This window comes from Tuber melanosporum, assembly GCF_000151645.1.
Source record: "Tuber melanosporum whole genome shotgun sequence assembly, scaffold_60, strain Mel28".
In the NCBI taxonomy this organism is placed as follows: Eukaryota; Fungi; Ascomycota; class Pezizomycetes; order Pezizales; family Tuberaceae; genus Tuber; species Tuber melanosporum.
Window position 1 is genome coordinate 11,270 of NW_003299107.1, and position 70,700 is coordinate 81,969.

At 46.9% G+C, this 70,700-nt stretch overlaps 8 protein-coding genes; 4 read left to right on the forward strand and 4 right to left on the reverse strand.

The window, feature by feature from the left end:
- Nucleotides 1-2,115: 2,115 nt before the first annotated feature.
- On the reverse strand, nt 2,116-3,277 carry GSTUM_00009743001 (uncharacterized protein). XM_002840881.2 has 2 exons: nt 2,976-3,277; nt 2,116-2,921 (listed from the first exon to the last, which is right to left on the reverse strand). Exons 1-2 carry the CDS (start codon nt 3,208-3,210, stop codon nt 2,185-2,187), a joined length of 972 nt encoding a protein of 323 aa, XP_002840927.1. The 5' UTR covers nt 3,211-3,277; the 3' UTR covers nt 2,116-2,184.
- A 1,256-nt stretch (nt 3,278-4,533) lies between these two features.
- On the forward strand, nt 4,534-8,991 carry GSTUM_00009744001 (uncharacterized protein). XM_002840882.2 has 10 exons: nt 4,534-5,267; nt 5,330-5,441; nt 5,504-6,040; nt 6,093-6,479; nt 6,624-7,341; nt 7,411-7,622; nt 7,716-7,755; nt 7,831-7,939; nt 8,012-8,097; nt 8,153-8,991. Exons 1-10 carry the CDS (start codon nt 5,171-5,173, stop codon nt 8,798-8,800), a joined length of 2,946 nt encoding a protein of 981 aa, XP_002840928.1. The 5' UTR covers nt 4,534-5,170; the 3' UTR covers nt 8,801-8,991.
- A 2,351-nt stretch (nt 8,992-11,342) lies between these two features.
- Nucleotides 11,343-47,916, reverse strand: GSTUM_00009745001 (uncharacterized protein; the record flags this gene model as incomplete). XM_002840883.2 has 4 exons in its annotated part: nt 11,343-12,227; nt 26,728-27,228; nt 32,741-33,802; nt 47,884-47,916. The coding sequence occupies 4 exons, from the start codon at nt 47,914-47,916 to the stop codon at nt 11,556-11,558; spliced, it is 2,268 nt and encodes a 755-aa protein (XP_002840929.1). The 3' UTR covers nt 11,343-11,555.
- A 6,841-nt stretch (nt 47,917-54,757) lies between these two features.
- On the forward strand, nt 54,758-55,549 carry GSTUM_00009746001 (uncharacterized protein; the record flags this gene model as incomplete). XM_002840884.2 has 2 exons in its annotated part: nt 54,758-54,860; nt 54,932-55,549. The coding sequence occupies 2 exons, from the start codon at nt 54,758-54,760 to the stop codon at nt 55,384-55,386; spliced, it is 558 nt and encodes a 185-aa protein (XP_002840930.1). The 3' UTR covers nt 55,387-55,549.
- A 1,113-nt stretch (nt 55,550-56,662) lies between these two features.
- On the forward strand, nt 56,663-58,356 carry GSTUM_00009747001 (uncharacterized protein; the record flags this gene model as incomplete). Its single annotated transcript, XM_002840885.1, has 5 exons — nt 56,663-57,058; nt 57,116-57,249; nt 57,378-57,867; nt 57,928-58,021; nt 58,091-58,356. The coding sequence occupies 5 exons, from the start codon at nt 56,663-56,665 to the stop codon at nt 58,354-58,356; spliced, it is 1,380 nt and encodes a 459-aa protein (XP_002840931.1).
- Nucleotides 58,357-60,147: 1,791 nt separating this feature from the next.
- Nucleotides 60,148-62,521, forward strand: GSTUM_00009748001 (uncharacterized protein). XM_002840886.2 has 3 exons: nt 60,148-60,576; nt 60,758-61,905; nt 61,987-62,521. The coding sequence occupies exons 2-3, from the start codon at nt 61,260-61,262 to the stop codon at nt 62,079-62,081; spliced, it is 741 nt and encodes a 246-aa protein (XP_002840932.1). The 5' UTR covers nt 60,148-60,576; nt 60,758-61,259; the 3' UTR covers nt 62,082-62,521.
- A 1,078-nt stretch (nt 62,522-63,599) lies between these two features.
- GSTUM_00009749001 (uncharacterized protein) lies at nt 63,600-63,955 on the reverse strand (the record flags this gene model as incomplete). The annotated part of the gene is made up of 3 exons (XM_002840887.1): nt 63,600-63,766; nt 63,834-63,858; nt 63,920-63,955. The coding sequence occupies 3 exons, from the start codon at nt 63,953-63,955 to the stop codon at nt 63,600-63,602; spliced, it is 228 nt and encodes a 75-aa protein (XP_002840933.1).
- Nucleotides 63,956-63,980: 25 nt separating this feature from the next.
- Nucleotides 63,981-65,420, reverse strand: GSTUM_00009750001 (uncharacterized protein; the record flags this gene model as incomplete). XM_002840888.2 has 3 exons in its annotated part: nt 64,909-65,420; nt 64,302-64,582; nt 63,981-64,056 (listed from the first exon to the last, which is right to left on the reverse strand). Exons 1-3 carry the CDS (start codon nt 65,182-65,184, stop codon nt 63,981-63,983), a joined length of 633 nt encoding a protein of 210 aa, XP_002840934.1. The 5' UTR covers nt 65,185-65,420.
- Nucleotides 65,421-70,700: the final 5,280 nt, after the last annotated feature.

The following is a 70,700-nucleotide window of genomic DNA, read 5'->3' on the forward strand; positions in this document are numbered from 1 at the left end:
CAGTAGAAAGTACCTCTGCAATTGCGACACTCCAATAACTCCTAATCTCAGAAGATTCTAGGGAAACTAAAAAGTGACAAATACAGGTGAAGGTATGGAGGTTTGGCTGGACAAGAGCAGAAAAGGCATTGCAAAGTAGAAGGCATTCTCCTAACCAACTAAACCAAAATAGGAAACTCAATACTTGTAACATCTAATCCTAGAGTGACATTTTCTAAACAAAGCTAAAACAAATACATATTCAACATCTATTAGCATCTTCCGAGGTTCAAAGCACCTCCTGTACTTGCATGAACTTGGTGTTTTTTCATGGGACACCCTTTTCTTAGCCATGTGAGCAGAAGTACCAGTACTGGAGTATCGAAAGGGCTGGTCTTAGACTCCACACACCATCCAACCCTAAGTCACGCCCACTTGGTGGAAAACCTGATAATAGCAGGTATGATTATACCATACTCAAGTACAAGTCCTGGCACAATGCTGTACCGTTGGTTAAGGGTAAGTAGAGCGAACATGCTCTAATTGTCCCAGAATGATTTGAGCTTTCTGATTCTCTGAGCATGCTTAGGGTGGCCAAAAGTGCTGAGTTGTTTGAGACCTTAAAAGGACAAGGATCAGTTTTTCTTACCAAGTTCGGTTAATTGTTGCCAAATATGGCCTTAACGTGCTTGGGACGATTTTTGACTGTTTCAGACTGCCCAAGGGATAGAGGTTTCGTGGGCCCCTGCCGGGGTATTTTACTTAATGGAAAATATTCTATAAATTACTTGTATGTCGGCTGTGTGTAGAAATGACTGCCCCTACAACCTGGTGGAAAATTATCTCTTGTCAGCCTCATACAAGAAATTATACGACTTTGGAGTACATACAGAACGTCTGGCAGGGAGCTCAAAAACTGACTCCAGGAGTCTCTTTACGGCCTCAAACTACCACTTCGGGGCACTTTGGAGCATCATTCTTTGATCAGTCGAGTGATAACCTATGAGGAAACCCTCTCAATCCCGTACCAAGGCATCCACGGCAACCTCCGGGACGTGGGTATCTGGCAAACCGAGCAATTCCCCTTCCTAGCATCCTACCGCACAGGTGACCAGATCCGGGAGCCCACCACGGTAAGCCTCTCCGGGGACGACCTGCTAACGGCAGTCTTCGCGAATAACTTCGGCACGCCGGAGATTCGCTGGGACGTGGTCATGGAGGGCTTCGACCCGAAGAAATTCGTATACCCGCCGGTAGCCGGTGAGAGGGGGTTCGTTGGAGCGGTGAGGACGCTTGAGGAGAGGGAGGATTTTCCCATTACCTATGAGCCCAGACATAATTCGTTGGGCATGGGGTTGTCCTGGTTCAATTGGGATGGCAGCCTGGTTAATGGGAGTAGAATTGCCGACGGGAGGTAGCGGTTTGTGTTTATGGCACTGAGGGTTGCAGGGGATAGGAGGAAGGTGGAGGATTGGGAGACAGTGATTACGGAAGTTGTTACTTTTGCTTCTGGACCTTAGGTAAACTTGGTGAAGGGGCGAAGGGACTACATTTCTTGTAGATATTTTTGAACTGAATGTTTTAAGAGTGCTCAGTATATATGACATGTTGGATAGTGAGTATATGCACTTGCGCGGGCATTGTTTGATAGCCAATTTCGGGCAGATACCCCACCGTCCGAACCTCGAGTGATTCCCTGTGAACCCGTGAACATATTCCTCCCAAACAAAAGCTGCGCCGCTAAACCGGGACGATAGCAACCTATCGTACCCACCGGCGCGACAAGAAGAAAAAAAAATTCCCCACCCCGTACGAACCATCAAAACATTCGCAAAGAGAAAATATGAATCTCTTCCATTGCCCATCATCGTACAGTATCATAGGGACAAGACATGTCAGCAATATACAGCAATTAGACCATAGCAACCAACGCGTAATGCTTCCACCACTAACTCTCCCTTTTCTCTCCTCCCCCTCTCCTCCCTTCCTATGATAATTTCAACCACACCACCGATCCCAACCTCCCGGTAATAATAATATATAGGGGCTTCCATTGATACTTTTTTTTAATTTCTCATAATTAAACCAGCCAGCTAGCTCCCATCTATACAAATCAGATTGTTGGATGAGAGGTGTGGGAAAGAAAAACAGTAACTTGGGACGGTAGAAATAATAACTGAATAAATGAAAGACAGAGGAGAGAAATCATCTCCTGCTTCGTCCACTACCCAGGATACCACCGAGGCCACTCCCGGGGCCTTTCCTGGTGCGTCTCTTGCTGGTATTTGCTCCCCCTGCGCTGCTGGTAGGGGTAACGCCATCGAAGGGACCTTCGTCGATTTCCATCTCGTCGTCCTCACCCCAGCCTCCGCTGCCGCGGATAGCACTCTCATCACCTTCGCTGATGACCCTTTTCCCCTTCCCGGCCACACCTCCCCCTCCTCCTCCACCCGGGACTCCCGAAACAATTCCCGGGCCCATCCCACCACCACTACCACTGCCCTTCTCCTCCGACTTGACAATCTCCTTCCTCATCGCCACAATCCTCTCATACTCGTCCGCAGCCCTCTTCCTAGCGATTGCCTCGCGCTGCACGCATCGTACCTGCTCGTCGATATCGCCGAGGACATCCTCGCATTGCCGGCACCAGTTCTTCAGGGTGGCGATCATATCCGGGATCTCCTCCGGCGCGACGTCGCGGCCAGCAGTGCTGGACACTTCGATGCGCGCAGCCTTGGTATCGAGTTTGGCAACGAGGAGGTGTGCGTAGATTGCGCTTATGGTGAGGTCTTCCAAGGCGCGGGTACTGGGCAGATCCAGGGTGCGCTGGAGGGAGGTGTAGGTTAGGTTCTGTGGGCCCTGGGAGGAGAGAGTTATCAAGGAGAGTTGTTTCAGCTTATGGAGGTGGGCTGCTGAGAGTGGGGGGAGGTTTTTGGCATTGTCTAGGGGTGGATGGGGTGTTAGTTAGCGTTTTAAAGAGGGGATGAGAATCAAACCTCTATAATCACCGTACCATCCGTAAGCGAAGATCTTCAAAAGGTCAATGTACCTCTTCCCGTCACCGGTTTTGGCGAGGGCTTGGATGTTGGGCATTTCCAGGAGTTCACTGAAGACGAAGCAGCCCGGTGCTGCCGTCGCCTGCATGACGAGGTCAGCGGCTGCTCTGCCGGTGGCAGACTTGGCGAGGAGGATGAAGGGTTGGAGGGAGGTTAGGTATTGTTCATCCGCCATCTCTGGTTAATTTTCAGCGGGTGGGCGGTGTTGCACTATATTGCGGATTGGTGGAGGGTCGATTGTTGATGGATAGATGGATGGGTGGATGAATGATGGGAAGATAATTTAGAGCTCAAGTTTGTTGGTGGGGAAGACATACAACCTCATGCGGTAGGCTAAGTTAGCGCACCCAATGATAATTTAGATAAGTCTCAAACAACATGGTTTTAGTGTTGTATGATAATAGCATTGTTCAAGTAAAAGATTAGATTAGATTAATCGGTGAGATCCGACCAAGACTTCTTCCTGCCTCCTGCTGAATAATGCTCTCCTTTGTCCCCAAAGTTGCAGGGGCCAAATTTATTTATGGTGCACAAGATTCCAAACGAATAAAGCAAGCAACAAACGATGTACCTATATCGGTACGAGTAATCCCTGCTGTCGTGCGCTCACTCATTCTTTAACCTGAAACCACTCTGACTCTCAGCTCCGCAGAGAATACATACTGTACGAGTACTGGGGCTATCGCAGTGGTGCGGGTAGTTAGTAGAAGCGAATAGACTACCGTATCATACTTGTATGAGCACAAAGAAAGAGGCAGACGGCAAAAATGGGTCTTGTGGCTCGTGGACTTTTGGCCCAGGCGGTGGCTAGAATGGGTAACTGTCGTAGTAGGTGCAGTACCGATAGTAGTGATACTAGTAGCGGTGTTTTCGGGGGATGGGGGAGGTTTTCCGGTGATTTTGAGCCTTTGTAACGGAGGAGAGCGACCGGTTGGTCATAATACGGTTGTGGTGGGTGATATGGTATGATACTGATAAATAATCAACGAGCCAGGGGAGGAGGAGGAAGAGGCACAAACACCATGAGCTTCAGAGAAGGCATCGCGACATCCTGAGGGATCACGTCCATTTTCGCTGCCTGTACCTAGTTGCCAGCGGTTCAGCGGTTTGCGGATAGGTGCGGCTGCACCCGAGCGTATGGAACTATGTTGGGAAGGAAGATGAATTTTATGTAGAGGGTTTAGTACTGGTATCATACTTGGTATTTTCAAACACCTTCGGAAACAAGGAAATGTGCTGAGACGGGTGGGTGAGTGAGCAAGTGAATAGTACCGGTACGAGTACTCAAGTTCAGTACGATACCGGTAGTCTGGACGGAGCTGCCGGTACTGTAAGATTGCCGTATAGTAGTCTTGTCATGTGGGACCATTTTCCTTCCCACCATATCCTTGTCTGATTTACTTCGCCTGGATTTCTCCCCTCTGAACCTATTCTTATTCTCACACTCTTGCCTCTTCCCTCATCCTATTCTCTCATCTCCCTTGGTGATGGCGGTGGTGTGTTACAATACTGCACTGTGCTCGAGTGTTGTCTTATCCTACCCCCTCGACCCATATTTTACGGATCCAGTAATCAACTTCTCGGGTCTTCAGCCAGAGTGAAAGTGAACATCCTTTTCTCCTTTTCTCCCTCTCTCCCCTTTCTCTAGTTTTGCTGCGGGCCCGGCACTTCTTTTTCTCACTCCCAAATCATTTTCTATTCTAACTTGGCCCTCCTGGCTCCAACGCCTCCGGGGGTTCCACTTGCATCATATCCAACATCTTTTTTCTCCGTTAGAATCCCTCCCCGCCACCTCATACACCCCCCCATCCCCCCATTCCTCTCTCGCTCCCCTAGCCTACACCTGACACTCCTCTCTCGAAAGATCGCCCTTCTCGCCTATCTTACATCTCGACTACCTTAAATTCCTGTTCGGCAAACTTGGACGATATATGGGCTTGGGTGTTTGTTGTTGAAAGGGATCTTATCCCGCTCCCCTTTTTCCAATTCTTTTCACATCTATCCTTTAGTTCCCGCTATTAGATTTCAGCCCACCTTTTTTTTATTTTTAAATTGTTTCTTCTTTTATGGCCAAAAATCATACCTCCGTTCGTGACAGCATGTCAGCCTCAAAACCGGAGGAGGAAGTCCCATTAATGGACTTGGGGGACTATAGGGGGGAGAAGAAACTCGCACAGACTACCATCGCTGTCGATGGAATGACATGTGGCGCTTGCACGTCTGCTATTGAAGGTTTGTTGCTTCTTACATCTCCCAGGGCACTTTTCTGAGCCGCGAGCGTGGCGACAACTTAGGTGGCTTCACAAATGTCGACGGGTTAGAGTCCTTCACCATAAGCCTGATCACTGAGCGAGCCGTTGCGATCCACGATGTCGCGAGACTCTCAGCAGAGCAGATTGTTGGAATGTGAGTTTTAAACACCGAAGTTATCAACTCCGCGGGAAGGTAGCGTTAACCCGGTATGACAGAATTGGGGACCGCGGTTTCGATGCAACGATTGTTTCCTCCGACATCAAAGGCCGGTCACCGGGGGGTAGGCGGATGGGGGCGTCGGCCTCGGGATGGGTCGCCACTACGATTGCGGTGGAGGGCATGACTTGTGCATCGTGCTCAAGCTCTATCGAGGGCGCTTTCAGGAACGTGGATGGTGTGCAGAGCGTCGCGGTGGATTTGGGTACGGACCGTGCTGTTGCTACTCACGACCCGGCAAAGATATCGGCGGAGAAGGTAGCGGAAATCATCGAGGATCGTGGGTTCGATGCGAAGATTGTACGTACTGAACCTGTTGGAGGATATGGACGACGGAGCATGAGCGATTCGACACCGCATTTAGCTACGACGACGATTGCTGTAGAGGGTATGACTTGTGGCGCTTGTACTGCGGCTATTGAGGGAGGTTTCGAGGATGTTGCTGGGATTGGAAGCTTTACGGTCAGCTTAATAACGGAGAGGGCAGTGGCGGTTCACGATCCGAATGTTATTTCGGCTGAAAAGATTGCAGAAATGTAAGCCATCATATTGTATGATGCTTGAAGTTGAATGGCTGATTATTTTTAGAATCGACGACCGAGGATTCGATGCAAAAATCATATCAACAGACCTTCTGGGCAACGATGATCAGGGTGCAAAAGAAGATACCATAATATTCAAGGTTTTCGGCGTGAACTCAGAGGAGGATGCCATAAGGCTAGAGAACTCTTTTCGCACCTGTGAAGGGGTTATCGATGCAGTTGTGACATTACCTGATGCAAGGGCTGTAATCGAATACTATCCGTCGAAAACTGGAGTGCGCAACCTTGTCGATATAGCCGAGTCATTAAACATGAACGTCCTCCTAGCGGATATGGAAGACAATAGCGCTCAGCTAGAATCCCTGGCGAAAACGAAGGAAATCAAACAATGGCAGCACGCGTTCTGGTTTTCGCTGTATTTTGCCGTTCCCGTGTTTTTGATATCCATGATAATTCCTATGTGGTTTAAGGGACTCGATAAGTACATCGGCCAGCTCTGTATAATACCGGGACTGTATCTGGGCGATGTCATTTGTTTGCTGTTAACCATTCCGGTGCAATTTGGAATCGGGTTAAGGTTTTATAGGAGTGCCTTCAAGAGCCTTAAGCACGGGAGTGCTACCATGGACGTTTTGGTGGTTCTCGGAACTTCGGCGGCTTTCTTCTTTTCAATCGTGGCTATGCTCATGTCTGTTATGTGTTCTCCCCACACCAAGCCTGGCACTGTGTTCGACACTTCTACCATGTTGATCACGTTTATTTCCCTAGGAAGGTACCTTGAGAACAGAGCAAAGGGCCAGACTTCAAGAGCCTTATCAAGGCTGATGTCTCTCGCTCCTTCGATGGCAACAATATATGTCGACCCGGAGAGGGCAGGATTGAGCATGGAAAACGACGATAATGCGGGCGAGGAGAGGACTATTCCAACAGAACTTATCCAGGTCAACGACATTGTGATTGTCCGTCCAGGGGATAGAATACCTGCTGATGGAACTGTCGTCGCGGGAGAAAGCTACGTTGATGAGAGCATGGTCACTGGAGAACCCATGCCAATCCTCAAATGCAAGGGAGCACTATTGATTGGTGGAACAGTCAATAGCGCAGGTCGTCTTGACTTCCGAGTCACTAGAGCCGGGAGGGACACTCAACTGAGCCAGATCGTCAAGCTCGTCCAAGAAGCCCAAACTTCCCGAGCGCCTATTCAACGAATGGCTGATGTCCTCGCTGGGTACTTTGTCCCTAGCATCATCGCGTTAGGATTAATCACCTTCATTGGATGGATGATCCTTAGCAATGTCCTGAACGAACCCCCGGCAATCTTCTCAAAGGAATCTAGCGGCGGGTCATTAATGGTCTGCTTGAAGCTCTGTATCAGCGTCATCGTCTTCGCCTGCCCATGTGCCCTCGGCCTGTCCACGCCTACCGCAGTGATGGTAGGTACGGGCGTCGGAGCAGAGCAAGGTATCCTTGTCAAAGGTGGTGCAGCGCTAGAGACTGCGACGAAAATCACGCAAGTCGTCCTGGATAAAACCGGAACGATAACAATTGGACGAATGACCGTTACCGTGAGCAAGCAGTCCACAGCATGGGGATCTACCGAATGGAGATCCCGCCTCTGGTGGTTGCTTGTCGGCATTACTGAATCTGGTAGTGAGCATCCTGTCGGCAGGGCCATTACCGCCGCTGCTAGGGAACACTTGGATCTAGGTGTAGACGGAGTTCTTGAAGGGTCGATCGCGGAATTCAAAGCCACTGTCGGCCGCGGCGTTCAAGCGAACATTAAGCCAGCCACTGAGCCAAGAGCTTACAAAGTCCTTATTGGAAACACTAGATTCCTTAATGAAAGCGGCATCGAGGTCCCCGAAGACGCGGTTAGCGAAGCGGAAGGCGTAAGTCTCGCAGTCCACGCTAGAAATGCCGATGGAAACACCTGTGTCTTTGTTGCAATTGATGGGGAATACGCAGGACTGGCAGCACTTAGTGACGAACTGAAGCCAGACGCTAGATATGCTGTCGAGGCATTATACAGACTGGGTGTCAAAATAGCAATGGTTAGTCTCCTCCCCGCTTCTTCTGGCCACCCACCTCATCTAACCTCACGAACAGGTAACTGGCGACCAAGAAGCCCCCGCCCAACAAGTCGCCAAACAAGTCGGCATACCCCTTTCAATGGTCTATTCCTCCGTTTCTCCAGACAAAAAGCGGGAGATAATAAAGTCCCTCCAAGCCTCCGGCGAAATCGTAGCTATGGTCGGCGATGGCATAAACGATTCCCCAGCGCTCGCGACTGCGGATGTCGGAATCGCGATGTCCTCGGGCACGGACGTGGCTATGGAAGCCGCCGACATCGTCCTCATGCGGCCCCAATCTCTGCTGGACATTCCCGCAGCCCTGCACCTTTCCAAGACCATCTTTAGCAGGATAAAGCTGAACCTGCTCTGGGCGTGCTTCTATAACATCCTGGGTTTACCGTTTGCCATGGGGTTTTTCTTGCCGCTGGGATTGCACTTGCACCCCATGGCGGCGGGCGCTGCCATGGCGGCTAGTAGTGTTTCTGTCGTGTGTTCCAGTCTGCTTCTGAAGTTCTGGAGAAGGCCGGTTTGGATGACGGTTGATGGGATGAAGGCCGAGGAACTGAGTGATCTGGACGCGCCCAGGGGCCCCAGCACGGGCTGGCAGAGTAGGTGGGGAAGGTGGAGAGCCGGAAGAAGAGCTAGAGATGGGTATGCCCCCGTTGGCACGGAAGAGGTGTAGATTTTGGTTGGTGGGTGAGCCGAAGAGTATATATATGATATTATTTCCTAAATTAGCGCTTAACTGCGCGCGCTTTGTGTTGCCCTTGTTTTTCCGGTGCTTTTTTTACTTCTGTTGGCTGGGGGCTTTTTTTTATATAATGGGATGGGGTATTTTGGTACAGCAAATTAAGTCGGATGATATAGCAATTACTCGCTTCACCCTTACGCCATTTTGAGAGGATTGATCGTATCGCATGTCGTCGTTGCAGTTCGTGTTTCGAGCCAGGATAGGACATTGTGAGCAGGTTTGCGCTTGTTCAGAACCGGGCTGCGGCATACCCATAGAGTACATTCAACACGTAACCCTGATAGGAAGTAACGAGTGAGAGCATGTGCGCGAGTGATTATCTATGTATCACCCTACTAGAAAGTCGGGCATATTCTACCCTCTCCTGAGCCTGCTCATTTTGTCATTGGTATCTTAGCTGCGATTATTCCTTTCAAGTGTTACGCTTAACCTCGGGAGGAAGGTGTTCCTTCTCCGGGCGGTGTTTGCGGTGCGTGAGGTGCCTATCTGGTGGGGCGGTTTGGCGGAATCCTAGGAACACATTGGATAAACCCGTGTGAATTAGTACATGGGAACTCTCGGGGAGGAATTTCGGTTTCACATCATGTTATCTGCTGGGGGGTGTCATGGGGAAGAAAAAAACAGTGGGCTCTGCACTGGGGGCCGATTGAACGCAAGTTCTTTGGTGAGGCTGTGGGAATGACTGGTTTCTGCTGCGGGTCTACTGGTTTGTAGAATTGGGCCATGGAATAGTGGATGTAATTGCTACTCGTATCTCCGCACCAAGAATGGGCACTGCTTTTGGAATAGCCCCCCCACTGACCTATCATATGATACAAAAAGTATGGTTGTTGAAAGCTGCTTTTCTAAAGGAACCCGTAAACGGCCACCATAGAGAGAGACAACAATAAATACCACCCAAGCTTGATAGCAATATTCTCCAACCCCGAAACTAATATGACAAAAGACATTATCTAGAATTACGTGCTGATTTGTTTCCTCACTAACTTACGGCCCATAAGATTAATTTTCGAGCCATGGAGTCACTTTCGACTAGTTCCAACATGGTTCGATTTCGTTCATCACGATCGGGTTCTGCGTCAGAAAGAGATGCCTATTCTTGGCGCGGAGGCACGAGTACGGTGCTCGAGCGGCAGGGGTGAGGTGTTGTCCTCGAACAATTGGGTAGCCGATGGAAAGGGTTGGGGGGGGGGAAGGGATTAGTGAGCCGGGAGTTATTTATTTGCCTAGTTTGATTTTAGAATAACCATTCGCGGGTCGAATTCTGGAAATTTGCCTTTAAGTGTGGGGTTAGATTTTGGACCATTTTGCTATCGATCTTTTCGATAGGAACTTGGTTTTTTTTCCTCTTTTCTTCTCTGAGGGTCGGAACGAACGGTTGCTACTGGGGAAAAATTACTGATCCGTACAATATTTTGTGGTTCCCTCGAAGTACGTGCTCTCGCTAGGAACTTTGATCATTGGAAAATTTAATACTATTTTGGGGTCTTTGAGCTTGTGGTGCTCGGAAGTAGTCGGTTATCTGGATAACTTGGACTATTACTCGTGACATCTTCCTTGACTAGCAGGTTTTTGCACGTTACTCGATTGTTATACTCCTGATTACTTGAGGTTGGACAAGATTTTTTGGCACTTGGGTCGTTGCTCTTCATGAGCTAGTATTGTTGTGGTTTTTTTTTTTTTTTTTTTTTGCTGAGGTCTTGACATTGTCTACTTACTGGAATTGTCCCAGCCATCTATCGTAAGACCGGTATTGTTTTCTGTGGGTGGAAATAAGGGCCTCTCGAGATATATATATACATATATATATTTATGGGAATGTCCTGGGGAATAAAGCTATACTAAAAGGGACGCAGGTAAGACTGCGATGACCCCCTGCAGGAATTTACAGTATAGTATCGAATATCCTTCCATTCCGCTGATACAAAACTTGGCTGGTGCCGAAAGCTTTAATCTAATACTACTATAGGCAGTAACGCGCCGCGTGGGAGTGGTACCATAGGATGGTGTCTCTCACCCTCAACTCCCCGCTCCTCCCCGCTCCTCGGATCAAGTATGGTATCGTAAAACCTGGAAGCGCCGTATCACATCTGGCCTCGACAAAAGAAAGTGGAACCAGCGAGTGTTAGGCAAACTGTGAGGAAATCTGGCTAGGGTATCATTACTGGAGAGGAATGCTTATGATACTGGCGTCACGAGTCATCACTGATGGCATGAGTGGCTGCGAACGGAAAGTTTCCATAACGTACGGTAGGATGCGATACAGTACGGTTGACTTATTAGGCTCCATTAACTTAGCCGGACCGGCGTGAGGAGAAATTCTGAGCTTAATGGAGGAGTTGGATGAGTGTAGGGTTTACATACGGCATCCAGTGTGAGACACAAAAAGGTAGGTTGAACTCAGCCTGGGCTTTTGAATATGGAATTAGCCACTTGCAGCGCAGATGGTAATATTGTGAATGCAGCTTGGCCCTTCTTCTGTAACGCCCTCTGCATGCAATCTTCCTCATACGCCCCTAACTTAATAATACATAAACTTTGCAATGCCCCCACCTAAAAGCTAGTCACCAATAAGGGGTCATCAAGAGCCCGACGTTATAACAGCTAAAATTCGGAAAATAATAATAAAAAAAAAACATAGCCAACATAATTTTATCCCTGAGCAGACATAAGCCTTTTATCTCTGTCATGATACTTCGTCTAAGGTACTCGTCGCCCGGGCATAAAGAAACATCGAGAGCTGGTTAAAGCTCCTTAGAGTCGCTGGATGGTTTGGCCCTAGAGATTTCTCTGCCTCCGTAACCGCACGTCGATACATGATCTCCGATTCATCGTACTTTCTCTTCTCGTGCAGCACCGCACCTAGCTTAATGAGACTGCGGAGGGTGTGTCGATGACCTGGCCCCAGAGTCTTCTCTCGCCCTGCCAGCGCTCGCCGATGCATCATCTCCGCCTCGTCGTACTTCCTCTGTCTTTGCAGCAACCCAGCTAGGTTATAGACGCACATTAGGGTATCTCGGTGGTCGGGTCCAAGCGTCCTCCCCGTGCCGATTACTGCACGCCGATACATAATCTCCGCTTCGTGGTGCTTATTCTGATTACGTAGTGCCACACCAAGGTTGTTGGCAGTTAGTAGGGTATCTCGATGGTCTGGCCCAAATGTCTTCTCTCTGCCTGCCAGCGCGCGTCGACACATGACCTCCGCTTCGTTATACATTTTTAGATCAAGTAGCGCTTCTCCAAGGATATTCACACTGTCGAGGACATCCTGGTGATCGGGCCCTAGAGCCTTCTCCATAGTCCCTAGGGCGTGTCGATATATGATCTCAGCTTCTTCATACTTCCTCTCATCGAGAAGCTTCACAGCTAGCCCAACAACACCTAACAGGACGTCTGGGTGATGTGGCCCAGGCGCGCTCCCCCCACCTACTGGGTTCACGCTTCCCACTTCGTTCTTTCTCCGATCGTGTAGGACAGCATCTAGATCATTGGCGCTTCGTAAGGTATCTTGATGGTACAGCCCGAGTGTTTTCTCTCTGCCCGTCAATGCTTGTCGGAGGATAATCTCGGCTTCGTCGTACTTTTCCTGATGATATAGCACCTCACCGAGATTATTGGCACTCTGCAAGGTAATTGGATGATCTGGCCCGAGCGCTTTCTCTCTGCCCGCCAATGCACGTCGATACATAATCTCCGCTTCGCTGTACTTTCCTTGACCACGTAGAGTGGTACCGAGATTGTTGATACTCTCCAAGGTATCTCGATGGTCCGGCCCGAGCGTTTTCTCTCTACCCGCTAATGCACGTTGATGCATATTCTCCGCTTCGTCGTACCTTCCCTGATAATGCAGCACCATACCTAGATCCCTAGCACTCTGTAAGGTATCTCGATGATCTAGACCGAGTGTTTTCTCTCTGCCCTCCAGCGCCCGTCGATGCATCAACTCGGCCTTGTCATACTTTTCTTGACGATGCAGCACCACACCCAGATCACTCACACTCTTTAAGGTATCTAGATGATCTAACCCGAGCGATTTCTCTCTACCCGCCAATGAACGTCGATACATAATCTCGGCTTCGTCGTACTTTCCTTGACTGCGTAGGGTCGTGCCGAGATTATTGATACTATCTAAGGTATCACGATGATCTGGCCCAAGCGTTTTCTCTCTACCCGCTAATGCACGTTGATGCATAATCTCCGCTTTGTCGTACTTTCCCTGATGATACAGCACCACACCAAAGTTATTAACACTTTGTAAGGTATCTCGATGATCTCGCCCGAGCGTTCTCTCTCTTCCCACCAATGCACGTCGATAGATAATCTCGGCTTCGTCGTGCTTTCCTTGGAAATACAGCGCCGAACCGAGATTATCGACGCTATCTAAGGTATCTTGATGATCTCGCCCGAGAGTTCTCTCCATGCCTGCCAATGCACGTCGATGCATACTCTCCGCTTCGTTGTAGTTTCCCTGATGATGCAGCGCCACACCTTGGTTATTGATTCTCCTTAAGCTATCCGGGTCATCTGGGTCAAGCATCTTCTGCACGCCTGCCAATATATACTGACTCATAATTTCTAATTTGTAATACGTCCTCCGAGCTATTATCCGGGTGTGGGAATTTTAGGGCCAGAGTCCCCCTCTATTGCGACGGGTGAGCCGAACTCGTCGTCACGGTTATCCTGAAACTAATCTCGTCTATTAGGTGTGGCAGCGTTGGCTCGTTTGCCTAAATACTTGGGTATGAATTGGGCGCGGTTGGGAGTTATTGCTGGAGCTCTGACGTTTGGTACTGTAAAGCGTTAGTAATAAGGATTGTTCCTGGGAACGCTAGCTAGAGCTTAAGGTTGCTCTCAGTGCGAGGGCTACACTTACTCCGTTCATACGCCTGTTCTTTAACCCGTACTGTTTGATTCTTTCCCAATTTTCCTTCGAGTTTTTTCACTCAGCCGGGGGGTCTAACTTAGCCGGTCTGCAGCATACCAACAGCCAGCGTCAGATATGAGTAGGGTCTGCATCAATAGCGAGGATCAGACCTGCGGTGTGATGTAGAAAATAATCCGAATATTTCGAATTCGATAGTAGAAGGTGAGAAAGTTCTGGAAAGGAGCTCAAGATAGCCTGCTCTTGACATGTTGGGGTGAGGCTGAGAGGTGAAGTGCACACACCCATCAAAGCCAATCACGTGGTTCAGGCCAGTCCTTCTGAGAGGCTGCTCGGGTACGAGTACAGTACTTGTAGACTACCATGCGTTCTAACCTCCCCAACTTCTGGCAGAAGGACTCAAACCAAAAGTCTAGTCCAAAAAATGTCTGGCGGTTTATAACCTACAGGTAGCTAAAAATCCATAGTTTTTTGGTATAAGGTGGCCATTTCACCACTACTTCTTCCTCCGGACTGTAACTTACAGACAATTTACTGCTCTCGTCTGCAGAATGAGGATGACGTAGTTATTCCTAAGTCATCTTTTGGTATTATTTGGCCAATTTTCAATCATAGAGGCTCTCTTTTTACACCCACGCATTTGGATACGGATCTTACTGTTTCGCAGCACCCGAAGAATAGATGTTTTTTTCCTTGTAATGCCACAGAAAGGACTCGCTGACCACACTACTGATGGCGATATGATCTGCGGCAGAATAGGAAAAGCGTGACCACGACGAAGGCTGTTGATGCAAGCTGATGACCGTCTTAGAGGAGGATAAAAAGTATGTGTGCTCGGTGAGAGGAGATGGTCGACTATGTAATTATTATAGTATGATAGTATGATATATTATCTCTTTCGGTGGTTGGTCTCAAGTAGCGCTGTCAGGGACCTTCAATTACACCTTCGGAACCTGGAAGTAGGACGGCTACTTTGCGAATAAATAATGATGCTAAATTCCTAAATTTACATGATCGAGTTATTGGTAATCACGCTATTTTTCACAGCTGAGCGGGAGATCTCGCCGTCGAGTTTGCATAGCATACCTCAGCCAGGTATGTTTGGGAAACACCAAAGCTGGAATTCGTGGTGCCCCGACTTTGGGGCCAGGCAACAGTACTGTACCTTACCCGCGATTGTCATACCTGGTGAACACTGGATTGTAGCATTTCCATGTTATACTGGGCACACTTGTAATTGCACTGGTGAGTATCTGCCCAAATTCTCTCTCTCACGAGCCTCATCCCAATCTTCCTTTTTTGAATTATTGATGTCCTTCTAGCGATTGCTCTTTTAAACCGCTTTTCGTATACCTAACTTCAGGCGGAGTAGTTATTTCTTCCCGAGTAGCATTACAGCATCACATATGAAATACCCACCTAGCGTAGTAATTAAGCAAGATTCAGGAATAAATTGGTGAATCCCATAGCAAATTGGCAGGAACCCGGAATTTCAATTCCTCACCTCATTACCTACCATCTTCAATATCACAGGAAAAATAAATCAAGCTATTCTCTACGGGGACTGGGAGATTGATATGCTTACCCATTGGTAGCATTGAAGGAAAGATCGGCCCTACCGCGGAGACGGAGTGTGCTGTGTAGTCAATTGGGTGCTGGAAGGAAAGGGAATAGATTAAGGATAAAAACAATAATTATTCGTCCCTTACAATTTGGGGATATGAATCAGCAATGCATCTTGAACTCTACACAGGTTCTCTAGTGCGAGAGTGGCCGAATTGGTCTGTGTACACAGCCTCACCTTTTAAATGACCTTTTCACTATTGGTCTCCTTGTAAAGTTGTAAACCTACTGGACTTTCTCAATATTGAAAAGGGTCCGGAGTGGATAGATACAGCCACTAGACAAAAGTCTTGGTGATGGCGAAATATGAGACAGTCTGTGCCATTCTGAATCGCGTAATGCCGTCCACCTCCCCCCTCCGGGTGCCCTTAAATAACCAAAAAAAAAAAAAAGACATCAGATGAAATTGTAAAAATTAAAAATTAAAAGCTAAATAGTAAAAATAAAAACTAAAAACTAAAAATTAAAAATTAAAAGTCCACCTAGTATCTGGTATGCCTCCCTTTAGTATCAATAACTGTGGCAACTCTGGAAGGCACGGAATACCAGAGCTTTTCAAAAAAGGAATCGGAAATGGTTGCCCATACGAGGGGTAGCACTTCTGCCAGTCATTCCCGAATCCTCTAGGGACCCCCTTGGGTATCCGGGATATCTGGGTATTGGAGGTGGAGGTGTTGCTTGAGCTCAACCCAGGAGTACTTGATGGGTTTGAGATTGGGGGAGAGAGGAGGATTGTAATGTATTCGCAAGATACTAATCACGTTATCGGTAATAGATACAATAGTTAGCAGGTGGCCTGCTCTACCAGAGAGAAGGCGAGAGCTGAGAACTAAAGGAGGCTTTGAGAGTATACTGAGGAACAAAGAAGTAACTGTTCAACCAAGTATATTGAAATACTGTCTGTCGAAGTCTGTCTTTTCCATCGTGGAATCAGGCGGTCTTTAAGTACACAAATCTGTTCATGTCTAGTATGAACGAAACTAATCAAAGGTATCAATCGATACACTTTGGTAAAACTAATTAAGTATTAAAGCGATACTTAAAACAAAATATAAAACAAAACCAAGTATTAAAGCAATACTTAAAACAAAACATAAAACAAAACCAAGTATCAAAGCAATACTTAAAACAAAACATAAAACAAAACCAAGTATCAAACAATACTTAAAACAAACCAAGTATCAAAGCAATACTTAAAACAAAACATAAAACAAAACCAATAACCAAGTACTAGTACCGGTTACATTCCCCAAAACAAAACAACTGTTTAAACAAACAAAACCTAATAATCATCAAAAGCGGAGTCTGAGAAACTAAAGGCTTTAGTTTCTGCTATGAGCTCATCATCATAAGTGTCATACCAGGGATAAGAGAAAATCCTAAGAAAACATCTAAACTCAAAGAAATGCAAATTGCAGTAGTCATGAATACCAGATTCATTTTGTACATCTACCCAAGCGTTATCACAATCAGGACAGTAGTTCACCCATAGGACGGCGAAGTATTCTTCAGGTTGGATAACATCATGGTTCAACAACAATCCAACAATCTGTTGTTGCAGTGTCACATTAAGTTCCACATAGTTTGATATCATTATGGTATTCGGATGGTGGATGGCGATCAGATAGGGTTGTAGAGAGCCTGCTCTATAGCCTGATTTTCCTCATCGCTGCTTTTGAATTCCAACTCAAAGTATGGTACCCAGAACCTATCCCTTACTTCGGGTTCAACTTGCCATCGCTTGGCTTCTGGCATTATCAGTGTCTAGCACATTGTGATGTAATTGATCATTGGAGAGAGGGATTTATTTGGCATGTTGTCCTTCCACCATTCATTCACCATATCCAGAGCGTACTCTAGTCCTTTCAGTGGTTTCCAGCTGTTTTCGCTCGTTGGGTATCCTTTCCATTTTACCAGGAACTGATCATTTCCATGCCAAAGGTGGTAGTCTCAGATTTCTTCAACTTCCCATTTATCCTTCTTATCAATAATGATATGTGCAGGTCAAGAGTGGATTCTTCCAGGGAACTTGGAGTCGTCATTTGGGTGGAATCGCTTGACGGCAGAGACGTGGAAAATGGCAGTATTGTGGCGATACATGCATCCATCCATCTGGACAGTATAGTTTTCTGTATGCTTGTCAAAGGATAAGACCTTGAAGGGTCCTCGCCATCGTGATTGTAGTTTCTTGCTACATCCAACATTGGTAATAAACATATTTCCATGGACCATAAGCATGTCACCTGGTGCAATAGGAAGGTACTTGCATCGTTGTTTCTGCACAGTAGTAGTACTCTGGAATCGGGCTGCTTTAACAGCTTGGAAAGCATTATTCCGGATAACTTGATGGCGGTTTAAGTGGTTATCAGAGGCGGGGATTGAGGAATTCTTGAATAGTGTTGTAGGTAGGAGAGGGTATTGGTGGCCAAATACTGCCTTGTATAGAGACTTTCCCAAGGTGTCTGAATATCCGGCATTAATATATGCGACAAGTTCAAGGAGGGCTGGTTCCCAGTTGGTCTATCGTTCATTGATCTTGTTCCTAATTCCGGTCTTGACTTTGCGGATCTTTTGTTCTGCTTGGCCATTAGTCTCATGATGCCCAGGAGCAGCCATAGTGTGGTTAATTCCAAGGGAGGTCAAGGTTTGTTTTCAGAAACTAGTGGTGAAGCGGGGATCAGCATCACTGACAATGGATAATGGGTATCCATGGGGGGTAAATAGGTATCGCGAGAGGTTATTCTAGGTATCTTTAGAGGAGTCAGTGACCTTTATTGGTATGAGCCATATGTATCCAGAAAGCTCATCCACAACTGCCAAGATAGTATCATATTCGGCGGACTTGTTGAATGGTCCTGCGAAATCGATGGCATAGGATTTGAATATTTCACAAGGTAGCTAAAGGGTCTGCACTGTCTCTTTAGGGAGTTGTGTTCGTTCCTTATTTGCCTGGCAGAGTTCGCATTGTTTGATGAAATCGCAGAAGTCCTTTCGCATTTCAGGCCAGTAAACATATTCTGAGACATATTGGAGATTGCGGTCCGCACTATGGTGGTCTTTGTTGTGGATTTTGGTAATGACATATTCCCTAATAGTCATTCTATTTAACATGTGGTCTTTCAGGATGTATAGGTAATGTTCACCATAACGGGCACTGGTATAGACCATTCCATTGAATATGTTGTAGGAGGCGAGATCTCCATATCTGGAGCTATCCATAGCTTTGAAATAGATAGAGTCATGGTAGTATCCTGCTATCATTTGGCTTCAGAAAGAGGAGGTTAATTCTTCTGTGGTTGATCAAACATCTCGTTCATCCTCAATGAGGGATCCTCTTGTCAGTTCAACATGGTTTTTCTCTTCTTCAAAGGTTTCATAGAGCTGTCAGCAGTACTCAGGAATCGTGGGGGGCATAACAGAAACAATGATTTTATTGTTGTATACTTGTAAATGTCCACCATACAGTAGTTGTGAATCCATTATGGGGGGAGAGGATGGCGGTGCTGACTGCGGAGGGTGTAGGTAAGATATTGCATTCATCTAAGCTGCTGCTTGTTTGAGTTCTTCAAGACCTTGGTCTCGTTTTGGGGTGGGGTTAAGGATAAGGGGAGATTGGATTAATCTATCGTTAACTTCATCCATCATCTCTTCTGCTCCTTCTACAGTGTCAAAAATGGTATTTTTGGAATCATCAGCAGAAGTATAGTATGGTCGCTGGTATCTGTTGCCGAATTTAATTTCAGTCTGGTGAAAGGGGCAGCTATCAAGGTAACAGTAGGACCAGTAGATTCTGATTTGTTCAAGCTCGTGAGGAGGTGTACTGCGGAGGGTGCAATCATCTTTCCACTCATCATCAATATCTTTTTCTCATTCTGTTCCAGCAGCTCCGTACATGGTGTAAGAGAAAGGATTGAAGAGAGAGGCAGTATTGGCGGTAGCCAATGATGGTTCTTGTTCATAGGAGGTGTTGTCAGGGCTATTTTCGCTTTGTCTTGTATGGTCATAAACAAAAGAAGAGTCTGTGAGTTCTTGATTCTCATATAGGCAGGAGAGAGCATTAGCTAAATAGTTGGTTCTTTCAGGGGTATAGATGATTTTAGCATCCTATTAGCTGATTTCTCCTATCCATTGTGTTCTTCTTCCTCCAGGAACCTTTTTTGTCTTAAGATTAGTGAGAGGTTGGTGGTCAGTGACAATGGTGAAGGTATTGCCCATCAGGATGTGGTTGAAGGCAGCAAGAGCATCGATCATGGCAAGGGCTTCCTTGTCTGTAGTTCCATAGTTCATCTGTGAATTAGTGAACTTCCTGTTGTGTAATGTCACCGGTCTTGCCGTTTCATGCAAAGCTCCTGGTCCAACCCATGCTCCAACTCCAACATCTGATGTGTCAGTAATCAGCCATATTGGGTCTGGTTTACAGTAGTCGATAGGCCATATAATATCGGCATTCTTAATCAATTCCTTGATGTTGGTAAAGGCTTGGTCATGAGTATGGGTCCAGACAAATTCTGCATTGCCAGTAAGGTCTATGAGCAGTGCAGTCACAGTGGCGTGATGTGGTAGGAACTGGGAGATATAGTTGACTAGTCCTAAGAATCACATAAGTTCCTTTTGATTTTGGGGTGTTGTCCATTCTGTTAAACAGGATATTTTCCTGGGGGCTGCATATATTCCTTCATCGTCTATCACATGTCCCAGGATATCGAGCTTATCGGCAAACAGGATTAATTTGTTTCTGCTAGTGTATAACTTAGCTTCTCTTAGTCTGGTACAAACCAAACCTATATGGTAGGCATGTTCCACTTCGGATTTTGAAAATATGAGGATGTCATCAATGTAAACCCATACAAAATGGTGGAGGTATTTGCTTAGAAGGTTTTCCATAATTTGCATGAAGGTGGCAGGCGCATTCATATCACCTTGTAACATAACTTGGCTAATGAAACTTCTGAAGAGTGTTTTGAAACTATTATAGCGTTCGCTTTCTGGATCTAATCTTGTTTGGAAGTAGGCATCACTTAGGTCAATCTTGCTTCAGAATCTAGCCTATCCAACTGTATTCAAGATCTGGGTTTGGTTTGGGATAGTGGAGCTGTCCATAATCGTGTTTTCATTCCATAGTTTGAGGTCAACCAGAGGGTGAATTCTTTTGCTGTCTGCTTTGGATTGGACAAATATAGGTATGGTACCTGGTGCTTCCACTCAGTAGATGACTTTTCTTCTTTGTTGTTGGTTTATCCAGTCATATAGCGGGTTTTTGTATGCGTCAGGGATGAAGTAGGTAGGTTGGTTCTTAAGATTAGAGGGGTCTCAACAGTGGATATGGTGGTTCACTTCCCTCATAGGCAGTAGTTCTTCAGCGATCTGATCAGGGAAAACATTCGAGTACTCATCCAATAGGCATTGTGCAGCTGCTTCACAGACTGTGGCTCGGTACTCTCTGCTTGTTGGTTTACATAAGACTCTGACCTTCTGATCTGGGAAACTAATAGTTGGTTCTCCACACCTGATTATAGCTTTGTGGCGGTTCAGGAATAACATCCTTATCAGGGCATCGTATTTGGCTAGGTTTCCAATTAGCATCTCTTGGGGGGGTAGGACGGCGGAACCAAGGTGGACAGTTGCACTACAAGTTTTGTGGCTTGTGGATCGTGATCCTTTTACTGCCATATTGACTGGTATAGGCTGGTTAAGGTCTCGAGTGGGGAGTCCATGGACAGAGATAAAGTTATTGCTGATCATATCTCTTCCAATTGTGCCAGTGTCGAATAGGACTCGAGCTTTCTTGCTATTGATCAGAATAGTACCTTCTAGGATGGTGTGTGCTTTAACTGTAGTAGGAGGTCAGATACTGTTACACTCCACATCGATGTATCTGATATGGATCTCCTCAAATTAGCTGGATTGGGCATCATTACTATTGCTCTCAATATTGTGGGCTGATACCTCTTGCTTTATTGCCTTTCCTTTTCCCTTCTTCGTAGGGTAGTTCTTTGCCATGTGTCCTGTTTTTCTGCATTCAAAGCATTCTCCTTTCTGTCATCTCGATTCTTTAGTGGATTTGGTTGTCTTCTTGAAAACCCGTGGGGTATCTTCTTCAGAGTAGTTGGAGGGCTTGTGTCGCAGTTGCCTATTATTGCTAGAGGATGTCTGTATCTTATACGCCTTAGTTTCATGGAGAATAGCATCCTTTCCTTCTGCCCTTGCAATTATTATTGCAATATTATCGTCATTGTAACGTGTTCGCAAGGTGCTAATCACGTTATCGGTAATAGATACGATAGTTGGCAGGTGGCCTGCTCTTCCAGGGAGGAGGCGAGAGCTGAGAACTAAAGGAGGCTTCGAGGGTGTACTGGGGAAACAAAGAAGTAACCGTTCAACCAAGTATATTGAAATACTGTCTGTCGAAGTCTGCCTTTTCTATCATAGAAACAGGCGGTCTTTAAATACACAAATCTGTTCATGTCTAGCATGAACGAAACTAATCAAAGGTATCAATCGATACACTTTGGTAAAACTCTTTAAGTATCAAAGCGATACTAAAACAAAACATAAAACAAAACCAAGTATCAGATGATACTTAAAACAAACCAAGTATCAAAGCGATACTTAAAACAAAACATAAAACAAAACCAAGTATCAGATGATACTTAAAACAAACCAAGTATCAAAGTGATACTTAAAACAAAACATAAAACAAAACCAATAACCGAGTACCCGTACTGGTTACAGTCATCTTCCTCAAGTAGTTCTACCTCTTGCTGGAGGGTAGGATGCATGGCATCATAGAATCGTCGCTTAAGGATGTAGTTAGATAAGCTTCCTTTCTTCATTCGGTCCTTATACATCATTAGACTTTTAGCTACGTCTGTGAATCTTTTGACATACATTCCATTGACTTGGTAGAGCTGGTTGAATTTGTTATATAGGAGGTCGTTTGGGATAGAGGATTGGAATCAGCCTTTCAGGTAATCAAGAACCGTAGATTCTCTTAATCTTACATTTCCGCCGTATTTCTTATAGCATTGGTGCTATGCGTCGGCTGCCTTTCCTTTGCAGAATGATCCAATGTATAGTCCAGTTGTAGGGTCTTCCACGTCTTTCCCTTGTAGGAGAAGGTAGTGTGTGATTTCAGTCGTCCATCAATCAAAAGCTTCAGGTTTGAGGTCTTTTCCTTCTCCTGTAAACTTTGCTGAGAGGTGGTGTTTGAACTTAGGAGGTTCAAATGCTCTGGAAATTTCCTCTTCTTTTGGCTGAGCTCCAGATTTTCCTCCTCCTGAGGGCCCTTCTCCTGTACTAGCCATATCTGATTCACTGCTGGATTCCGGGTCAATCGGAGGTTCAAAGAAAGGCTTCTTTGCTGGCGTAAAAGGGAATTCTCCTGGGAGTTGTGTGTCTTCCATGTTTGCAGGTTCTCCCAGCTCCTTTGTAGAGTGCTGGGTTTGTTTCTTTCTTGTAAGGTCTTGTTGTAGGATTTGCTTCCCACTCCTGGTCATCAATGACTCTATATTGGTTTTGAGACAAAGTCAAATGTGCTATGATTCTGCCACTTCTCTCAAGTAGCATTCTGAGATAGATGTCGATAAATTGATCAGGTCTAAATCCGGAGACAGGTTCTTAACCACTTGCTGAGGTTAAAAAAATATAACGTATTCGCAAGGTGCTAATTATGTTATCGGTAATAGATATGATAGTTGGCAGATAGCCTGCTCTTCCAGAGAGGAGGCGAGAGCTGAGAACTAAAGGAGGCTTCGAGGGTATACTGAGGAACAAAGAAGTAACCATTCAACCAAGTATATTGAAATACTGTCTGTTGAAGTCTTCCTTTTCCATCGTGAAATCAGGCGGTCTTTAAGTACACAAATCTGTTCTTGTCTAGCATGAACGAAAGAAATCAAAGGCATCAATCCATACACTTTGGTAAAACTAATTAAGTATCAAAGCAATACTTAAAACAAAACATAAAACAAAACCAAGTATCAAAGCAATACTTAAAACAAAACATAAAACAAAACCAAGTATCAAACAATACTTAAAACAAAACATAAAATAAAACCAATAACCAAGTACTGGTACCGGTTACAAGGATGATCTTCAAGATTGATCCTGTTGTTTGCAAACCACTCTCAAGTGTCCTTAGTCATATGAACATGGGCATTGTCCTGCTAGAATAAGGGTTCACCAACTTCTCGCTCAATGTCTTCCATCATAGGAGAAAGGTGTCTATTCAAGAGAGCAATGTAAACCCAACAGTCTACTTTGCTCTCTAAAATAGGCACTAAAGAGACCCAGAAACTGCCCCAAAAATATCACCACAGTATGAGGCCAACCTCATTGGCCTTCCCCCTTGGCTTGATGCAATTGGCAAGCCACTTCTCCGGTGTGTGAAAAACCCATTTCTGGGCTGGATTGGCGGACTTCCTTACAGTACACTCATTACTGTAGAGTTTACTCTAGAAGTCCTTGGCAGTCCAATTCTTCTGGGTGAGAGCCCACTCCAACCTCTTTTTAGTGTGGACTGCTATCAACTGAGGTTGGTTTTACGCAAGCCATTTTTTAATATTGGCTTTGCACAAAATCTAGTCAACTGTCCGGACAGAAACATGGGAGGCATGCTGATTCTGGAGTTCTAATTGTATCATGCCCCAATCCTTTTTGGCTGCATAGACTACTGATCAGCACTCCTGCTGGCTAAGGATGATTGGCCTGCCTGACCAGAGAGCATTTTCTATATGGCCTTAATCACATACTTGGGTAAAAGAGTTGTGAACAGTATACCAGAGGGTGTTGGTGAGAGTGGCGACCACAGATATCTTTTCAAAGATGTGGAAAAAGGCTATTATCATACCTTTTTCCACATCTGACATTTCTCTCCAAGCCATTTTTGGCTTGTAGCGCGAAACTGAGTTTTTCTTGGGAGGCATTTTGGTGTGTCATGTTCTCTGATATCTACATGCTACATTTTGATAACATTGCTGACTCAACATCACTAAGACTTTTGTCTAGTGGCTTTACTACTAAAAAATATAAGATTCTTTCAGTGTTCTATAACCACCCTCTTTGAAGCTTGAACTCTTGTTCGAGCTCGTGGAAGAAATTTATTATGTGAAATGGTATGCTTGGTTCACACCTACCATAGGAAGCGAGTGGTTGGGATACAATATATTTGTAACTCCAACCTTTTGGGCTGCCTTCATGTGGCATTTTGCAATTTGTAAAAAAAAAAAGGTTAAATATGCCTGCTAGCAAACGCTAGGCAGAACCGACACTATATGGTTTTTTATTATGAACTTTTATAGGCAAACGTCAGAATACGGGTGTATTCACTTGGATTTAGGAGCAAAAAGGAGACTGACAAAAGAGCGAGTAGATATTGATAATGTTATGATCTAATGAGTAAAGAAATACATACGTGTATGGGAACGATGAACGGAAAAGAGAGACAAAGTACATACATAATCTTTTATGGAGGAAGTCTGCGAAAAATCATAGAGATACGAAGTAGAAAAAGTAACGTTGTGAAACAGAAGAGATCCACCACACTTCTTGGGCTTCAAGATCTACTGGTATTAACCTAGTATACCGGCACATAACTGGTGTCTGCTACCAACCGCTCCATCTCTAACATCTAGTGTTTGTACTATCCGAATCTACCAGGTGTGCAATTTTCCCAAACACCAAAGGATGCTGATAAGGACGCAGAAACGCTAGGTCTAGCCGTAGTTGGTTTCAATAGTTGGGACGGGTAGTTGGTTAGACTACTCTAAGGCATCATCCGCAGCAAATTCCTTAATTAATCGCCTTGTGATGGAGTGCTAAATCGGTACACCTGAGGAACGACTTAGGACTAGCACAATTCCAGGAACTGGTGAGGTTGTGGCATGTATGGGAAATATTTTGGCACTTGCGCTGTTTCTCTTCACTGACCAGCGTTATGCAGGTTTGTCCTGAAGTCTTGAAATTGTCTCCTTGCTGGAATTGCCTCAACCATCCAAGACTAGTATTATCATCTGTGGATAGGGGTAGGAGTTTCCTGAGTTTTCTTCTTCTAGGAATCTTCTGAGGAACAATGCCACACTAGAAGGGGAGGAGGTAAGGCTGCGATGCCCCCCTGCAGGGATTTACTGTCAAGTGTCGGATATCCTTCGGCCCCGTTGATATAGTACAAAGCTTGGCCGACACCCAAAGTTTTGATGTAGCGCTGTTATAAGCAGTAACGCTCCGCGGCGGGTGGTACCACGGAATGATATCTCTCGTCCCTTTGGACGGTAGGAACCCCCCACTCCACCTAGCTCCCACGATCAGGTATCATAGATCCTTGAGAAACCATACCACATCTTCTGGAGTCGGCAAATGGAAGTAATACCAACGAATATTTAGCAATGTGTAGGGAAATCCAGCTGGAGTACCATCATTACTGTAGAAGAACACTTACCCCATGCCCAGACACCCATGTCACGGATGATTGCTCATGGTAGGATAGACACCAAATGGCGGGTCTCCGTAGTGTACGGTACGACACAGTACGGTAAACTTTGATAGTGGTAAATGAGGATCGCTCAGTTTCACAACAGATCTGTGAGGTAAGCTAGGTGGTGCGTAGCGATGGCGATGTCGAATCGGACTTAAAAGTGTATAGTGAGGCGGATTGATTAAGGAAAAGCATAACATTTGTGAGTGGAGATCTACCTCTATATATACAAGGTTGTGGATATGCCAAGTTACACCCCATACTAATACTATGGGACCATCCCCAACCAATAGCCCTAACACTACTACATACTGACAATCATCTTCTCTCACTCTCCGAATACAACAAACTGACCACTGATGGGATTATTACACCATCAAACTTATTATGCTCCATTAGCCGGAGCGGCGTGAGGAGAACTTCTGGTCTTGGTGAAGGAGTTGGATGAGTGTAGGGTTTACATAGAGCATTCAATGAAGGACACGGAGAGGTAAGATAAAACCTAACCTGGGCGTTTTGAATATAATCTTCCTCACACGCTGCCTAACTTAATCAATAAACTATACAAGACCTCTATCTCAAAACTGGTAACCGCCAAGAAGTAACAAAGGAACCCGACGTTATAACAGCCAAAATTTGGAATGGAAAAGAAAAGTTAAAATGAAATCAACATGGCTTCACCCCTGAGTAAACTTGAACCCTTCATCTCTGTCATGATACGTCGTCCAAGGAACTCGTCACCCGAGCATAGAGAAACATCGAGAGCTGGTTAAAATTCTTTAGGGTCGCTGGATGGTTTGGCCCTAGAGATTTCTCTGCCTCCGTAACCGCACGTCGATACATGATCTCCGATTCATCGTACTTTCTCTTCTCGTGCAGCACCGCACCTAGCTTAATGAGACTGCGGAGGGTGTGTCGATGACCTGGCCCCAGAGTCTTCTCTCGCCCTGCCAGCGCTCGCCGATGCATCATCTCCGCCTCGTCGTACTTCCTCTGTCTTTGCAGCAACCCAGCTAGGTTATAGACGCACATTAGGGTATCTCGGTGGTCGGGTCCAAGCGTCCTCCCCGTGCCGATTACTGCACGCCGATACGTAATCTCCGCTTCGTGGTGCTTATTCTGATTACGTAGTGCCACACCAAGGTTGTTGGCGGTTAGTAGGGTATCTCGATGGTCTGGCCCAAATGTCTTCTCTCTGCCTGCCAGCGCGCGTCGACACATGACCTCCGCTTCGTTATACATTTTTAGATCAAGTAGCGTTTCTCCGAGGATATTCACACTGTCGAGGACGTCCTGATGATCAGGCCCTAGAGCCTTCTCCATAGTCCCTAGGGCATGTCGATATATGATCTCAGCTTCTTCATACTTCCTCTCATCGAGAAGCTTCACAGCTAGCCCAACAACACTTAATAGGACGTCTGGGTGATGTGGTCCAGGTGCGTTCTCTCCACCTCCTGCTCCATGCCGATGCATACTTTCCACTTCGTTGTTATTCCGATCATATAGCACCACACCTAGATCATTGGCACTTTGTAAGGTATCTTGATGATATGGCCCGAGCGCTTTCTCTCTGCCCGCCAATGCACGTCGATACATAATCTCCGCTTCGCCGTACTTTCCTTGACTGCGCAGAGTCCTACCGAGATCATTGACACTTTTCAAGGTATATTGGTGATCTCGCCCGAGCGCTTTCTCTCTGCCCGCCAATGCACGTCGGTGCATAGCCTCAGCTTCATTGTACTTTCCTTGACAATGCAGAGCTGTTCCGAGACTATTGACACTCATTAAGGTATCCTGATGATCTAGGCTGAGAGCTTTCTCTCTTCCCGCCAACGCACGTCGATGCATAATCTCGGCTTCATCGTACTTTCCTTGGCTTCGCAGAGTTGTGCCGAGATTATCAACACTCGTTAAGGTGTCTCGATGATCTAGGCCGAGCGTTTTCTCCCCGCCCGCCAGCGCACGCCGGAGCATAATCTCCGCTTCGTCGTACTTGTCCTGACGATACAGCGCCATGCCCAGCTTACTGGCACTCTGTAAGGTGTCTCGATGGTCTGGCCCGAGGCCTTTCTCAATGCCCGCCAATGCGCGGCGATGCATAATCTCGGCTTCGCCGTACTTTTTCTGATGATGTAGCGCCATGCCCAACTTATCAATACTCTTTAAGGTATCTCGATGGTCTAGCCCTAGCGTTTCCTCTCTGCCCGCCAATGCACGCCGATGCATAATCTCGGCCTCGTCATACTTTCCCTCACGATGCAGCACCACACCCAGATCACTCACACTCTGTAAGGTGTCTCCATGGTCTGGCCCGAGCGTTTTCTCTCTGCCCGCCAATGCACGTTGATGAATTATCTTGGCCTCGTCGTACTTTTTCTGACGACTCAGCGCCACCCCTAGATCGCTAGTACTTTGTAGGGTATCTCGATGATCCCTCCCGAGCGTCTTCTCTCTGCTCGCTAGTGCGCCTCGGTGAATAGCTTCGGCTTTCTCGTACTTTTCCTGCCTGCTCAGCACGACGCGTCGCTTTTTGTGGCCCTTTGAGGTACCCTCATGGTTTCGATCAGGCATCGTCTATGCGCCTACCAGCGCAGGCTGGCCCGTGATTTATAATTTACTCGAGTATCGTACAGTACGCCCCCGGGCTATTATTTGGATGTGCGGATTTCTGGGCCCAAGTTTCTACTTAATCGCGGCGGGTGAACCGGGTTCCTGGTTTGAGCTGGATTTGTTGTGGTCGCGAAATAAATCCTCTCGCCTATTAGCTGGGTCACCGTTGGTTTCGCTAAACTCCTTGAGTATCGTAGGCGTTGGGCACGATTGGGAAATAGCCTGACTAGAGGTACTCGTACTGTGAGGCGTTAGTTTTGGGGATTGCTTAGACCGCTACCTCGGACCCAAGACGGCTTCGGCGGGAGGACCACCGTACCTACCTTATAATACAAGTACCGAGCATAACTGAAACTCAAGTAGAGGTGGCAGACCCGAGAAGCATGGCCCTAAGAGGATCTCTACATCCTCTGGTCTCAGTGAACTTCGAAGTGATATAATTGAGTATCGGGTTCCTGGCCTCCAATTCAATACGAGGCTGGCCTCAAAAATGATGAGCAGTGTAATGAAAGGTTTACCGCTGAAAACAGCCGTATTCACGACCTTCCAACCAATGATCCAGTCAGGTTATCCAAACCAAATCTTGATCTGTATATGAAACAATTCCCTGGATTTTGCTTTCCAACCCTTTAGAACTCTGTATATAAACTAACTGGGGAATTATTGAGAGAGCTATGATTGGCGCATTGGCCCTGGCTCAAATCTGATATTTTTGTATGGAAAGCGGCAAGGTTTGGCGCTGTTTTCAACTTCAATTCTATAACATTGCATGCAAAAGTAAAGTAGATGAGCACTTGTGGAGATATTTGAAAGAATTTTGGATTATTGTATCAATTTTTCAGATTTTTTACGGCTTTAGAATGCATCGAATGGAAAGCGTTAAGTAGCATGGTTTGGGTCGTTGCATGCCATTCCGATCGCTATTTTTGACGCCAACCTCGTACAGTACATCTGTCAAGAAAAATTACCTTTATTCTTGGCCCCTGCATCTACGGTACTGTGCTGGGCTCTTGAAATCAACCATGAGTAGTCAGCTGAGCAAGAAAAAAAACACTACCGCATCCCCCCCTCCAAACCACACCACGGCCCCAAATAGTGACTTTGGGAAAATTTAAGAATGGGGTAAGATCGGGATGATTCTGTGAAAAAGAAACACCACTTAAGCCTTCCACCACCGAGAAAAATATATGTAAGAAAAGAGAGACTTTATTAAATTTTGTGAGTCCTAGAAAATTACCTATCAATTAGCCACTATGTTGAAGAAACTTCTCACCAACGCAGCAGTGGGACTAGGACCACCGTGAATAAAGCACTCAATACAGGAGAAGTAGGGTGGAATAGGTGAGCTATCAATCGTGCTAGTTAAGGACTCTCTTGGAGCTATAAACCTTCCAAAAACTGGCAACTCCAGAAACTCAAGAAAACTCAACGAGCGCTGAAGAGACACACCAACCTGACAAATCCCCCGCGATCTCAAACAATCTAGAACCATCCTGATATCTTATGATCCTCCATGATCCCCAAAACCTGTGCCCTATGCCAAGTACCGTATGCCGAATGGCATGATACAGTGTGAAAGAAACATCGCAAATAGAATGCCTGATACCTTATGCACGACGTCAAAGGGGTTTCGACCTGCCACGCATTACATAGCCGCCGAATCGCATGCCCTATAGGCAATCCAGCATATATGCGCCCTCCTGACGATAGGTGGTGGTCCATGGTGCATTCGGATTGGAACAAGCTTAGATAGGGAGAGATTTATCAGCATCGAGAGAAAATAAGAGCATCTACCTTACCCAAATCATTTCTATTTAATTTACTTTTAGACACAGTGGAAGTCTCGCTAAAGGGAAGTCAAAATTTGCATGGAAGAGCAGAAGAGGCTAGAGTGTGGTTAGCTCCTAGAGAATTGCTGTTTAAGTGAAGGGGATAGCAGAGAGGGCAGTGACAGCAAAACCAAGATTGGGAAAGAGGGCTACCCAGCCCTGCTCCTTCCTAGATTCCATTGCGGGTTGAATTTGACATAATATTACAGAGAGGGGGAGGAGAGCAGTTCACTCTTGATAACTGCAAATACTTAATTTTTGTCCATACTTCCAGTACTCTTCACTAAGTTAGCTAGTATACCAGGGTATATGTTTATCTCAGGGTCCTGCCATCCAGCCTTTACTGTCATCTCCACAACCGACCAAGAGCCCTAAGAGGAGTACTCGTTACCTGCGAATTGGAATAAGCACTGAGTGGGTTTTCTTTTTTGGCATTGTACTAAGGAAAAATACCACAGAGTGCCCAGACCCCGCAAGAATTTATGATTTACTATACTAGGGGCTAGAAAATAATGGTGCAATACCGTCACAACGCATATCTATATAAGAGGTTAACAATAAAATAACACTTTATTATACAGGAAATCGGGGGGTGGAGGGTTATGTTTTTGTACTATCTTTTTGTCTCTCAGTATCCTGCAGCGCGGAATCTCCTCCCATCCCGCCACGATACAAAGCTTGACCAACCGCAGAAGTGCTAACCTCATTCATCCCCTTAGGCTCGATTGTTGTTGCTGGAACGGCACAACTTTCCCTCATTGTTTTTTAACTGCGTCATGAAGAATCACTCGTTAAAAAATTCTCTCGAGCTACTAGTATAGAGCTAGCCTTAACAAGGTGTGGGCATTACAAGTTGTTTCACAACTCCTGGGCAGTGGCACTGGCAGCATCAGCACACATGGGTACCCTCTACAGGATTGAGCGGATAAATACACAGAACGAGTGCGGTGCACACTTCCGCCGAGCAATGGGTTGAGAGCTCGGAAAGCGCAATTAGATTTTTTCTTGTATTTTTCTTCTAATTTTCGGCAGGAAATATAAGATCGGGATCCGGGTTAATAGAAGGGGCAGATTGCGTTGATAATCACGGGGCAGGGTGTCTTATCTCTCGCTTGCGGGAGACAACGTATATTTCTCTCCCACGGGATATCCTGTGTTGGTTCTACGATGCATGCGTCCTTCTTCACGGGAATCTATATTGTGGTCTGTGGAAGCGCTTGGGCGCTATTAGTCTTAGCCGTGGACCATGCATTGTCCTCGAGCAGAGCGCTGGGCGGAGTCCAGTGCTTTAATTGCGATACCCGCGCTTGCTCTTGATCCCCGAGCACACTTTTCTAGAAGGTCTATTGTTAAACAGTGACAACCTTTTAAATGGCGGAACGACGGGAACAGCCAAACGGCGAAAGGACGAAACGAAACGACGATTATTAACACAACGGAGAAGATTCTGATCGCCAGCGCACTGCTTTGGAGGAAGTGGGGGAGTTCTCACTCAACTCTCTCTCCTCGCCTTCACTCAACAACTAAACAGTAAAGGCGGGAGGAGTATATATAAATCGCGACAAAGGAATCCACCTACCCCTCCGTCGATCTCCACACATATCCATCCTCGCTCAAGCAAGTCCCCCTTCCCTCTGAGTACACCCATGGAACATCATGCCTTGGTGGGGGTGGGAGCCTTAAGCCCGCCTACTGGTGGATACCTGTTAGGTTAGCTAGTATAATATGCATAAATCAACCGTGCTAAAAGAAAAACAGGCTTCACAAGATCCCCACCGTTCATTGCCGCAGCACAGTCACCGCTCCGTCCCTTTCACGCTTCTATACTGCTTCCGCCGGGAACATGATTTATCCAAAGTGCATCTCCGAAACCTCTATCCGAACAAGCGAAACTATAAACCGAGCATGCCGAACAGGTCCCCAGCATTCCGAGCAGCATCCACCATTTCCAACATCCATTCCCTCTCGTTACGAGATGCAGCCCATACCTGGGTCTACTTGAGGAATGTTTGATGTTGTAGAAGGTTTGTTTATGTATTTGGTACTGATTCTCAATTTACCCATGTGCCCGACTAACTCTATGCTACAAGGATAGACGCTGTGAAAAGAAGCCGCGGGAAATATTGGCCCCAGCCTAGAGCTAGTCTTTTGGACTGTTTGCAGGCCGGCCATAATCAACAAGGGTCTTGATTTAATGGAAGACTAAATTACTGGATCCCTAATTATGAAGCTAGCATACCCCTAATCAGAAAGAAAATAAACCCCCCAACACCTCCACCACCAAGAAGTAAGAAAGGAACTCGAGGTTATAAAAACTAGCTCGAAATAAAAAGTAAAAAAGTTAAGACGTATGAAAAAAAGGGCCAACATAATTTCATCGTTGAGTAAATATAAACACTTTATCTCTGTAACGATGACTCATCCAAGGCACTCGTGGCCCGGGCATAGAGAAATACCGTGAGGTGGTTAACGCTCTTTAGAGTCATTGGATGGCCTGGCCCTAGAAATTTCTTTGCCCCCATAACTGCACGCTGATACATAATCTTCGCTTCATCGTATTTCCCCTCCTGGTACAGCAATGCGCCTAGCTTGGTGAGGTTACGAATGGTGTGTCGATGGCCTAGCCCCAGAGTCTTCTCTCGCCCTGCCAGCGCTTGCCGATGCATCATCTCCGCCTCATCATACTTCCTCTGTTTGTGGAGAGCCCCGGCTAAGTTATAGATGCACATTAGGGTATCACAGTGGTCAGGTCCAAGCGTCTTCTCCGCACCCTCCAATGCGCGTCGATACATATTCTCCGCTTCGTGGTGCTTATCCTGATTGCGCAGTGCCACACCAAGATTATTGGCACTCAGTAGGGTATCTCGATGATCTAGTCCAAGAATCTTCTCTCTGCCTTCCAGCGCACGTCGACACATAGCCTCCGCTTCGCCATACTTTTCCAGATCAAGCAGGGTCTCTCCTAAAGTATTCACACTATCGAGGACGTCTGGATGATCCGGCCCCAGAATTTTCTCCATAGCCCCTAGGGCCTGTCGATACACGATCTCAGCTTCTCCATACTTTCTCTGGCAAAGGAGGGTCACGCCTAGGCTAGCAATGCTCAGTAGGGTATCAGGATGATATAGTCCAAGAACTTCCTTTCTGCTCGCCTGCGTAGATCGAAATATCATCTCCGCTTCTTCGTGCTTTCTCTGATGATATAATGTCCGGCCAAGGTTATCAGCGCTTGTAAGGGTAGCTGCATGATCCACTCCTAGAGCTTTCTCTCTGCCCGCCAGTGCATGTCGACACATAGCTTCTGCTTCGTCATACCTTTCTAGATTAAGCAGTGTTTCGCCGAGCGTGTTCAAACTGTCGAGAATATCCGGACGATCTAGCCCCCTCCACTTCTCCATAACCCCTAGGGCATGTTGATACATGATCTCAGCTTCTTCATACTTCCTCTCATCAAGAAGCTTCACAGCCCGCCTAAGAGCAACTAGGAGGACGTCTGGGTGATGTGGTCCGGGTGCGTTCTCCCCACCTCCTACTAGATGCACACTTCTTGCTTTGATCTTGTTCCTATCATTTACGACTGCAGCTAGATTATTGACACTTTGTAGGGTATCTCGATGATCTAACCCAAGCGCTTTCTGTCTACCCGCCCATGTACGTCGATGCATAATCTCCGCTTCGTCGTACTTTTCCTGATGATGCAGTGCCACACCCAGATCCCTAACACTCTGTAAGGTATCTCGATGATCTAGCCCGAGCGTTTTCTCTCTGCCCGCCAACGCACGTCGATGCATATCCTCGGCTTCGCCGTACCTTCCTTGACTACGCAGAGTCGCACCGAGATTATTGATACTCTCTAAGGTATCTCGATGATCCGGTCCGAGAGTTTTCTCTCTACCGGCCAGTGCACGTTGATGCATAATCTCCGCTTCGCCACACTTTCCTTGATGATGCAGCGCCACACCTAGATCCCGAGCACTCTGTAAGGTATCTTGATGGTCTGGCCCCAGCGTTTTCTCTCTACCCGTCAATGCACGCCGGTTCATAATCTCTGCTTCGCCGTAGTTCCTTTGACAACGCAGTGCCGCACCGAGATAATTGACACTATCTAAGGTATCTCGGTGATCTGGTCCGCGTATTTTCTCCATGCCCGCCAATGCGCGTCGATATATAGTCTCGGCTTCGTCGTGCTTTTCTTGGCAATACAGCGCCGCACCAAGATTGTTGACACTATTTAAGGTATCTTGATGATCTGGCCCGTGCGTTTTCTCCATGGCCGCTAATACACGCCGATGCATAATCTCCGCTTCGTCATACTTTCCCTGACTATGCAGCGCTGCGCCGAGAGAATTGGCGCCATATAAGGTATCCCGGTGATTTGGCTCGAGGGTTTTCTCCATGCCCACCAATGCACGTCGATACATGCTCACGGCTTCGCCGTGTTTTGATTGACAACGCAGCGCTGCACCGAGATTGTTGACACTATCTAAGGTATATTGATGATATGGCCCGAGAATTCTCTCCATGCCCGCTAACACACGTCGATGCATACTCTCCGCTTCGTTGTACCTTCCCTGGTGATGTAGTGCCACACCTTGGTTATTGATGCTCCTTAAGCTGTCCAGATCATCTGGGTCAAGCATCTTCCCCACGCCCGCCCGCATAAGGCGACGCATAACTTCTAATCTGCAGTACGTCCTCGGAGCTGTTATTTGGATGTGCAGGTTTTGGGGCCCAAGTCTCCCTCGATTGAGATGGGTGAGTCGAAATCTTAGCTTGAACTGAACTTGCCGTCGCTGTTGACCTGGAGCGAATCTCCTTGTCTATCCAGTGGGCCAGTGTTGGCTTGTTTCTTTAAAATACCTGGGTATGCCTTAAACACGGTCGTGAATTATTGCTGGGGTTCAGACGTTTGGAGCTGTGGGGCGTTAGTTATAAAGATTGTTGCTGAGAACACTAGTTAGAACCTGAGATTAGTTTCAGTGCAAGGGCCACACCTACTCCTTTCATACACCTATTCTTTAACTCGCACCGTTTTGTTTCCTTCTCGGCTTATCTCCAATGTTCTCCAGCTCTTCACTCGAACCGGGGGTCTAATTGGTCTGCTACATACCAACACCCAGCGTCAGATATGAGTGTGATCTACATTATAGCGGGGATCAGACCTGCTGTATTATGTAGAAGATAATCCGAGTATTTCGCATTCGATAGTAGAAGGGGAAAGGGTTCTGGAAAGGAGCTCAATGAGTATGGGGGTCCCGGATTACGATCAAGATAGCCTTGCTTGACACGTTATGGTGAGGCTGAGAGGTGAAGTGCGCACATCGAAACCAATCACGTGGTTCGCGCCTATTCTTCTGATACTGGTTGGCTACCCGGGTACTCGAGTACTTGTAGCATCCGTTAGACTACCGCCTCCGCAAGCTCTAACGGGACGACTAAATGCATAGACTACGAGTAGAACGATCCGAGCAACCTTCCTAAAAGTAGGACCACATCTTGGACAGAGGGTGATATTTTTATCATCCTAATGAACATTGACTCTTATCACCACTTGTATCCCACAATTAGGTAGTGGGTTATCAAATTTGCAATCGGTCGGGGACCGATTCCAAATGCCGGCGCAGTGTTCAGACTCAAAATGAAATACATCAATAAATGACAATCTACGGATAACATTAGGCTTCCAAAAAAGAATAAAAAGGCTCAAGACTGCAAGGTCACTCAGTCATATCAAGCATGCTGGATAGGCGAATGATTTCACCCACAATCCCTTCTTACTTGCCATCAGGTCCCTTGCTTCCAAACACAGGCATCTAATTTTCCTTAGTTATATAAGTAGGTGGTAATTCTCGAGTGGAAATTACGCTTTGATAAGTCAATCGTTGTTCTGAATCGACAACCTGTGCTTAGCGCGAAAGGTCCTTCCGCATAGGTTCCGTTTAAATGGCCTTTTTGCATACGGACCTTCAATGTTTGCCAATACCGTGCAAATACTCCAGTACAAAACCCAGGCAATCTCAGAGGTGCTAGCCCGAAACTAGTACAGGTATTAATGCACCGCCGCTACCGATATATATAGCGGATAGAATCTACCATCCCCTTGGGCTCAGGAACCAGCCTAGCCTCCGGTAGTTGGGTACTAGGCATGCCAACCGACAAATACCATACCACATTTTCCGAGCCGGGGCGGCGGAAGCAATGCAGCAGCACTCTATCAGAGTACAGGGAAATATGGCCCAACCACCATTGCTGGAGCTATATAATTTCCTGCATTAGCGTCACAAGTCATCACTCGCTGCAGAAACTACCAGAGCTGTCATGCATGGATAGAACGGTTCTTAACTGCGCATGGGCACAGGTTATTACAACACCTAGGTAGCTACGCTGATATTCTGGTGTTAGCATATATGGATAGCCCCCACGGGGCTGAGAAGATACGCGGAGTACAGGAACCCAATCTTCCCTCCGCCAGTTTACCCAGGTCTCAGGAATTGTACAAGCCACAAATTTTTAGGGCAGTGGAGAGGGATACAGCCGCTGAGCTCCCTGAGTAAGCTCCCATAGTTACACCTATAACGTTTTGTTTAGCGCAGGGGATTACGGGGGTGGGAGGTTTGGAGGAAGGAAGCTATCGTACCTTGTCATATATCGTCCCAAGTAAGGAATAAATACCCAGAATGAGTACGCGCTTTTGCATGCGCAATTGGTCTAAGAGCTTGGATAGTGCAATTAAATTTCTTTTGTTTTTTGTTTTTTTTTGGCGGGGTAGGATGGCAGGTTAATAGAAGTGGATGGATTGCGTTGATAATCCCGGGGCATGGTACCCTGTAGCTTACTTGCGGAACGCAACATATAGATCTCCTCAGTAAGGTGTCTTGTGTCATGTGTTGGTTATATGATGCTGTAGTCACTTAACCACTGGACCGTCGGCTGTCAGCATATCGGGCCTGTCTCAAAAAAACATCATTTTGTCCCAACGCTTGGACCTGCCAGCAATCAATTTCGGATGTTCAGTAGGATTAAGGGTGAGAGAAGTGCGTAATTATGATAATGGTATAGGATTATGAGACATGTATTTTCTCTTGTAGATTACTGGCTAAGTGCTACAGGTGTACTGTATCATAAGAGAAAACTCTCTTATCTACTATACGACCCTGTAAATACATTCTTGCCCTAGAGCTTATCGATTATCTGGAGACTTTGATACTTCTTGATTTCCCATTTAGTCTAGCGTGGGAAACAATAAGAAAATTACCACTACTATCTACTGTGTCCCAATTACTTTTCAGTTAGCTTAGGCTGTCCCAAGAAAAGGGACTAGTTTTTTTCCTGTCGGTAATTTGGAGTGTCCCAAGTGGCCGCATGACGACAGTATGTGTGTCCTCCTCTGTAGGAATTTATGTTGCGGTCTATGGAAGTGATTGGGTGCTATTGGTTCTAGTTGCGGAACATAGGGACCTGGGCGGAGTTCAATGCTTTAATTGTTATATCTGCGTTTGATCTTAACTCTCCCAGCACACCTTTCTTGAAGGTCTATCCTTTTTTCGTCCTAAGGCGTAGTATACCGGTATATCTTAGCCCATTTAAAGAGCATCGGATATCGCAGAAGGCCCTCTTATATTATTGGCACTGACTCATGACTGAGTGGAAGGCTCACCCAACCCATGCGCCCCACAATCTCTATCTTACCAGGATAGATGCTAGGAAAAGAAACCTCAGGAGCTATACACCCCAGTCTAGAGATAGTCCGTTCGACTATCGGTGGGCCGGTCGTAATGAACAAGGGCCCCAACCCAATGGAAGGATGAATCACTATCACACTTGGATAAATCCCTTACTATGAAGCTAATTTACTCCCAATAAAAAAATTAAACTATTGAACACCTCCACTTTAAAGCTAGCCATCAAAAGGTAAGAGAGGAACCCGATGATAACAGCTGGATATCTCAGAAAGATAAAAAAAAGAGAGATATATAGAAGATTGGTTAACGTAGTTTCGTCCTTAGGTAAACATAAACCCCTTTATCTCAGTAATAGTGCTTCGTCCAAGACGCTCATCGCCCGGGCAAAGAGAAACATCGAGAGGTGGTTTAAGCTCTTTAGAATAACTAGATGGCGTGGACATAGAGCACTCTCTGCCTCCCTAACTGCAAACCGATACACAATCTCCGCTTCATCGTATTTCCTCTTCTGGCTCAGTGCTGAACCTGGCTTAATGAGGCTATGAAAGATTATAGATACATATTAGGGTATCTCTGCGGTCAAGCCCAAGAGTTTTATGCGCACCTATCAATGCACGTCGATACATATTCTCCGCTTCGTGGTGCTTATTCTGTTCACGCAGTGCATCACCAAAATTATTGGTACTTAGTAGGATATCTTGGCGATCTAGTCCAAGCGTCTCCTCTCTGCCTGACAGCGCACGCCGGCGCATCATACTATTGAGGATACCAAGATGATCGGCGCCCAAGGCTTGCTCCATAGCCCTATGGTGCGTTGGTAGATGGCCTCAGCTTCCCCATATGATACGGTGCCTGCCGTCTTAAGTCTGAGTGTGCACCAAATAATTCGCAACAGGGGATGCCTTGGCAGGAAAAAAGTTGTATCATAGCCTTACATTTATTTACCAGCATCTTTAAGGGCTTTCAAGTGATTCTCAACCTCGAGTATGACTAAAAGGCCGAGTAACTTCCAATATTAATTATCATACAGTTTCTTTGTGATATTATACTATCCGAGTCTATCATAGGAAAAATATATATTAAAGAAAGACTCTCCAGGATAGTAATCTATATATTTTCAAAGTCATCTCTCTGTGCTTGGAAGTTCTCAAATCAGGTTAACAGAATCTTGAATGCCTATGAAACAGGAGCAGCATGGTTTTGAAATGTATATATCACTTGTGTCTACAAAGTATAAAGCTCACAGATGTGTTCCTGCAAGCTAAATGTATTATTGTATAATAGTCTTGTAAACAGTAACATAGTATCATCTTAAAATTTTCACGAATTATCTTGTCTTGTAGTTGTCTTATGTCATAATATTATCATGGCTGGAGAAGCACAAGAAAACCCTTAAAGTTGTTGGTAAATGAGTATAGGGCTACAATCTTTTTCCTGCCAAGGCGTCTCCTGTTGCAAATTATTTGGTGCACACTTATGATAAGACGGCCGGCACCATACTTTTTCTGATCAAACAGCGTCACACCTAGGCTAACAACACTCAGTAGGGTATCAGGGTGATATAATCCAAACACCTTTTCTTCTGCCTTCCTGTGTAGATCGAAATATCATCTCAGCTTCTTTGTACTTTCTATGATGATACAGTGTCCGGGCAAGATTATCGGCGCTTGTAAGGGTAGCCGCATGATCCACTCCTAGAGTTTTCTCTCTGCTCACCAGTGCACATCGATAAATAGCCTCCTCGTCATTCTTTTCCAGAGAAAGCGCCGAGCACATCCACACCATCGAGGACATCTGGATGATTCGGCCCCAGAGGCTTCTCCACAGCCCCCAGAACACGTCGACATATAACCTCAGCATCTTGACACTTTCGGTTATAATACCAAGAAGCGCCATAGCTAGGCCGACAACACCTAATAGGACGCCTGGGTGATGTTGCCAAAGTGCGTTCTCACTACCTCCTGCTATATGTCGATGCTTACTTTTCACTTCGTTGAGCTTTTTCCGGTCGTGTAGCACCGTGCCTAAGTTATCTCGGTGACCCAGCCCGAGCAGTTTCTCCCTCCCACCAATCCACATCGATGCATCAACCCGGCTTCGCCATGCCTTCCTTGACGTTGCGGCGCCGCACCGAGATTATTGACACTGGGATCGGGCTCAGATCCCCCAATCAGCAACAAAACAGTCAGGGAAGGAATAGTGTTATCCAGATGGAGTATAGCTTGGGGGAGCCGAGATTAATGGGTCTCATTAACTGGTATTCGTAATTTGTTAACCTACTCTTCTAAGCCTATTGCGGTTTAGACAATGATTTCTGTTGAGATCCCAGATGGTGGATCTAGCGATTAAATAGGGTATTTAAGGCACCCCGGTGATCTAGCCCGAGAATTTTTCTCCATACCTGCCAGTGCACTTCGATGCATGATCTCAGCTTCCTCTTACTATTTCCGACGATGCAGCGCATACCCAGATCCCCAACGCTCTATGAGGTCTGCGGATGATCTAACCCGAGCATTTCCTCTCTGCCCACCAGGGAGGGGTTTAAAATACCATTGCAGAAGTATATATTTAATATACCGTGGCATACCGTCGGTAAGAGGTGGAGGAGGAAACAAAACGTTTCCGGTGTCTGAAACTCGGACCCCCCCTTTGGGGGTTTGAACGTGTTCTGTCTCAAAGAAGGTATGATGCTAATAAAATCTTGACCTCACCCTACCATAAAAGAATGGAGTTCTCAACACACTTTATACGGTCACAACTCAATCGAGAAAAATAATAAAAATCGCAGGAAATTTTCAGACATTAATGCTAAGTGAGGTTTATTTTCTTATTTTCATTTTTTTTTACCACAGTTCCAAGCCCCTTTTCCCCGGTACAGTTACCGGTATGTTGCTTGCTGAACACCTGAGGGGTGTCTGCCAAGACATCTCTTGGACGCGAGACGTCGAAAGGCCCGATGGGGGTCTGAGTGAGGGCACTGGGACTGTCTTTATTTTCTCCACCCCTACCGATGGTACAATTGTACGCGTGGTATATTTAAACATATACCCCTGCAATCGATGGTATTTTAAACCCTTTCTCCTGCCCATCTGCACTAATGCACTTCGATTCATAACCTCATCCTCCTCGTACATTTCCTGACGATGCAGCACCACACCTAGAGAGCACTAACACCCTATAGTATCTCGATGATCTAGGCCGAGCGTTTTCTCTCTGCCCAATGCACGTCGATACATCATCTCGGCTTCGTCATGGTTTCCTTGGCCATACAGCGCGGCGCCTAGGTTGTTGACACCCCCGGGTGTATCTGGATGGTCTGGGCCCAGAATTTTCTCTGTCCGCCGGTATACGTCGATGCAGAATCTCGGCCTCGTTGCACTTTTCCCGACGATGGAGCACCATACCTAGATACACCTAGACACCTAGATCGCTGACCTCTGTATAGCATCTCGATTAACTAGTCAGAGTGTTTTCTCTTCTGCTCAGCAGTGCGCTTCGATGTATGATCTCGGCTTCCTTGTACTTTTCCTGACGATGCTGCACCACACCTAGATTACCAACACACTGTAAGGTTTGTGGATGATCAAACCCGAGCATTGTCTCTCTACCCGCCAATGCACGCCGATGCATAATCTCAACCTCGCTGTACTTTTCCCGACGATGCAGCGCCACACCTAGATGACCAACACTCTGTATAGCATCTCAATGATACAGGCCGAGCGTTTTCTCTCTACCCGCCAATGCACGTGGATACATATGTATTGGCGTGCATTGTCGGCTAGAGAGAAAACGCTCAGGCCAGATCATCAAGATAGCTTAAATAGTGTCAATAGCCTCGGTACGGCGATAAATTGTCAAGAAAAGCACCACGAGGCCGAGATTATGCATCGACGTGCATTGACGGGCAGAGAGAAAACTCTGGGTATAGATCATCCAGATACCTTCAAGTGTGTCAATAATCTCGGTAGGACACTGCAGCGAGATAATCGACACTATTTAAGGTATCTCGATGATCTGGCCCAAGAGTCTTCTCTCTGCCCGTCAATGCACGTCGATGCATAATCTCGGCTTCGTTGTACTTTTCTTGAAAATTCAGCGCCTGCCATGAGTTGCCCTGTATTAAAGAGAGAGAAATGTACAGTACAGTCTTAACAAAAACGAGAAAGAAAAAGAAAGAAAAAAAGAAACTGGAAGACAGTGGATTGAAGGCATGACCAGTTTGACCCTTCACTGCCAAAAATACCGGGCTCATCATAAATCCGGCGACATACAATTAAAAGGCAAACACAACCACCCAGAAGACTTAAACGGTCTTTTACATTCCCTTGTTTCGGCCCTATCCTCTCCCGGCTACCAGCAACCTAGCATATCTTACCTAATGTGTGAACAGGTAGAAAGGAGGGGAAACTAAAATGTGTAGAAACAGTCAATGAACACATCTGGCCCGGTGGGAGATACTAAGGAAATCTTACCAAAATATCTCCCCATTATCCTAGGAGGTGTGTTGTCGGGCTCTAAGCGCAAGACCAGATACACATGGGGCAAGTTGTTTTCAACTCCTTTAGGATCTCAAGGCCACGCCGTAGTGGTATCATACTGCACTGGATCGGCGTTTATGACGGCCTATTCGAAAGTAAACTGCAATTCCCTGGAAGGACGAGGTTCCGGTAGATGAGAAACAATTTGCCGCAGTACACAATATCGTACTTGCAGTGCTCTTCGCTAGCTGGTATATATGTTTGCCTTAGGGTCCTGAAATCCGGCCTTTACTGTCATCGCCGGAACCTACTAAGGCAAACACTTGTTACCTACAGACTGGAATAAGGACTGCGTAGGATTCTTAAGTATTTTCTGAGGAGCAATCCCAGTGATCCCAAGCGGCCAGTCCGGCCATAGTTTTGGAAAGCCGCTTTCCCGCAGTCCGGCCAGGCCGAGTCTGAAAAAGCCTGGGCCAGTCCGGCCGCTTAGATTTACTAAGCAATCCCGCACGCTGCTCAGGTCCCGCGGGAATTTACAATTTACTGCACTAGGGGGTAGATGATAATAACGTAGCACCGTCAAACGCATATCTATACAACAGGTCATGATAAATTGTCACTTTATTATCTGTTGTACCGATGGTCTGTCTCCGTTTTTCACTTCATGGAACCAAAATCAATTACAGCCGTTAGGAGCTGCACTATTTTTGCCCACCCTTGGTACTTGTATAGTACAGCGCGGAATCTCCTTCCACCCCGCTATGATGAAAAGCTTGGCCAAGCTCAGAAGTGCTAACCTAACACTCGTATAGACAGTTATGTCGATATAACGGGATGGTATCTGCTAACTTATCCTCTTGGGCCCAGGAACCCTCCCTCTTCCTGTCCGCTCTCTCGCAGTCGGGTGAACACACCGCACCTGCAAATCTCATACTACATCATCGGGCATAGGGCGGGTGGAAGAAACCCAAGCGGGAATTTAGCACAGGGAAAACTTGGCTCGACTGTTGATAACCTCCGCTTCGCCATATGATACTTTTACAGATCAAGCAAAGTCTCGCCTAACGTATTCACGCTATCGAGGACATTTAGATGATCGGGCCCCAGAACTTTCTCCATAGCCCCTAGGGCATGTCGATATATGATCTCAGCTTCTTCATACTTCCTCTCATCAAGAAGCGTCACAGCTAGCCCAATAGCACTAGGACGTCTGGGTGATGTGGCCCAAGTGCGTTCTCTCGTTTTCTCCACCTTCTGCCTGTCGATGCGTGCTTTCCACTTCGTTGAGCTTTTTCCGATGCAGCAACGCACCTAGGTTATTAGCACTATGTAAGGTATCTCGATGATCTAACCCAAGCGTTCTCTCCCTGCCCGCCAATGCACGTCGATGCATAATCTCCGCTCCGTCGTACTTTCCCCGGAGATACAGCGCCACCCCTAGACCACTAACACTCTGTAAGATATCTCGATGATCTAGCCTAAGTGTATTGCCTCTGCTCGCCAATGCACGTCTATGCATAATCTCGGCCTCGTCATACCTTCCCTGATAATGCAGCACCATACCTACATCACCAACACCTTGTAAAGTATCTCGATGATCTAGCCCGAGCATTTTCTCTCTGCTCACCAGTGCACGCCGACGCATAATCTCGGCCTCGTCGTACTTTTCCTAATGATGCAGCACCATACCTAGCTTCCTAACACTCTGGAAGGTATCTCGGTGATCTAACCCGAGCATATCCTCTCTGCCCGCCAATGCACCCTGATGCATACTTTCCGCTTCGTCGTATCCCCCCCACGATCAAGCAGAGCGACGCCTAGATGACTAACACTCTGTAAGGTTGCTCGATGATCTGGCCCGAGCGTTTTCTCTCTGCCCGCCAAGGCACGCCGAAGCATACTCTCGGCCTCATCGTGCTTTCCTTGATGCCCCAGCACCACACCAAGATTATTAACACTCTTTAAGGTATCCCGATGATCTAACCCGAGCGTTTTCTCCATGCCCGCCAATGCGCATCGATGCATAACCTCAGCCTCGTCGTATCGTACTTTTCTTGGTGATGCAGTGCCACACCCCGGTTATTGATGATCCTTAAGCTATCCGGATGACCTGGGCCAAGTATCTTCTGCATGGCTGCCAACATAAACCGACGCATAACTTCTACTCCGCAGTCCGCCCCCTGAGATGTTATTTGAGTCTGTGGATTTTGGGGCCCAAGTCTCCCCTTTATTGCGACGCGTGAACCGAATTCCTGGCTTGAGCCGAACTTGCCGTCGCGGTCGTCCCGAAAACAAATTTCTTCGCGTACTCGCTATTGGCTAGTTTCTCTAAAATACCTAAGTAGGCCTTAGGCACGGTCCGGAATTGTTCTTGCTAGACTTTGACGTTTAGTACTACAAAGTGTTAGTTTTGGGGATTATTCCTGAGAACACCACTTATGGTAGAACCCAGGATTACTCACAATGCAAGGGCTATACAAGTACTTACAACTTACACTTCTCGTACAGCTATTCCTTGGTTTGTACTGTACTGGTTCGTTCCCTTTCTGGTCCCCCTTATAGCTTTTCACTTTAGCCGGGGGTCTAATTGGCCCGCAACACGCTAACGCCCGGCGTCAGATATGAGTGGGATCTGCATCAACAGAGAGGGTCGAACCTACCGTATGATGTAAAAAAGAATCCGAGATATTCCGCATACAATAATAGAAGGGGAGAGTCCTAGTAAGGAGCTCAAGGAATAATATGGGGGTCGTTGATCTGGATCAAGATAGGCTGCGCTTGGCACGTTAGGATGAGGCTGAGAGGTGGAGTGCATCCACCAAAACCAATCGCATGGCTCTCTTCCTATCATACTTTTCTGATAGGCTACTCAAGTACTTGTAGCGCCAGTTCCAGCCTCCGCGAGCTCTACCGGAGGCACCCAATGCCTAGAACTATAACCCACCTAAACGGCTATAATGAATAAACAATCTTCTTGAAAGTAGGTTCTCCTCTTGGAGGGAGACATCGGCTGCTATGACTACCGGTATCCCACAATTGAGTAGTGGATTATCCAGATTGCAATCGGTCGGCGACTGATTCCAAATGCCGACACAGTTTATCAGACTCAAAATAAAATACATCAGTAAATGAGAATCTAGGGGAGACACTATGCTTGCAAAAATGGCGCAAGATTGCAAAGTAACTCAGCCAATCAAGCACACTGGATAAGACGAGTTGTTTCTCTCTCGACCCCTCCTTACTCGCCATCAGGTCCCTTGCTTTTGAATATGGACATCTAATATTCATAACACGTAGTCAGATAGGGTGGAAGTAACCTCTGGAATGACAAGCCAATGAGATAGTTGCACTCGATGAGAACACAAAACATTACAGAGTCGTGTTTTTCACCCGCAGTTGATAACAGGGCATATGGCATAGCGCCCTGTCCACGGGTGGGCTAGATTTTTGACCAATAAATTTCATTCTGCTAATCAATCGGGAGTAAGGGAAGTCTATGCCCCCCCGTTACTTACTGAAGGTCCCTCCTCATCATGCATGCAAAGCGCCCTTCATCAGAAGACCTCTTGGAAGGATCTCTCTGCCCCAGGCCTACGGTGTTTGCCGACGCCCTGCAATTGGAGTTGCTCCGAATAAAGCACACAATCTAAGTTACCTAATTAGTTTCAAATTTTCTCAAACTTTGACTAGAAAACACTCACAAGGTTTACCCGCCCTTAGTTTTTAAATTGCTTGTCTTCGAAGGTAGGATATACAAAATGACACATTTGAGCTATCGTGTTTCAAAACTTTCGAACTATCATACATAAAATTGCCCACCCCCCCACCAAAGTGGGTAAGGTCCATGTCAAAGCGCAATGGAATTACAGCAATTAAAACCCAAAGTCCGGTTGAAAAAATATCTGACAGCCAATTACGTACTGTAACATGTAGCTAAAATTCAAAGCCTTTCGGTGTAAAATGGCCATCTAACCAACACATTTTCGCGAGCCTGAAACTCGCTGGCAACTGACTGCGCTACGGTAGTCCGCTGAATGAAGTGATGTAGCTACTCGGCCCAAAATAATGCTGACAAGAGGTACCGTATGCGAATCCCCTTTCATCCCGCTATAGTGCGAGACCTGGCCAATTTCAGGAGCGCTAACCTAATGCTAGCATAGGTGTCGTATTAATGCGCCGCCGTAACCGATACAGCAGGGCGGCGCCTGCCATCCCCAGGGCTCAGGAATAGGTCCTCCACTCCAGCAGTAGGGTAAACACGCCAAACCTACAAATGACATATGATACCACATCTTCCCACCTGTGGCAGGCGGAAACAATGCCTGTGGGGATCCAGCAGAGCGTGGGGAAATCTGTCCCGGCTGCTGTTGCTGGAGCTGTATGATATAACTTCCCCTCTTAGTTCCTATATTGGCGTCACGGATAATCACTCGTTGAAAAATCCGCTAGAGTTATGATACTAGTATAGAACGATTCTTGACTGCGCATGGGTACGACAAATTATTTTATTGCAACACCCGGGCAGGGACGCTGGCAGCGTGAGCATATATGGATAGACCCCACGGGATTGAGAGGATATGTGGAGTACAGTAACATAACCTTCCCAGAGGCCACTTATTTAGATAATCTAAGGAATTGTACCAGCAGCACACGTATATTAAGAGCAAGCGAGAAAAGCGCAATCAATGATCGCACCTACAACACCTCATTCCGTGTAGGGGATTGCGGAGGCGGAAGGTTTGGTGGAAGGAAACTGCATTATCATATCTCATATATATTCCCCGAGCAAGAAATGTATACATAGAACGCTTGATTCATGACTAATTTGGAGGCTTACTTTACCGCATGCCCAACGGCCTCTACCTTAAAAGGATAGACACTGTGAAAAGAAATTGTAACAACCATTGGCCCCAGTCTAGAGCTAGCCCGTCGGGTTATAGGCGAGTGGATCATGACGAACAAGGGTTTCGATCCAATGGAAGAATAAATCATTAGTTCCCTGACTATGAAGCTAATTTACCTCCAATCAGAAAAATTAAACCATTCAACACTCCCACATCAGGGCTAGTCGTCAGGAAGTATGAAGGGAACCCGATATTGTGACAGCTATGATAGATATTGCGGAAATAAAAAGGAAAGGAGTTAAGAGGAATAATAATAAAAATATATCCAACGTAATTTCATCCCTGAGTAAACTTAAATCCTTCGTCCCCGTAATGATGCCTCACCCGAGGCACTCGTCGCCCGGGCATTGAGAAACATCGAGAGGTGGTTAAAACTCTTTAGAGTCACTGGGTGACCCGGCCCCAGAGTTCTCTCTGCCTCCGTAACTGCACGTCGATACATGATCTCCGCTTCATCGTATTTTCTTCCCGAGTACAGTGCTGCGCCTAGCTTAATGAGGCCACGAATGGTGTATCGATGACCTAGCCCCAGAACCCTCTCTCGCCCTGCCAGGGCACGCCGATGCATCACCTCCGCCTTGTCATACTCCCCCTGTTTGTGCAACGCGCAAGCCAGATTATAAACGCACATTAGGGTATCTTGGTGATCAGGTCCAAGCGTCTTCTGCGCACCCATCAATGCACGGCGATAATTAATCTCCGCTTCGTGGTGCTTATTCTGATTTCGCAGTGCCACACCAAGATTATTGGCACTTAGTAGGGTATCTCGGTGATCTAGCCCAAGCGTCCTTTCTCTCCCTACCAGCGCACGTCGACACATAACCTCAGCTTCGCTATACCTTTTCAGATCAAGCAGCGTCTCGCCTAACGTATTCATGCTATCGAGGACACCCCGATGATTGGGCCCCAGAACTTTCTCCATCGCCCCTAGGGCATGTCGATAGATGACCACAGCTTCCTCGTACTTTTTCAGATCAAGCAGCGTCACACCTAGGCTAATGACGCTCAGCAGGGTATCGGGATGATATAGTCCAAGCACTTCTTTTCTACCCGCCTGCGTAGATCGAAATATCATCTCCGCTTCTTCGTACCTTCTCTGATGATACAGTGTCCAGCCAAGGTTATCTGCACTTGTAAGGGTAGCTGCGTGATCTGCTCCTAGAGCGTTCTTTCTGCCCGCCAATGCGCGTCGACACATAGCCTCCGCTTCACCATATATTTCCAGGCCAAGCAGCGTTTCGCCTAACGTGTTCATGCTATCGAGGGCATCTGGATGATCTGGCCCCAGGGCCTTCTCCATAGCCCCTAGGGCGTGTCGATACATGATCTCAGCTTCTTCATACTTTCTCTCACCAAGAAGTTTCACAGCTAACCCAACAACACCTAGTAAGACGTTTGGGTGTTGTGGTCCAAGTGCATTCTCCCCACCTTCTGCTACATGTCGATGCATAAGTTAGTTTCCACTTCGTTTCTCTTGTTCTGATCCTGCAGCACCGCACCTAGAATATTGGCATTTTGTAAGGCATCTCGACGATCTAACACGACTGTTTCCTCTCGGCCCGCAAATGCACGTCGATGCATAATCTCCGCTTCGTCGTACTTCCCACAGTAGTGCAGTGTTACGCCTAGATCCCTAGCACTCCGTAAGGTATCTCGATGATCTAGGCCAAGCGTTTTCTCTCTGCCCACTAGTGCACGCCGATGCATCAACTCGGCCTTGTCGTACTTTTCCTGACGATCCAGCAACACACCCAGATCACTCACACTCTGCAAGGTGTCAGGGTGATCTAGCCCGAGCGTTTTCTCTCGGCCCGCCAATGCACGTCGATGCATCAACTCGGCCTTGTCGTACTTTTCCTGACGATCCAGCAACACACCCAGATCACTCACACTCTGCAGGGTGTCAGGATGATCTAGCCCGAGCGTTTTCTCTCGGCCCGCCAATGCACGTCGATGCGTATTCTCGGCCTCGTCGCACTTTCCCTGGCAGTGCAGCACCATACCCAGATCACTAACACTCTGTAAGGTATCTCGATGGTCTAGACCGAGCATTTTCTCCCTGCCCGCCAGTGCACGTCGATGCATAACCTCGGCTCTGTCGTACTTTTTCTGACCATGCAGCACTACACCAAGCTTACTAACACTCTGTAGGGTATCTTGATGATTTCGCCCGAGCTTTTTATCTCTTTCCGCCAATGCACGCCGATGCATAATCTCGGCCTCGTCGTACTTTCCCTGACAATTCAGCACTGTACCGAGATTATTGACACTATTTAAGGTATCTCGATGCTTCGGCCCAAGCGTTTTCTCCTTACCCACCAATGCACGTTGAAGCACAATCTCAGCTTCGTCGTTCTTTCCCTGAAAATACAGTGCTGTACCGAGATTATTGATATAAGTCAAGGTTTCTCGATGATCCGGCCCGTGCTTTTTCTCGATGCCTGCCAATGCACGTCGGTGCATAATCTCGGCTTCATCGTACTTTCCCTGATTCTGCAGTGCCACACCTCGGTTGTTGATGTCCCTCAAGCTACCCGGGTTATCCGGGTCAAATTTGGACTTCCGCACACCTCCCAACATAAAGCGACGCATAATTTCTAATCTGCAGCACGCCCTCTGAGTTATTACTCGGACATGGAGGTTTTGGGGCCCAAGTCTCCCCTCTGTTGGGACGAGGAAACCGAACCGCCGGCCCGAGTTGAACTTGTCGTCCCGGTTGTCCCGAAAACGAATTTCCTCGTCTATTAGGTGGGTTACCGTCGACTCGTTTCTCTAAGATACCTGAGTACAGTAGACCCCGGGCACGATCCGGAATTATTCTTGCCAGAGCTCTGACGTTTGGTGCTATAAAGCGTTAGTTATAGGGACCGTCCCCGAGAACACCAGCCAGAACCCAAGATTACCCCCCGTGCGAGGGCTCCACTTACTTGGTTCGTACGTACCCGTACACCTATCTTGTGACTTGCACTGTTCTGCTTTCTTTCTCGGCTCCTTTCCGATCCCCCTGATAGCTTCTCACTTTAGCCGAGGGTCTAATTGGCCTACGAGAGGCTAACACCCAGCGTCAGATACAAGTGAGATCTGCATTAATAGAGAGGATCAAACCTGCGGTATGATGTAAAGAAGAATCCGAGATATTTCGCATACAATAACACAAGGGGAGAGGATTCTGGTAAGGAGCCCAAATGAATGAGAATTGTCGATCAGGATCAAGATAGCCTGGGCTTGACACGTTAAGGTGAGGCTGAGAGGTGAAATGCGCCCATCATACTCGTACGGTATGGTAACCCATTAAGTGGTTCTCCGCCTACAGTACCAGTACCGATATTCCTTTAATAGGCTACCCCAAATGCTTGTGGCACCCGCTCAAGCCTCCACAAGCGCTGGCAGGACCTGAATAACCGTAAATTAACGAGTGAGCAACCTTCTTGTAGGGCCGCCGCCTCTTGGAGAGTGGGGGATCATTTTACTAATGAACATCGGGTACTATGACCACTAACCACTCACAATGTATCGTATATTCATTCTACTGTACCTTCAACCGTCAAATTGCCTACTCCCCAGACTGGTACTACCAGTATGTAAATCAGTCAAACAGAAAATGCACCAAAAAAAAGTAGAAATCTGAAAGTCCCAACCGATGCCCAACATTAGGAAAACGAAATGTAAAGTGTAGGAGGAGTTATGTATCATATTTTTTTATTCACATATCACACGAATATTACAAGCCAGACTCAGTGAGGGCTAAGCGAGGGCTAAGCCAGGTGGCCCCTCAGTGAGGCTTGGCAAATATTTTGTGGGAAGATTTCGTTGATTCTTATCGCCAAACCTCGCTGAGCCCTCACGGAGTCTACTCGAGCATCTGGCATTCACTTCCATATCATACCCGACCCACTTTCCCTGTGCGATACCGGCACCCTCCTTTCCTTCTAACGCTTAATTTACTGTGAGTTAGCCATCGACAACTATTCGTTGACTACGGACCCCCCAACGAGGAGGTGATAGCCCCACTACTGTACTGTACTGTACTGTACCCCCTCCTCATAGACACTGATGGTGCCATCAACCCAACTAAACAATTGGGTATCATAGCTTCAAGAATCCCAATTTGGTTGCTATCATATCATAAAAGGAAATTTTTAAGTTAGCTAAGACATACAGTTTATTCCTTTAGGGGTATAGATCGGTGCTCTTGGCTTGTTGGATTTCTATTTTTTCTCACTCTAGAGCCAAGGTTTCTTAGATTCCTCAGAACACAGACCCGTTTTTGCAAAGGTATGATACCGTATCGTTTAAACGGAGAACCCCCTGAACCGCGTTGAACTTAAAAATTTCCGAATTGGGACTCCTGAAGCTCTCTAATGTCATGTCTCTTATCACAAACACTCTTGTCTGGTGGCTGTACGAGACCACTGACTGGCTTGGAAGTCGGGCCCAATTCCCAGGAAGAAATTGTGTGATGATACCGGTACAAGCAGCTTTGTGTTGCCATCTTTGGCTGCCCATCTGAAAGCTCGCCACCTCGTCAAGACCCCTCGCCGTGCATGATCGAGGAAAGAAACAATATAAGTAGTACCGATTTTGTGCTTTACCTATTCCTCCAAACAAGAGGGGATCCAAGTGCTAATTACCAAACGGTGACTGATATTGGTAGATTCGTCTCGCAAAGATATGTATTGCTACTGATGCCTACTTTGAGCACCCGAGGCTGTTCCAAGGCCTTCGCCCCCCCCCATTCCCACTATAATTGCTAATTCCTATCATACTCACCACCACCCACGTACCGGTATCTGACAATCTTCAGCCGTCTGTCTCAGTCACACCCTACGGAGGAGGTACAGCGCCTAAGTTTTGTATGTTACACTCGCAGTGGGCATTGTGTGAGCAATCGGTGTAACATACAAAACTTAGGAGCTGTACCTCCGTACACGGATTCTTCGAGTTCCGTACCCGTGCGTAGCCTAATTCAGAATTTTCCTTGTTATGGTATTTCTCCCCTCTCCCCCCCCCGCGGTTTCTCTCAACTTCAGGGAGCGTGCTGCCCGGAAACCGACGAGACAAAGGCATAGCCAGCAACCGATATAGCATGAGCTCTTACACCCACGCACCTTATCCTGTCCTCCAGGGCGATCCTAGCATACCGGTATGTAAATTCGCAGCCACAAGAGCTCCATGACCACCGTCGCCGAACCAAGTACAGCATTCCCCATACTTAATATCCCCTACATTGTTCCGGACATCGTTGCTTTCCCCCTCTTTCTCCGTAAATCCCGTTCAACGATCAGTAACATTCTTTGCGAATTGAGTCATGAATCTTCTATATTTATGACGGATCTACCTCCAATCCAGAAAATGGAGATATCACTTATCGTAAACGGGGGCAACTAGTGGCCACAGCGGAAAGCACGATCGGGAGGAACGACTCTTGTAGGAGGGCATCTCGGTGGCCATTCCACTATCGAAAAAGAAAGTCTGAGTAGTGTCAGTGGTCTTCATTAACTTACATGATGGATACATTTTGCCGCAGAAACCCTGAACCTGTATTCGGGTGAGCCAGTCCGCAAGCGTGTATAACGCACTGCGCCATAACTACAACCAATCTTGACAAGGACAGCCAAAATAGGTGGTTTTTTGTTCCGCCTATAATATCATTGGTTGGTCGTCTTCACATCTACCAGCACGCCCACAATTTCCGTTTCCAGCTTATCCCTAAATCGCTCGAGGAAAGCCAGCTTCCTCCTCTATCTACTGGAGCACTTCTTACACCCTACCCTGAGAAATCTGGCTTACGGTTCTGTCATGAATTTTACACAGGAACCCACATACCCTACTTAAGTTCTCTATAATTATAACCACTTCAGAAGAACAAGCGTTTATATGAGTTAGAAGGCTGACCCCCACTAGCTGGTGTACGATATGATAGATATCATATCATATCACTATATCATAGGTAGGGTGAAACTGTGTCCTGCTCATCGAAATATTTGAGTCTGCCAAAGAAATCACAGTTTAACTATCCCATGCCCCTTTAAAACCCCAGAGCAACACCACCCTCCCGAGCAGTAAATCTTGGCAAGAGGTGAATGCAGCCGTAAGTGTTTGAACGCCGAAAACAGAGGTTAGTGGTCCCTGAACACGAATTCCCTCCACGACATTCATCGAGTGATCGGCCGTGAAGGTCAATTTTCACTGAGGTGAAACATGATACCGCCACCCAAACCGATCCCCCAAATCGACACGTCCCGGGAATACCAAGTATAAGCTATGATGTTACGAAGAAAAAATGAGAGAAAAAAAACCCTCTTCAGGAGTGACAATAACTCTAGCAATTGATGCCGCGCGTTCCCCTTACGACCGGCGGCCATTAACTCGACTTGATCTCCCGGCCTTCATAAGAGAAAACGAGAGAATTTGCCGTACTAAGATATTTGGCAAAGGATTTAGGATCTTTCTGGTTCCCGTCTGAGCGGTAGGTAGCGGGTTGGGGTCTGCGCCCCGCCTAAGGAGTGGACGTCCGGAGTCTCGGACGCAGTCGAAGTGGGGCTAGTTAATTGGTGCCCCCCCCCACCTTTTTGCTTTAGAAGAATTGATGTATGTTTTTTTCTTTTCGGTGAGGGGGGGTAAATGCTGAACTGTGGGAATATAGAGGCGCGCACTGGGAGGGAGGAATTAGGATGCCGAGGGGTAGCTTGTCTGCTGAAGTGCAGTTGCTCCCAGATCAGAACTCGAAGCCTGAAAGTATCAGCAGCAATGCATATCCCACGCAAGGAGAACCGGCTACCGCACAGAACGCTAGGCCAACGATTTTTGGTGGACAAATTCTTAAGGGTAGCCCAGCCTCGCAGAGGAAGGAGTGATGTGTGGTTAAGGTTGTTAGACTATTATTGGATGACAGAGTTGATCGTTATCCCCACCAGAGCACTAACTTACAGATAAACCCGATAATGCAATCCCTGGAGACATGAACCGGGGGCAGGCCATGGTTGTAGGGCCTTGTAAATTCGTGGGTTTTAAAAATACTCGATACATACTGTAGAATGATCTGTATCCTAAGTTTCCCCGCTAGACCTGAGCTTTTGGACCATACATACCCCATTTTTGTCAAGAATAAACACTTCTTTCTAGTTGATCTGTCAATCTCTGGGTATCACTTGTGAGATCTCCGATCCCGAAACTGGCAAACACATCAGTGAGTGGAACGAAGCGAAACAAAGATAGCATCCCCCGACCTTGTAACCCCACCATCGCACAAATGCATCTCTAAGCCTCAGTTAATTCTTTCCCCCAATCACGGCCGTAGCAACCCGGCTCAGGGTCTGTACCACCAAGAAAAGCCGGGTAACCGCATCAATCCTTTATCTTGATCTTCACCGAATTTCTGGCTCACCATCACCACCGTCCCTTCCACCATGCCGATAAAAGTCACGAGAGAAGACTTCCTTTGGACCAATGGACGCGGCCACAACCAAAAACCTATCCTCTACTCCCAAAAGCTAAACAACTATGGTATCGGTTCGTCTCACCCCTCGTTCCTCTTCGCAGCGCTCTATTCCTCCGGAATGCTAACTAGGCAGTATGGGCAGGCAAAAAACAACATAGTTCTGACCAATGGTGGGAGAAAGCCTTTGATAGCCAGCTCAAGAACCTCGATGTGGCGAGCGTAGGCGGTGAAGTGACAGTTACCCAGACCGCCAAGAATGTGACTCCCATCGGACTGGAGAGGATTGCGAGGTTTTATATCCGTTTTGTGAGGGGGGGTGTGCTTCACGGTGGCAAGGAGATTGCCGGGGCTGAGGGGGATGGCAAAGAGGTCGCGGTTAGGAGTGGGGTTGAGCGGAAGGGCGAGAGGGTGAAGAAGAAGCGTAAGAATGGACGGAAAGAAAAAGGGGGTAAAGGTGGGAAGAGAGAGCGCAAGGAGGAGGACGAAAAGCGAAAAGAACGGAAATTGCTCAGGAGGTTGGTAAAGGAGGAGATGGCAGCATTGAATGGAAGGAAATACGGTAATGAATTGTTGGAGAGGGCGGTGGCCGCTGGGTAGCAAGCTCTCATGACCGACGTGGTGGTGCCTCCAGACATTGGCGTTTCGGGAGTCTGCGACTAATGAACTGGCTGGGTTCGGGTTATACATAATTCTTCTGCGAAGGGTATAGAAAAAAGTTATTTCCCAGAAAGGGCTACTATCAAGTCCCTTCTATCTTGTTAAGCGCACCGATAGAACCGTCTCAAACATAAAGTAAGAATATTTCCAGGACATAAAGTTTACTCCCAGAGGAATTTCATAATCATGCACCATTATCATTCCCCCAGCGAAAAAAACGCAACCACTCACTAGAATATCCGGGTCGCCGGATTGGAAGAGAGTTTCTCCCGGCGCGCTGCGACCAGATGAAACGCAGTTCAAAGCTAGCGACCAATTACAATACGAGATTTCTTGTTCCCATTGGTCAGATCACACCTAAATCTCCACGCACTACATAGCACCCGGCACCAGCGGTGCTTTATATCCACAAGCAAAAATTCTATACTCGAATACGTTCCTTTCGGCCATTACACTCCACGGGCCGAAATCAATTTTTAGTTCAGACTGAGCTGATGCGGTATCACTCCTCAGTGCCTATCATGTTACGGATTGCGCAAGAGCGATTACCAGTATCCCAGATTCACAATTGTGACCACTACTGTAATTAACTTGCGGTACTATTGACCATCTAGCGGCCCGCGGATGTCTCAGCTCACGAGTGTACCGGGTGCTCGAGTGCTGTACAGTACCGTAGAACTGTGCGTAAATAACACCATCACTCATCCCTGTGCTCGAGCGAAACATAACCAGTCCCTTTACTCGAGTACTGTACAGCACAAGTAGAAGTCTGTTCAATCGGGTAGGCGATTTTGTTACTACTGTACGAGTACAAGTACATATCATACTTAGTCTACACTCTTGACTACGGCATGAGCGCTGTAAAACCTGTATTGCCATACCTCCAGCCGCATCACGAAACGTGGTGCGGACCGTACTCGTATAGTATCATACTCGAGTACTTGTGGCAGGCACTGGTTACAGTACTGGAGGGGTAAGCCCTCGGTTAGTGAAGATTTTTTCCGGGGTAAGTTAACCTACTGCAGAATATGGGGCTCTGCGAAACTTTGTCCCTCACATCGTCGCACCTGTATGTACCAACGAGCAACGAAGTATCATAATAACTTTAATAGGCTCCCTTCATCACAACCTTCAATTCCATACCCCCATTCATAGGCACAGCCATCTGAGTTCCCCCTCATTCTCCCTCCTCTTGGCTGCCCAGATTTCTCGGCAGATGCGTCGCCCGGCATTGCTAATTGCGCAGCGGCTTTCCATCATTCAAACCTGCCTACACCGGATACCCTCACCCAGACCAATTGCTCGTGCGTCGTGGTCGCGATCGTCCCATACACTTTCCCCGGGCTCTCCGAAGCCTGGGCACACTGGCGGTTCCCCTCCTGATCACCGTCTCTTAGCCGCTGCTCAGGACCTCCTCATAACCCACCCGGTATCCCCTGGTTCACCACTATTTCTTCCTCACGGTTCTCGCATTTTTAACAAACTCATCAGCTTCATCCGCTCGCAGTACACCCTCTACGGATACGAGGAAGTCATCACACCAACTATATACAAGAAATCACTATGGGAAACCTCCGGACATTGGGAAAACTACAACGAACACATGTTCAAAGTCACTGGATGGGAGACAGAGGAAACAGGACAAACCGCAATTGGTGGACAGGGAAAGGTGGAGGCAGGTGAAGAGTTCGGGCTAAAACCAATGAACTGTCCCGGACATTGCTTACTGTTCAAACACGCTGCGGGCAAACTGAGCCTGAGGGATTTACCGGTCAGATATGCAGACTTCTCCCCATTACATAGGTATGGACCCCCTCCCCCCCACAGGGTTCTGTCACACCTCTAGCCCCAGCGTTACCCGAACAAAGACTACAACGCGAGACCCGCGACGCCTTCGAACGGGGCATATTCCGCTAACATGAGCAAATCAGGAATGAGAATTCTGGATCATTGAGCGGTCTCACTAGAGTGCGGAGATTTCATCAGGACGATGCTCACATCTTCTGCCGGCCGTCCCAAATTTCCCAAGAAATATCATCAACCCTACGGTTCATCCAAACGGTCTACAAGGTATTTCATCTCCCGCCCTACAAACTGAGGCTGTCCACGAGGCCAAAGGAGGGTTACATGGGATCGCTGGAGGAATGGGATCGGGCTGAGGCAGCCCTGAAGGCATCTCTGGATAAATCAGGCCAGGATTGGGCGATTAATGAGGGAGACGGCGCGTTTTATGGACCGAAAATTGACACCATTCTCACGGATTCTGATGGAAAGGAACACCAAACGGCAACAATTCAATTGGACTTTCAGCTGCCTCGAAGACTCGGGTTAAATTACTTTGCACCTGCTCCAGCCGCAGAGCAGAAGGGAATCCTCAGTACGGACCCCGAGCAGCTGAAGGAGTCCGGTTTCGTCACGCCTGTGATCATACACCGAGCTATTCTCGGATCACTTGAACGTTTCATGGCGTTGTTGATAGAGCATTACAACGGCAAATGGCCTTTTTGGCTTTCACCTCGGCAGGCGATCGTGATTCCGGTTGCTATGACGGATGAAATAGTGGCATATGCACGAGGTGTCAAGAAGGGAATATCCGGATTGCCTGAGGAAACAGACCGCCAGACCAATGCGCATAGCCCATTAGCAATGAGCAGACGCACCTTCAATGTCGACATTGACGAAAGCGGGGGCCTCCTCTCCAGGAAGGTTAGAGCGGCTAGAATTAAGCATTACAATTACATTATTGTTGTTGGAGAAAAGAATCTTCAAGCAAAGACTGTTAGCCTGGGCTCGGCTTCTCCTCGGCATCAGGAGCAGGGGCACGAAGAAGGGGTGGAAAAAGGTCTGAAAGACATGTCAGTGGAAGAGGTTTATCAAAAGTTTGTCGAACTAGAGAATGAGTATGCATAGATTGTGTTACCTCGGGGCAGAAAAAAACAAAAAGCGTCCAGCCATGGTCAGTAGTGGGTTTCCCCGGTGCGACAGCGGTGAAATTCGGAAAGCATGAGGATGTTTGACAGAGGGTTGATGGACAGGGGTGAGGGCTGGGGGAAGAATTGACAGATACAGTAAATCTTTGTTGCGAGTAAAAAAACAAAGGAAACCACCGCCACCCACCAGAAGCTGGACAAAGCCAAAAAAAACAAAAGAAGGGGGGAGACCAGAAGAAAACGGCGAATCGACGTAACAATAATACCGAGGAAAATTCAAGCACTCAGCACTAATTATGCAGGTAAAACAGGGGATAGCACTATATCGGTGCGCATAAGCATTAAGAAAGCATGGAGTGAACGATGTGATATGGTAAGTAGATGATGCGCCGGTCATTTCCTGTGCCTATAAAGTCAATAACGGTAAAGCGAATCTGCTTGATCTAGCATGAGCATCAACTCGCCAATCTAGTCCCACATCCCCCTGGCCGAAATGAAAAGCCGGTGCAGATTTGACAGGGACCCAGGTCCTCCCACCACCACCACTGCAATACAAGAATAGGGCCCATGGGTCCTATTCTCCTGTCCCCAGCGGTATGGTATTCGGCGATAGCACAAGTACCTTACCCGAAGCTCGGTCGGCCGGGGTCTTCTTCGTCTGCGGTGTGTGTGGACAACTACAAGAAGAGTATGATACTCGCTATATAGCTATTTCGATCCGGACCAAGTCAGGTGCAGCACAGTAATGATATTCTTGCGCTCTATTTGATATGCCCGTGCTAGTACTTTTACGAGTACTGTACTTTGTAGACGTGCTGTACACCACGCCATACTCTATCTAATAACCTCAAGCCGAGTTATGGTTAGTCTGTGGTTGTTTCAATTCTAAAAATTGTATCATACCGGCAAAACCCATCAGGACTCCACTCACAGTTCTCCTCCATGGATGCATAAAGCGCAGTACTCTCTTGTGATACCGTATCATACCGGTGGTATTAACTTGTGATATTAAAACGATCCAAGCATCTGGGAGAGCGGATCAACTTATGTAATGCACTGTATCCCGAGTACCGGTATCCAAGTTTGTTACCAGTATTGGAACGTCGTGCTATTGGAGACTGTTCTGAATGGTGGGGAGGGCAAATCAATCTTCTGACTGTTACCCTTACGCAAAGAAAGAAAGAAAGAAAGGAGGGAGGGAAGAAGGATTTGAACCCTTGCCTTGGGCCCGGGTAAAGCATAAACGGGAGAATCGCGGGGCCTGCCTTAAGTATGCTAACTGGTAACGGTGCTAGAGAACGAGCGAAAGAAGGAAGGAAGGAAAGATTTCCATATTTCCCGTCTATCTAAATTGATTGCTTGGCTATTCACCTACACTATAGTACAGTACTCGTACTACAGCACAGTATTATTATGATACTTTCCTGCTCATTCACTTGCTAGCTAGTGATTAAATTTTATTCCCATTCTTATTTATTTCCCCCTTTTTTCCATGTTTTTCTCCCCTTCTTTTTTGCATGTGAAAATGAGTGCTGCATCTAAGTGCACACATATGATAATATCACCATTCCTCTCTCACCCCGAAAAATAATTGGGGGTTTGTCAAGATAAAATCCACTGTAATAGCTGTTAAAATAAAATAAAAATTAATAAGATATAAAAATTTCTCGGCTTCGCTACCCAGGTAAAAGAAGATAACTTGATTCCCCCGAAGTAGGAGTGGGCGGTTCCTTCCCCCCCTCATTCAACCTTCCAGCCGGAAAGGGGGATTCAGTTCTCCTCCCTCTCTGTTGTTTCCCTACCGTACTTCCCTCACTCTCGCCTTCACACGCCTACCCTATCATATTTCCCCCTCATCAGACCTACACTCCCCCCGCTCTTTCTTTCCCTTCTTTCACCCTTCACACTTCTTTGGCGGTTGGAGACTCGGCCGCACGTTTGTTTAGGCACAGTTTACAGCTCTCCCGCAAAACCTGACGGTATCTTCTTACTCCCCCCAGCTCTGCCTGTCTGCCTATCGCCTCCACCCCAAGTAGCATACCCTACGCCCCCCCGGAAATTCTCGACCTATTTTTTCACGGGTAAACAAGGGATTCTCAAGGCTGCTTGGTTTTCAGCACTTTGACAGCCTCGTCCCCTTGACCCCCGTGGCCGCCGGTACCCGAACTACATACAAACCCTATCCTATATTTGCAAAGAGGTGAGAGCACATATTTTTTTCTATCTCTGGATACCCCAGACCTGTTCAATACCCTCCTAGTGAGGGGGATCGTCACATAAGGCGACACAGGTGCTGTTCCTGCGTTAGAAAGCTTCCTTAAGTAGATACTATCCTATTACCTGGTAACAGCAAGAAAAAGAGAATAACGCAAAAAGCAAAGAAGGGAGAAAAGGAACCTAGGCCCACCTCTCTTTCCACCCCAACCACTTCGACCGTTATTTGTGGCTTTGTTTTGAACTCACAAGCACCTGTTTCTAACCCCTTCCTCAATTTATTCTGAGCTTTGTTTTTCTGCTTTGCCCCATCGTTAGTTTTCCTTGTATAAACTTCTTTTCCGGCAGAAGTTTCACCACGCAAGAGAGCTCCCCACCCCCATTTGCGTGCTTTTGTCTATACTTCTCTTGTCGGATCCCCCCCCCTTTCGCTCATAAGTCTTGTCCCGAGTTACCCAGGGCCTTGAGGGAGGTACAAAAAAGCAAGCAGGCAAATTGGGGAGCGCAGGTTCACGCACCAGAGGTCTCCAGGGACTAGCAAAAACCTAGACCTTCTCTCCCCTCGCCTCCCACAATTGACCTAGAGAAGCAGAGGTAATGTAGAGTGGGAGGCACGGCACATAAGGTCTACAGCAGCGATCACGGTGCTATGGGAGTTTTGTATACAAAATGAGCATACTCACAATGGAGGGAAATAAATCACCTCGTACAGAAACTCCTGTTTCTCCTTCCAAAACATCACCTGCTTCTTCAGCTCTTGAGCCGAGAAAAGCTTCTGCTGCCGGAACTGAAGCCGAGCTTTCCGCTACTTTGGTCATCACGAATTCTGCATCTGCTGAAATACCCCCACCAAATTCGACCTCAGAGGAGCAGAAGCTTCCTGCCCGGGGGGAGAGCTTACCGCCTGTGAACCCCACACCAATGGCTGACTCGAATATAAATTCTGCATCCATCCGCCCTCCTCCCTCATCCTCACCACCACCCACTCCAACATCCACAACCCAACACAAAAGACCTTCGGTATCAGAACCAATACCTTCACAAACGCAAGCGCAGCAGCAATCCCAGCCTCCGGCCTCACCGCAAACTTCCAAACGTCGCAAGACCAAAGCGAAGTCACAAGAAGCCAAAGAATCATCACCAACAATGGCCAGCAGCGATAGACCGAGACTTTCCGAACAAGAGAAGAAGAACAACCACATTGCCAGCGAGCAGAAGAGGCGCATGGCGATCAGAGAAGGCTTCGATAGGCTCACGGAAATCGTGCCGGGCTTAGAAGGACAGGGAAGATCTGAATCTATTGTTCTTAAGAAATGTTTGCCCCCCTCTCCCTTCCTCTATAGTTCTCTAAGATACGGATTGGATGAGGACGAAAAAACTAATAATATTTCTATAGCTGTCGATCACATGCGCGACGTCCTTAATGAACGGCAAGAATTAATAAGGCGCATAAAGGCCCTCGGGGGTGATGTTCCGCCGGAATTACAGTAGCCCACGACACATACGTCCATTGACTTTCCCTAGTGGACGAGTAGCCTTTTTTTCATGAGGGGAATAAAAATCAGAAAAATCAGAAAAAATATATAGAGGAGGGATGTTCGCAATTGGTCGCTTCTGCCTCTTGCTGCTGCTGAGAGAGAGCGGGGGGGGGGGTAACAGAAAAATCAGGAACCCCCGGAACGCGAATGATGGTGGCGATGGCTAGATTGGAAAATGGCGTAACTTGATTGTTTTTGATACGTTTTGATTTCTATCTCTATTTCCTTTCAGCTTTTCTTTTTTTTCTTGTGTTTTCGTTCGTAACGGGGTGGGAAAATCTGGAGAAAGCAAAAAACAAAAAAAATATCGAGTGGGGCGGATAGGGATTTCTTTTCTTTTGTAATAGCTAGCTAAATCGCAATATGTCTGAGATTCAAAGCTCCCATCTCACCCCATCTCACGCATATTGGTTGGGGGGATGTCATTCCATGGCGCAAGCGGATCTAGCTAGCCCGCGATGAGATGAGATGTGATATGACGAAGCCCATCACTCCAAGATCTCGGTAGATATCATTGGTAACTTACGGATCCCAGCACAGCTTACACCCTCCCCCCCCCACAACCACCCACCCAAGCACCAAACCAAACCAAACCCACAAAATCCAAAACCCAAAGCCATTATACTCGAGCACAACACCTCCCACGAAAGGTAAATAATGAATTAGAAATAGAACTGCTATTCTCAATATCAAGTATTGTATATCGTACAGTACCTATTAAATATCACACTTTACCACCACGGCAAGCACATGTCCCAAATTTCAAACCCTGCCCACACCCTTCCGGCAGATCATACGTGCTTGTTATACAAGTACTGTGCCTATCATACCTACCATAACATGGTGTGTAAACTGAACCAGGTTGTTTGCTTACTCGGTTGGTTGGTTGCTTGCTTGCCAGGCTAATTTGCAAGATGGATGCACGTGGTAGATGATGGCTCGCAATGCATGGAAACTTCCATGCGTTTGTGTGTGTGTGCGTGTGTGTGTGTGTGGGCGGGTGGGTATTTCTGCCCTACGGGAAGCAGCGCAGGTACTCAAGTACTTGTAGGGATTAAGACGGGGGTGGTGGGGGTTGGGGGTTGGTTGGGTTGGTTGGTGTGGTGTGGTGTGTGTGTGCAAGTGCGAGCATGGAAGAAGGGGTGGTGGGGGTTTGTTTAGGATTATGCCGAGTTGGAGATTGGTATGATGCATTGAGAGGGGTAAATTTAAAGTGGTGAGTAGTGGGATGAATTGGATACCATGCAATCGGATCATTCTCCTATATTAAACATCGTAATGGTATAGAAAGAAGCTATACTTGTATCTATACTATATAAAAAATGTAATATATATAATACCATATATATATATAAACCATCTATTGGGCGGAAAAAAAAAACCTCTCCGACTCAAGGTTACCATGTACCGCACCAAACCCCCATCACCGATTCCATCTCCAATATCACAACACCGAACCCTTCAACCTGACTTAGTCCTCGCCACCCTCATCCTCCCCCTCCTCAACCATCTCATCATTACTCAATACCTTCTCGATAACCTTCAACGTCCCGCGCAGCGGCAAGCCAACCACATTGTCGAACGTGCCTTCAATCTTCTTCACGAGGATTGAGCCAGCGCCTTGGATTGCGTAGCCACCTGTATGCATTCTCACTTGTAAGCAATGGTGCATTTCTATCATACGAGAGCGCGGGGGGGGTCTTACCGGCTTTGTCGGCGCCTTCTCTTGTCTAGTTTTAGGCTAGTTAGTCCCTGATGCATGCATGGAGTGGGGCGGTGGGGGGTAGGAACCTTGACATACGCCTCCAGAAGGTCGTCCGTGACCATTGGGTCAAAAGTCACTATAGTCTCCTCAACGTGGTTCTCCTGCGCGTAAGCCCGGGTGGACCAGTGTTTCTAGGGGTGCCATGGCTACGACTGCGGTGCATCTGATAAGTGTGGCAAATGGGTGGATAAGTTTAGCCAAGGCCCCGTACCAGAGTGTCGGGATTCTATGTTGGGGGGGAGAGAAAACGAAAAGTTTATTTTAGGTATCCTTCCTTTTTATGTGCGCGCAGGTATGGTAGCTTCCATATATCCGCATAATATCCACCCACCCGGCCAGGTCGAATAGGAACCCGGAAGGAAGTAATGGGAAGAAAAAAGAAATGGGGAAAGAAGAAAAAAAGCTCACACTTTATGCGGAGGCCCATCCCTCAAAGCTTTCAGCATGGCCAAGTGTCCCTCCTCGCTCCTTGGCTTTTCCATAATCTCCCCGGTATAGCTGACGATCACGGTGTCCGCGCTCAAGACGATAGCGGGCTCGCCCTTGACCGGGTTGTCGATCTCACGCTTGTACACATCCAGACACTTTTGTATGGCCGTCTCAAGCACGTACTCAAAGGCCTCGTAGCGGGACTTGTCCAGGTTCTCGGCAAAACTTGATGGTATCACTTCTATGTCTGTCAGGCCAATCTGGTGTGGGGGAGGGAAATGATTAAAGACAGATTTGTGAGTTAGTTATGGGTATGCCGTAATTGGAATCACAAGATATAGGGAGATGGGTAGGTAGATGGATGGGGAGGGACTAAATTAGTTCGTCCCATCTTTAGAGATGTTGCATGCGGGACACCTATGGAGGGAGAGTGTGTGAGGGAGGTAGGCATTGAGAGGGTATAGATGCTATTTTCCACCACCACCTCCGTGAACAATTCACACGCAACACACTACCACCCTTCCCTCAATTGGACCAAAACCAACAAGACAGTAAAGCGAGTAAATAAAGAAATATATCACCATACCTGCGACAACAACTGCTTACGCCTCGGAGAAGCCGATGCTAGAATAACCCTCTTCCCCCTGATCATATTCAAAGCAGGCAAATCCAACGGAGGTCTCGGGAGTCTCCCCTTCACACTCCGAGGCAACTGGCCTCCTCCTGCTGCAGCGGATACAGGAGGACCACCAGAACTGGCACTGATGGAGTAAGTCGGCGGCGGATCCAGCGGTAATGCGATAGCACCCCGTCCACCATTACCTCCTGCTCCCCCTACGATAGCGTTATAGAACCAAGACATCTCTATTTCTGCTCCCCTTTTTCTTTCTTTTTCCCTCCTACGTGTGACTAATGTGGTGCTGCTGTCGGTAGGTCGGTTCCCCGCTGTCGGTGTCGAATGATACGATACGGCAGTAATTGTAGCAGCGGTAGTGCGGTGGTGGTTGGTGGTGGTGGTTGGTGGTGGTTGCGGTGGTGTGGGTAAAGGGGTATATTGTACAGTAGCGGTCGATGGGATGGATGGATAACCCAGCTTTCGTTGAAAGGACCGTTGTGGTTGCGTGGTGGTGGTAGCACGATGAGGCTTATGGCTGACTACGGTATCACATACCATTAGCAATAGGTGAGGTTACTCGTACAAGTAGGTGCAGTAACTTACCAGTAATCTACCGTATCCATGGGTCCAACCAAGCCTTTTTTCCACCTTTTGTCCCCAGCACTCCCGGACCTTATTGACGGGGGCGGCTCGCCGGGGTGTCCAGCTGACTGTCACTCGCACCATGATATTCTACTGTCCTCGTACTGATACCGACGCCCACACGTCGTTCGGGTCAGGGCGCCTTGCTTTTGTACAACCGCATCCTTGCGCTTCCCCTCCCATCCATCCTGCCTCCGCGCGCCTACAAGTATCTCTTTCCTATCTAAAAAGCACAGTACCCTCTATTGTACTCGAGATACAGTAAGGAAGTGAAAAGAAAATGGAGATACCGGTAAGCTTCAAGCTTCCAGAACACCGTGCTGGGGGAATGGAGGGAATGGAGCACCGGTAGAGCTGCGTGGCCCGGGGTCAGTCCAAGCTATCAATTTTTGCAAGCATCTTACCCACACCGCAGTATCGCCCGGTACTGTAAGCCCATCTCTCCGGTGCCAGTTTTCCAGAGTCCAACCAGGATGCGGGGTGATAGCGTTTTGTGAGAGGGTGGCTTTGAGCCTCCGCCTTAACCCATCGATGAAGTGTGGCGTCTCACAGAAATTGACCCTCATAATTATCATACCGGCACACCACGGCACCATAACTACCGCACCGTACCCCAAGACATACACATCCATACATCCCAGCAATCCCGAACCCAACCCCGGCCCACTCTCCATATCATACTAGCCGAGTTGAGACGACCCTGCTCCCGACCGATGCCGAAAGGTGACGGGGCTGAAACTCGGAATTCAACCCTATCAATGAGTGCGCAAAGTGTCATATATCATATCATACCGTACCCGTATGCACAACATAAAACAAACATGCATGCATCCGATCGGTCCGGGTACCCTGGATGCGGCTCGACCCCGGGCCCCGAGTCGGGGATTTGTCCGTTTCGGTATACGGTCTGTACGAGTACCATATAGCACTGACAGTTAACATGGAAGCAGGGACAACGAACAGCCCTGCCAAATTTGACTTTTGCCACCAGGCTCTTTTTTGTGTATCCTTCGTCGTCCCCTCCTGTTCCTTGCTCCCCCTCCCTATGCTGGGTTAAGCTGGGTCGGGTGCTTGTAAAAGTGCTATATAGCGCGACACGCGTAAAGGTAAGCCCTCCGTGAAACGCCGAGTCGGTGGTGAACGGGGCCAATTTTGCTGGTACAAGTATCCCACCTTGCGAAGATCTGAGTACTTGTTTCACTCTCACCTAAACCCATTCTGAACGGCTAATTTTTCCAGCTGGTTCATACCGGTACCGGTAGACTATCTGATTCAAAATCAACAAGGAGAGCCACTTGCTTCCTAGCTTCGGCAGCTGCAACCCGTAAGTTAGGTTTATTTCTTTACTGTCCACTTGTTGCTGTCGTTTACTGATTAGAGATCGGGATTGACGACATGTTTAGAGTTGCACCCTGCAGTGCTCGAGCACGATGATAGAGCGTAGACTACGGCTTGGCCTATGATCACAAAATCTAGCACCACAGCACTCCAGATAATCAACCCCTCCTACGGTACCCCCCGAGCATCCTTACCGCACTCTCCTCACGCTCATGTAGCCGAATTACAATTGCCTTTTCTCTCACTGCGTCACTACTAGCAATAGAAACGAGAAACGCAACCCTACGCCAGCGTTCTGGCCTCCTTACTCGGGGTGAGATCAAGTCTGTGGCTGGGCCGGCAACTCGAATACCGTACTCGAGTACACCAATTTTCTTTTCTTTTCAAAATCGCCCTTACAGGCTTGGTCGGTGTACTGTACCCACAGACTTAATCTCGCCCCAGAGTGTTTCAGGTTCTCTGCTGCAAGAGCGATGTCATCTGGTTTGGATATCTTTCCGGGGGTGCTCGGAAGCAAGGCAAAGAAGTTTCCCTCCTTCCGCCCCAGCGCAGGGGGGAGCTGAAAAGCGACACGGCAGTCTACGGCACTCGACGTTTTCTTAAAAATCTCCGAAATGGGGGGAGAGAAAGAAATAAAAGAAGCGACTCGGTCACATTATAATTGGTGGGTGCAGGGCACCAGGTTTGGCGGGTCGGAGGTCAATATTTGGGCCTACGGATGCGTAAATCATGTTCCGGGGGCTTCATAAAAGCGTCGAGAAAACGGGGAGAGTACTCGTACAGTATTGTGCTACTAGTACTGTTGTTGATCGTTGATTAGACTATAGTCTAGCCATTCTTTGCTCTTGCTTCCAGAGCCTTGCGTGGCCCATTGTGCCGTATGGGAATTGCCACCTCAGTTGTCTAACTTCGACTTGGAGGTGCGAGGTATCGGTACTGTAGTTGCGCTTTGAGCCTTGCAGGCGTACCCGGAAATCCCGGCGTTCCATAGGCCGAAACTGTGCCAAGATTTCCCGACACTTTTGCGACGCGCAAGTGCTGGTACGAGCACAGTAGCACAATAAATACAATACGGTACGATACGAGCACAGTACCCTGGGAGATGTCTCCATACAGGACAGTGATTATCTCGCAGGTTAACCAACTAACCCAAACCGACCCCGTTCACCAACCTCTTCCTGATGGGCACTTAAATTTATGGCCTGGGACAAAGTAGACTACTGTACTCGAGCACGGTGTATGGATGACACCGCACATTACCGTACGGAACTTTGCGGCAGCTAATCAGGTTCGACTCCGCGCCGGAACGCGCCGCAACTTAAACTTCACCTATCGTGCGGGTATCTTAAACGCTGACTCTTTCCTTTTTTTCCTCCTCCTCCTTTATTATTTTCTTTTTCTGGCTGTGCTGTGCAGATTGCGTGCTTTTCGTTTTTTCTTCTTTTTTGTTCTCATCTTGCCCTGTGCTGTGATGGGATCTACTCTCTGCACGGTATAATATATTCCACTAGGTGGGAACACGGAGGAAGAGAAGAAAAAAAAACCAAAAATTACGATAAAGGGAAAAGAGGCTTGGTGATTCGTTCATTCATCACTCCGGGGAGTATAATTACATATGGTGGAACAGGAGTAGGAAAGGCCATCATCATGCGGAGAGGGTGAAGGGAAAAGGGAAAAGGGAAAAAGGCATTTTTTAAACAATGGTTTGCCGACCCGAGATGAGACGGGGAGGGGCCGAGTGATCTTTTACGAGGAGGGTCCGAAAGCGGTGCCCTGGATGCCACTTTGGGGCGCGTTAGGATCCTTTTTTTAATCCTCCTGAGCAAACAACAAGTTCTTCCAGGGGCTGCGCACCATGACCTGGTGCATCATTGCTGCCCAGCACATCACAGCAGCTACCAAATCGCCCATCATTTGGTGTTAAGGGCACTCCATGAGCCTGGCAACAGAAGAAATGTGCCTCCTCAGTTTTCTATACAAACCACCACTTTTTGTACATGCTTATCAACTCCATAAAAAATTTATTGATAGAGAGCTTAATCCAAAGATTCACATAGTTAAATGTCAGACTATAGGAATGGATCCGAATTCTGAAAGGCTTATGGAAGGATTACAATGCTATAGGAATACATCCTAGAGGGGGGCCGAATAAATTTTTAAAGAAGGCAATGCCAAATTCATGCCAAGATAGCCAATTTGTATGGGATTTTACATAGCAACAAATAATAGTATAACCTACTCCTAAGTGCCTTGAGATCTCAGAGAGATCTCAAACACTATTAGGATATAATGAGAAGCATTCAAAGGTATTCTTCTTCAAAGGGTAAAGGTGAGGAACAATAGAGTGACTATTCAACTTGTCATATATTAAGAAGAGTGTTCCTGTGAAGCTTGGGAGACTAAGTCCTTTGGGGATCTCAGGCTCTTTAAATATAAAAAATTGTAGCTAGGAAACATAACGATTCTATCATTATCAAATAAAACAAGTAATGGAATCCTTTAAGGATAAAACAAGCGATCATTACTATTATACTAATCCAATAGTAAGAGTAGTGCTAGGAAGTACCCTATTTGGCAACAGCAAAGTACAAGCAAATAAAGAAAAGTATAACCAATTAGGTAAGCCTAGTCAATAAGAATACTATAATAAAAGAAATGTACTACCAGGTATGTACCTAGATAGAGTAACTAGTATCCAACTAGTTCAACAATAGCAACAATAAAGAGATTCTGTTACATTCCCCCTTGAAGAAACAAATAAAGGGAATACATAACTGTTACTCTTCTATCTTGTATTTGTTAATAGTAAGGAGTCCTTATCACGAATGTGGCTTAGCGAGGAAAGGGTTTTTCACGTGACACATGGTTATGAGTCACAGGTATGTTATTGTTTCACACATATGACCTATTTGGGTTATATGATTAGTTATGTGTGGGATTTGTGATGCTTTTGCACATGGTTCAAGTATGAGTCATGGGATATGCGCCTGACGAGTATGCCTTACGAGTGTGCCTTACGGGCAAGCCTTGCGCATATGATTTATGTTTCGCACATGACCTCATTATGATGTCATGGGTTTCGTGCATATGACTCAGTCGAGTCATATGACTTGTTTATTACGTTATGATTGATTTATGAGTTTCACACATGACCTCGCTATGAGGTCATGGGTTTTGAGCATGTGATCACTTTGGTCATATGATTAGTTTGTTATGATTTAGTTTTGCACATGGTCACATGATTAAAGGCGGGAAGAACACTATATAAGGAGGCCGATGCGGCTGAGGAAGATAGGTTCTTCACGCTTTGTTCTAAGTACTTTTCCTACATATTACTTTAATGAATATAAAACACTCTTACGATCTTTACCTTTATTGCAACGATATCGTTATGCCAAGGAAAGAGCTTTACGAAGAAGAGTTAGAGAAAGCTTACGATAGGCGTTCCCGGTAGAAGACAAGGGTCTTGTACTATTGGTAACGTAGGCAGAGGCCTAGAGCTATCATAAGACAAGGAGAAGAAGAAGGACAGGAAGAGAAGTATCGTTCCCTGTCGCCAACCACTAACTATCAAAATAGGGATCGTTACAGTCCTTCAGTTTCTGAATATTCAGAATCTTGAATAGGGCTCCAAAATCTGTCAGGGTCAAGTTCAGGTAAGAAGAGTTCAAATTTGGGTTTTTGGACTGTTGTTGCAAATGTGGCTTGGCAAGGAAAAGATTTTCACGTGACACATAGTTATGAGTCATAGATATGTTATTGTTTTGCACGTATGCCTCATT

Bases quoted from the DNA above. Each gene is read 5' to 3' on its own strand.
- GSTUM_00009748001 (XM_002840886.2), top strand. From the start codon at position 61,260: ATGAGCATACTCACAATGGAGGGAAATAAATCACCTCGTACAGAAACT. The intron at 61,906-61,986 runs GTTTGCCCCCCT...ATATTTCTATAG, and splicing joins ATCTATTGTTCTTAAGAAAT to CTGTCGATCACATGCGCGAC.
- GSTUM_00009744001 (XM_002840882.2), top strand. From the start codon at position 5,171: ATGGACTTGGGGGACTATAGGGGGGAGAAGAAACTCGCACAGACTACC. The intron at 5,268-5,329 runs GTTTGTTGCTTC...GCGACAACTTAG, and splicing joins TTGCACGTCTGCTATTGAAG to GTGGCTTCACAAATGTCGAC. The intron at 5,442-5,503 runs GTGAGTTTTAAA...CCGGTATGACAG, and splicing joins GCAGAGCAGATTGTTGGAAT to AATTGGGGACCGCGGTTTCG.
- GSTUM_00009743001 (XM_002840881.2), bottom strand. From the start codon at position 3,210: ATGGCGGATGAACAATACCTAACCTCCCTCCAACCCTTCATCCTCCTC. The intron at 2,922-2,975 runs GTTTGATTCTCA...ATCCACCCCTAG, and splicing joins ATGGTACGGTGATTATAGAG to ACAATGCCAAAAACCTCCCC.